Here is a 71,675-nt window from a genome sequence, read left to right on the forward strand (position 1 = left end):
TAGGAACCCCAGCATCTTAGTGAAGCTGCTGCTGGATGATATTGTGAAGAAAGGCACCTCCTGAATTTTGCTGAATGTGTCCTTCAGTGCTGGAACCATGGCTGCTCCTTTCTGACGCCTTAGAGAAGGGGGAAGAAGAAATGATCTGGAGACATTGGCTCTGAGACCTTGACTTCATCACTGTCCTATGAAGAGCAGGGAAAACCTCATTCTTAAAAGCTAGAAACAACGCTGAGAGGGCAGAGGGAGAAGAACAGAGAGTGTCCCAGCCTCTGATGTCACAGGCCTCTCTGCCCAGCCCACAGATCCCAAGAAGTAGAGGAGGCTGATGAACAGGAGGCTTCCAGGAACTCGGGGCCCCGTCACACAGTCCGCTTTGATTGTAAGTAGGGGTCTGCCTTCGCTAATGGCAGGGTTGGTGATGAGCGTTACCAGAGCATGCCCGACCCGAGCATCTGCTGCCGTTGCTGCCTTGAATGCTGGTCATTTGACTTCCAGCTCCCACCATCTGTATTTCTGAGCTGGGAACGAAGGGAAACTAGCTCTGACCTCTTACCTGGGAACGCTGGTTGCTCGTTCCCATGGATAACATCCCCGAGAAAATGCCAGAATCACTCATGGTGCACAGGAGACCTGTGTCTTTGCTGAGCACTTTCCAATAGGGAGCTCGGACCTCTGATCCCAGGGGATGAGGTGAGAGGAACTTTAGTTGACTACTCACGTGATTCTGGCTGGGGTCATTTGGACAAAGAGGAAATGAAGGTGCTGACAGCCTGCTGGATCTGGGGGGCACCCCTGAGGCCTGGGTGCTGAGGAGTAACAGACAAAAGGAAGGTTGGAGGTAAGAGAGAAAGGTAATTTCTTGATTAAACTGGGGCTTTTGGGGCCGGGGAGAAACCCGTGATGTTTCCCAATAGTAAAAGGCTGGCTAGTGTAACATGCACTACAGACAAGGCACCCTTGCCTGTGATGAGAAGCCGGAGGCAGCAGAACAATGGCATTCTGTCCCAGGATGATGGAGACATGCCTTCTCTCCTTTTCTCAAGAGAAAACTCTTCTCCTTAGCCTTGCTGTGAGCTGTCCCTGAAGACTGGCTGGCCAAGCAGGGTTGCGTGCTCACAGGCAGCCATGAGAGGGACTGGAAAAGAGTCTGTCTGGAACAGAAAAGAATAGAGACGTGCAGGTAGCTGCTGGGCCCAAGGTCACAGCCCACTAAAAGAAGATCCAGCTTTCTGTTTCTAGCTGGGAAGTCCTGGGACTGAATCCCGCCTTCCCTTCATTTGTCTGTTGATTGTAGTTCACATGTGCAGCGGAAAAGGTGTCTGACCCAATATTGTTCAGTCAGGACCAGAGGACCCTTTGACGGGTCAGGAGCAGCCGCAGAGTCACATGGAGCCCAGCTGACCCCCTTCCTCACACCACAGACAAGATTTCACTACCAATGCACCAGAGATCTCACTGTAAGACCTATTAATTACACGAAACTTCTAGAAATATGCAGAAATGCAAATTTATCTACCTGGGGCAGGGGAATATTTCTTAAGTGTGTTAGAAAAAAAAAACCCTTACATTTGTGAATAAGTTGGAATCCACAAACATTTAAAAACTTGCTTTTTGGAAATAGTGTTTAAAAACAACAACAGCAATGACAAACAACAACAACAACAACAAAATAACAAACAAACAAACAAACCAAAGCCAGGACTATAAGAAATGGTCTCATGGCACTTATCTGAAAAATGTTTTGTATGCAAAACACATTTAGACCCTTGCAAATCATTATTAAGTCAACATCTCAGTTTTGTAAATGGCTGATAGTTGTACAGAGAGGCAGGAAGATCCAGCAGGCCTGTGTAGGACACTCAGTGATGCCATCTCTCCAGAGTGCACATGGAAACTACTTCGTTGTAATAATCCCCACCTTCCAGAGTGGTTGAAATAAGAAATACACATTCGGGAGGAGAGGAAGGAGGTGTTCACAGGGGGATCGAAGTGAATAAAGTGTAATTAATAAAAATTGAAAAAAAATATACACATTCACAAAAAGGCTGGCACACAAATTCTCAGTCACAACAGCCAAAAGCTGATCACAGCCCCAAAGGCCATCACCAGGCCAGCAGGTAAATCAAGGTAAGTCTAGGCAATGGGATACTACCCAACAGTGGAAAGGAACACAGTTGTCATTGATGACAACTGAGGACATTAAAGATGTATTTCTGCCTGAGGCTCCAAGGTCGAAGGTCACACTGCATGGTGGTCTGGAACCAACTGTGCCAGGCTGCCACGGCAGAAACTGGGTGGCTTGGGACAGGCCGAGGGGTTGGCAGAGGAAAATGGGAGCATCTGGGTTCCCACGGCACACAGCTGACAAAGTTTAAAGTGGGCTCATCTTACTATAAAGAAACGTGACCTTGGGAAACTTGATTTTTTCATTTCTGATCCAAAGCAGAGAAGCACGCATGCCTCACCCTCCAGGCGATGGAAGTCTCCGGTTCTACTGGGTTTGTGATCTTGCAGGAGGCGGAGAGAGCTGAAAGCCACCTAGAGATAACCGCAGCACCAGGCAGGCGTGGGACAAGCGCTCCGACCCGCAGAGCTGGGCATCACATCTGCACTGGGCAGTCATGGTGTCAGAACCTCGAACTCAGGGCCAGCTCCACCGAAGCAGGACTGGGGTCATCCTTGAGCTAACTACAATGTCAGCACATTTACCCCCAAGTCGCAGGACCACCCCTGTGACAGGTGACCGACACAACACACACACACACTCACACACACACACACACACACACACACACACACAGATCTAAAACACACCTGTTAACGCTGTGCATCCAAGCACATGCACCAGTGACCAGAACATGGCGACTTACTCGTTCTGAGAAAGGGAAGAAGATGGCCCTATGTGACAGGTCACCACACTGTCCCCTTCCTGTTGGCACTGCCAGGAACATCTCCAGTCCTGGGGGCTGCAGTAACTGACCAGTGCGGTGTATGGTTTAGTGTGGTCTGAGACATGGGACTTCAGTCACAAGCCCCGAGGCATGGCTCTGTCCATTCAAACTGCCCGGGGTGAAAGTATAGAGAGCTGGGTGAAATGGCTCCTCCAGCACGCAGGAGGAGGATACAGGAGGATTGCTTAGAGTTCTGCCATCACAGATGTACAACAAATGTAGGTTAAAACAAACAAACAAACATGGACAATGTGGACAAGGCCAGAAGGAACTTGATCTTGTAGAACAGATAGAGCAAGTCCCCCCACCCCCCACAGTGGTGTGTGCACTTCCTGATGGCCAGAGATGCCGCCAAGGCCTTCAGAGGCTGGCCACTGTGACCTGCAGCCTGGGATTTAAGGAGATTCAGACTTCTGTGTTTGCAGCATTGGAGAAGAAACTTGCGGCCTTGCACAGGCAAGGCTGGGCCTGTGGGCTGTGTGGTCGCCTGCTGTCTGCCGGGACACCGCATTTTTGTGGGTGCTGTGGAGTGCACAGGCTTCAAGCTTCGCAGCTGACTCCCCCATCTGTACACACCCATCCTGCCGAGTGTGCGCTCAGTCTTCCAGGGATTTTTCTTGTCAGCCTTTGTTCTGGAAGATAGAGAGGCCTTGTCATCTGAGGTCAGGCCTTCTTCTCATTGGCCTTACGATCCTGTCTCAGACCCTCGCAAGTCAGGTCGTCCACTGAGGGTCCGGCTATCATGGACAGGGGCCCCTCCAAGGTTCTGGTTGCTGTATGGGGGGAGACATTTTGTTCACTGGAGTCTGTGACCATGTGATCAGCCCCAGTTAAACTCATTGGGCCATCAAAAAGAAGTCATGAAAGCACAGGAGTAGTTGGGAAAGGTCATTGCAAATGGGGGGGGATAAGAAGGGGTGATGGGCGAACACAATCAAAGTAAGTTACACGCAGGCATGCAAATGTCACTAGGAAACCTATTACTGTGTGTTATCACTACATGCTAGTAAAAGCTTTAAAAGCAGCAAAGTAAATGATTGCAACGTAGGTGATACTTCAAGTTGGTCAGCGTGGGAGAAGGTCGGTCAGAAAGTCGCATCTAGGTGTCTGACCGTTGACTTCCGGTTAGCATGTGTCCACATGTCTGTGTGTCCTGTGCTGAGGTGCGTGTGCTTATAAAAACAGGGAGTCCTGGAAAATAAATAACCCTGGACCGGACACAGGGCGCCCATCGGAGAAGACATGCCCAGGTGGCGTTGGCAATGGATCATTCTGACTATATTCTAAACACGAAACGCCCTGAGGGGAGCAGACGGCTTATCCAGTCTGACGTTGCTCCCATTATGAAAATTTGAATTTGTGCCATTTCCTGTGATGAGGGCTTCCACGGCGGGTGACGGGGGCATGTCTATTTTGGATTCTCCCTTCAAAACCTCCCGGTATCGTGGAGATCAACTGGCACAAACAGAGCCCTTGGAGTCTCCTTCACAGAAAGGCGAAGCGTCTATCAATGGGGCACACGCAAGTCGGGCGGAAGGCTCCGCCAATGGCCATTCCATCAACTTTGGCAGGTGTATACACTACGCCTTTGATCTCAGAAGTCTGCCGAATTTGGAGGACATAACCCATGCTTGGTTATCTTCCTCCAAGGTAGAAGGGACGTAAGCAGATATCCACTTTTGCAAGATAAAATTAGCACCCCTTTGCTGGAAGACAAACATCGCCGGCAGGAAAACCCTGATTAAAGTACAAAGCAGACCGGGGTGCGGGGCTGCACCCTCTGAGAATGACCCCTATTTATAGTTGTAGGAAATAGTATTGGTCTGACATAGGGCAGCGAGCAGAAGTCACCTCAGCCCGAAAGACATGGCTCCGGATTGCACAGTCACATTCTGCAAAGTTCATCTCGGATTTGGTTCACAAAAACCCAATCTGGGGTCTGGGGAGGAAAGGAGAATAGAATGTCATGATGGACATTAACCCAGAGCAAGGAGTTCCACAGGTCTGGGCCCCTGTTCCCACGTTCCAGGGCCGTTGGGAACAACTGTGCCGTTTGTTGACTGTACAGAAGACTGGCCGAGGAGGAGAGTGTGGATATAACCTAGAGGCGCTCCCCTTGCCGGGCTGGATTCCTGAGGGAGGGCCCTGCGATGATTCCAGCCAGGGTACCAGGGGAGCCTGCTTTTCATACACCTGTCTCTCACCTTGACTGCTGGGCTCTAGAACATGGATGCACCTCCTGGAGCGTCTGGTCTGGGAAGATAAAACCGAGTTGGACCTCCTGCACTTCCCCTCGGAAGCCAGTTGCAAGGTTCTGCTTCCCGCTGCCAACAGTAACTGGTTTCCCACACAACCTGTATTATTTCACTGGGAAAATAGCCCACCAGATCTATGTTCCTGTCTCCCGGATTAATTTGCGTTAAAAAAAATATGATTTGATGGAACAGAAAAGGGAGAGAGAACTTCCGTGCAATTTCTATGTTGAAATTTAATATGGCGTTCATTGGCGTTCATTTGACCCTTTCTTTCTTTCTTTGTTTCTTTCTTTCCTTCTTCCTTCCTTCCTTTCTTTCTTTCCTTCTTACTTTCTTCCTTCCTTCCTTCTTTCTTTCTTTCTTTCTTTCTTTCTTTCTTTCTTTCTTTCTCTCTCTCTCTCTCTCTCTCTCTCTTTCTTTCTTTCTTCTTTCCTTTCTTTTCTTTTTTTGGGGGGAGGGACAGGGTCTCACTGTGAAACCATGGCTAGCTTAAGAACTGGCTGTGTAGACCAGGCTGTCCTCAAACTCAGATCCACCCGCCTCTGATTCCCAAGAGCTGAGATCAAAGGTGTGCACCACCACACCTGACTTGGTTTTATTTCGAGTGCCGTCATCTTAAGCCTGTCTCAGCTTCGCTGTGCTCTTGTCTGCAGCAGTTTCTCAGTGTCTCCTCTCTCAAGACCTCTGAGGTCTCAGCACAGGGCAGGTGACGGAAAACCATGAAGTGATCATGGTGTCCTCGTGCCCAGGTGAAGAATGAACAACACTTCCCCAAAACGCAAGGAGATCCGACAGGAGGGCAGGGCAATGATTACACTTTATAAAGCAGATTTCTCCTCACTTCCATGGTTCATCTTCCATTGCTTTCTCTGGAAAGTGTTTGTTAGTTTGGCCAGCTCCAGGTTATATCCCTTAGAACACAGGCTTCTCTTTCTTGCCTTGTAACCTTTTAGAATATTTTTTTAAACTTATTTATGGGAAATTGCAGAGCCCATGGATCTTGGAGACTAGGCTGGGTGACGTCTGCAGCCTGGGTAGCATGAGCCAGAGGCATTAAAATGGGACTGTTACTTGAACATGCCACTCTTGGATAAAAAGGTGCCATCGAGAGGGGTCCAGACCTTAGCTCAAACTTTACAGTAGCTGAGGCATAGTTGAGCCCCAGATGCCCTGCAAACTTCAGTTCAGTGAGGGCACATTGACAGCAAGCCCTGTGTAGACACCACTAGCCAATCTGTGGGCTGCCCAGCCCTCATGGCGCTCTGTTGACAATGCCCTCCCCAAACATTCTTACACTCAGAGACCTGGTGTCCAGCTAATGGGAGTTCACTGTAGGGGACTGTATGGCATAGGGGAGACAGGGACTTGCCTGAGTCTCCCACAAGGCTTCAGGAGATGCTTGCCTTGAGCAAGTGATCTTATTACCTGTCACTCTGTTCCCAGAATGCCCTGCCCTGCCACCTGCATCACGCTCACAGTCCAGTGGCTCCTTAGACCTGTGATGAGGGACCCTCGGCTGAGGGGCTTCTGAGACCCTATTTGGCCCTCTCTTTGTTCTAGGGCAGGTGGGTCTCAGGAGAGGAGGTGCCCATGGAGGCTGTGTCTGAGAGAGAGAGAGAGAGAGAGAGAGAGAGAGAGAGAGAGAAAGAGAGAGAGAGAGAGAGATCTGCTTCTTCTTTCTAATTTTTGGGTTCTATTCCTAATTAGCTGAAACATGTATTCTATGTATTCTATATTCTCCATAAACAATGGGCCTTCCGTTGCTCTAATGTACAAAGCTGCCCAGTCCCCAAAGAAGTCACCTCAGTGGCAGAAAAGTCTTCACACACAACCTACTTCTCGGTAGGAGCTCACGAAGCTTCCATCAACTTACGGCCACGACCTCAGGGTCATTTCCACCCTGATCTGACCTTTGTGTATTGCCTGGGTGGTGGTTCTGTGTGTCTTATGCAGGCTTCTTAGTAAGTGTCACGAGGGGCTGCCGAGACAGCTCAGTGGGTAAAAGGAGCCAACTCTCAGGTAAGGAGACAGGTGTGGTCAAATGGACACCTGTAACCCCATCACTGTGTCGGGGAGACAGAAAGGTTTCTGGGGCTTGCTGGCCATTGCCTGAGCTCCATGTTCAGTGAGAGAGGAATGTGAAGAGTGAGAGAGGACACAGGGTGAAGAAGAGAGCGACGCTAGAGAAAGAGAAAGGTGCCCTTTTGTGTTTGTTTGTTTGTTTTTTGAGGGTTCAGCATTTGTGAATTGTTTCTGTCATTTTGATTGCGCAGCCTTGGGGACTTTAAATATAAGAGCCAGTGGGTGCAAGGGATGGTTGGTGCATTTGTTCGCATCGGTGGCTGAGGACTTTATCCAGGAACAGAAGGAAGACGAAGATGGAGGGTGAACTTTGAGCTCGCCATTCATGTGAAGGGAAATGGGCCCAGAAGCGTTAAGTGGCTTGCCCAGGGTTGCCTGGCAAAGGGGAAACAGACAAAAACACACACGTACACGTACAGTTTCCTAGGGTCCTGGGTCGCCCCAGCATCGCCTTGGCTCACCACTGTCTCTTTTGTTGATCTTTCTACTGTGGAGTGCCTGTCCCTTTTTTTTTTTTTTTTTTTTTTTTTTAAGTGAGCCTTCATTTTCTGTACCATCATTTGTTTTCCTTGCATTGTCTGGGCAGAGAGCAGTGTGTTTTTTTCTGAGAACAGGCGATGCCCCTCAGGCTATCACTGTTGCCCTATTACGTTGGGGGGTGGGCAAGCACCGGGGCTGAGCAAGCTGCCTGTAGGAGACAGAGGTAGGATTTGATTTGGGGGCTTCTAGACACCAGCTCTCAAGCCCCCTGCCGCTGCTCCCTGGCCTCAGAATCAGGGCCCTGGTTGCCTGTGAGGGAAGCCCTATGCTTGGCTGGGAGCTGGCTGCAGGACGTGGCTGTTTATTATTCATGGGGCTCACTGCTCGGCCTCCATACCACCTGGAAGAGCATGAGTTAGAGGGCCTTGAAGGTGGAAAAGAGTTTTGTGTCTACACAGACACGGTAGGAGCCAGCAGATGGCTTGAGTTGGGTGGCTGAGAGCCCATCGGGTCTCCCGTGTCATACAATGCTGCTGTGCCAGGAGCTGGTTCCCATGGTGACACGGTGAGGCTTGGGGCTGACTTTGGGGGTGTTGGTAGGCTCCCCTTGGGGAAGGCTGGAGCATGTGGTGCCCACGCTCAATTGGCATTTGAGGACATCTGATGCCAGCTAGATCCAGTTAGCCTGGCCGAGACCCCGATGCTGGGGTATGCCATAGCACTGTCTCTGCTGCCAGTGGAGTCATCCAAGAGAGCATTTGAAGTTTTGGGCTTGGTTTCTGAGGCAAGGCCTGTGACCATGCCTTCTGGAAGCTTCCGGGTCACAGTGGCTAGTGTCTGCTGAGCACTTCCAATGAGCTGCATGCTCCTCACTCTCTGTTCATGTCCTTTGATGACAGCTGCTAGTGGTGACTGCTGACACTATGACCCCCGAGATGGGTGGGCATCCCAGGCTCAGCGTGGCATGGTGACTTGCCCTGGCTATAGCTTCAACCATGGCCAGCTATCTTCCTCCTGCCACCACATCCTGGGGCATAGTCACCTCCTTCCTGCCTTAGAGCCTTTGTCAGAATCCAACAGTCTGAGCTTTGCCTCAGTTTCCCTAGCTACAAAATGCAGGGCCATGGCAGTGTCGAGTGAGCCGCCCATGAGGCTGCTAGAAATGTCTTGTCTTCCCCCGTCTCTTTTGATGAGAGGAGAGGACTAAGATGTTGACACCAAGGTCTCTGGAGTGGAAGACAACTTGCACCCAAACCTATGACTTCAAATTCACTTGAAAAAGTACTAAGCCCCCAGCATTTGCCACTGGCTCCTGCCACCTTCCTGTCCCTCCCAGGGGCAAGGCTGTCGCTCACAGCAGTCACATTCCCAGCCTCCAGTTCCACCTGCTGCTTTTCCCCATCACTGACACGAGGAGGGGGTAGATTCCCTCCATGCTGCTGCTGTAGGGGTAGGGCTGTAGCCAGAAGCAGAGTCTGGAGTCCCTCTGTATTCTAAAGAGGCTGCCTTCTGTCAGCCAGGAGCAGGAGGCAAGGGGGGAGGCCTCAGCGAATTTTTCAATGTCTGTGTGTCCTTCCGTTCCATTTGTGGTCACAGAGCAGGAACCTGAGGCTGCTTGGTACTGAGTATAGGGAGCTGTAGAAGGCTCCCAGTGAGCAGAAGTGGGGTTTTCATCAGTCCCCAGCAAACAGGATTTCCTTGTCACTGTCGGGGAGTGGAGCCCGGCACAGGAGCCCAGAGGATCTGGGTGATGGAGCCACTGCCCAAATGAGCTTTTACATAAAGCCCTGATCATGCTGACTGCTAGCTAAAGAGACCCTAGCAGCAGAGCCTTGTGTGGCCTGAGGATGCTTGTGAACCCCTGGACTCTGCTAATTGGGGTGCCCTTCTGTCTCCAGCACGTCCTACTCTCTGTCTGAGTGGAAGAGATAAGGAGGGAGAGAGCCGCTCTGAGCAACCCCTGCTACGTGGGCATGTGGGCTGCCTCCAGGTCCCCTGCTGCGAGCAAAAACTGCTGTCTATTTCCTCAGAAAGCTCTGGGGTGCTTTCCAGGGGAGCCAGGGAGCAGGAAGCCCCTCTAAAACAAGGCTGGGGACACCCGATTGCGAGGCAGGTCAGCATGGCTTCACTGGGTGGGATGTTTTTCCCCTTAAGATACTGACGGGTTTCCTCCATGGAACTGAAACACACCTTCATCCCCCAAGTCAAAGTTGGTTTTTTTTTTTATTTTTGTTTTTTTTTTAATATAAAATAAGAGAACCCCTCATTTTTAACAACCAGGAGCTCACATGTGGTGTGCTTGGAAACTGTAGAAATCAGATGAAAGCCATCAAGCCCTGTGTGTTTATCACCAGAACTTGGAAAAACAACAACAACAACAAATAAAAGATGACTAACGAAGCAACCTTTGTTTGGGAATAAGTAGTATTGAAAGAGAGATGCTGGGTGGCTTTGCACACTAAAGCGAGGGAGACGTGTTTTCAATATTTACAACCTCCACATGTCTAATCGTCCAAACCCACGCCAACATACATCCCCGATCGCCGAGTTTCCCCCATCCAAATGTAAAAAGTATTGTATGTTATACTGACTTCGGGGCTAAATCTTTCCCATATAAGGTGTTTGACATAAATAGCTTTTATTATGGGGCTCTGGACTGGAAAGGACCCCTATAGTTGTTAAAGGTCCCAGCTGCTGCTGTTATCATTGAAGACATTAAACTGCAATTCCTAACATCTAATATCAAATTTTAGCACAAATCCTATAAAACGTATCTTGTCAGAAAGTGCCAGAACCCCTAAGCTCTTTTCTGAGGAACAAATCGCAGCTGGTGCCTTGTCCCCGAGGGCTGAGCACCAATTCGCTGTGGCCTCTGGCTCAGGCAGAAAATTAATATTCTCTGTTTCCCCCTCTATTGCTGGGCTCACAGGGGACCTCCAGGGTCTAGAACAGCCATGGACCAGGCTACTTGATGGGTGACACTGGCCTGCAGAGCTGAGTCCAAGGCCTGGAGATAGGGCCCAGCATTAGGCATTCAGGGAATGAGGCTTGCTGGCCCCGGGGATTCTGCCTGCAGTGACAGCCCAAACATTAGCCAGAGCCCTCGGCTCCTGGAGAAATGGCATTGCCCACCCTGAGAGAGAGAGGTAACGTTTATTTTTGTATTTTTTTCTCTCTCTCCCATACACGGAGCTTCAGAAGACCACCAAGCGTGGATCATTTTTTCCCCCACCACGATGTACAATTCACATTTGTTAATCAAAAGAAAAAAAAAGAAAGAAAGAAAAGAAAAAAAAAAAAAAGCTTGAGGTCGCCTACCTAGACTTTTTTTTCTTAAACAGGAAACGGGTTTCAGATGTTTATATGTTAAGCAAGCCTACTAAATCTGTTTAGCCATTTACCAGGCCCTGAATCTCACTGTTCACCTCCAATGTTCGGATCTCACAGCTAGCACGGCAATTCAGATTTTTTTTTTTAATCCCTCTTGTAATTTACAATTAAAAAAAAAATCTTTCCATAGTCACCTGCTTGACTGGGACCGCTCTGGCAGAGGTTAAGTAAATGGAGCCGACAGCGTGCCCTGGGCCTATTTCCATGCCACGCGGCATTTGATGATTCTCTCCGCAGTCACTGAAAGCAGCGGGGCCACAGGTATTTTCACGGCTCTGCGATCACACGCTGCCGTCTGTCTGGGCTTCCCCTCTGGATGAAGACAGGGCTGCAGGTGTGAGGGGCACTGAGCAGCGGTGGTCTCTCCTTAAAACACAGTTTCCACTGCGTCCCAGCAGCCGCTACAGAAGCTGGGGCACCGCAGGGCCGGGCAGCCACCGCTCTGAACCGGCATGGCCGACGTCTGTGAATACAAGTTTTTGTTTTATTGCTGGATATCACCCCCTTGCCCTAGGGCTAGTAATTTTCAACAATCACGCTGGTTCCCGTGCCTACTACGGCAAATCAATTTTTTTTTTTTTAAATGTTGGGGAGGGCTGTGTATTTAAAGCCCAGGGAGACAGGAACACACGCAGGGGAGAGGCTGAAATCCTCTTTTAAGGAAATTTGTTAGCATTCAAATCTTTGGCTTAAAAGACTTAAATTATGCAGCTTGCCACAGCGGCATCGAATGGCCCTGCGCTTTAACTCACTGCAATCAACCACATTTGTTCGGTCTGCAAGGGAGGCAAAAGACATCTCTTCCATTTCATTAAGGGTAGGAAAAAGGAAGGGAACCCAGCTAACGCCGAGTGAGCTTTTAACATCACTGAGAGTGGGAGAAAACGAAAACAGGAACAAAGTCCTCCATCCCTATGTATGTGCACTGAGTTTTTCCCTAGTGGCAGGGGTAGCTGAAGGAAAGTTGGGACAATGCAAAAAAATAAAAATAATAAAAATTAAAAAAAAAAAAGCTTTACAAGAAATATCCAAATTCTTTGAAATGTTGGTGACTTTAGAATGACAAAACAAAGATTTAAATATATATATATTTTGTCACCCAACTAAAAAGGCCACATTAAAATCCCAGAATCTGTTTTAACTTGGTGCCACCCTCTGCCTGCTTGCTTGAGCTGTCCTGGCTCAAAGTCAGGAAAGTTGGCTAAGCAGTTCTTCAGTCACCTGCAGGCAAAAAGCAGCAAAGGTGACAAGAGGCAGTTCTCCAGAGCCAATCCTGAAGGCAGAAAGGCTACCAGGCTCCTCTATGGAGCTGAGGAGCAAACCCAGATGGCTCCTCCAAACTGTTTGGCAGGGCCGGCTGGGAAGTCACGGAGGCCATTCTGTGTCCACGAAGCTACAGAGAGGGAAGAAACTAGCCTGGAATGGCCGCTGGGGGATTTCATCCCTGTGGGGGCCGGTGCAGCTGTGCTGGGCTAATGTGGCTGCTTGGCTGCCTGTGCTAACGCCTCAGGGCAGGAACCTGCTTTGGACCAGCACATTTCAGTTCTAAATGTCCTTTGGACTCACTGACTGTTAAGTGCTAGAAACTGCCTAAGTCTGCCCTATTGCGGAGATGGTTCCCAAGCCAACACCTGGGTGCCGTAAATCACCCCACGGTAAACACACGGGCTCAGGCGGCTGGGTGGCACCCTCCGTAATAGCGGCAGCTTTCACCCAGAACACCCCTCCCTGAGGGAGCAGAGCCCCGTGCAAGGGGCGCCGAGATAAGGTCAGAGCCCCTCCACTCCCGCCGTGTCACCCAGGCGGCTCACCCAGGGAGGTTTGTCAGTTTGTCCCTCGGCGTCCGTGGGGTTAAGGATAGCTTTATGACCCCTCAAGAGGGAAGCCTGCTATCTGTGAAGCAGCGTGAAGAGATAAAACACAAGTCTTTAAAAAAATATATATTGCAATAGTTAAGTAACATATAGCAAACTTAACACCAGTAACAAAAAAACAAACAAAAATCCCAAATAGAACTAATGAACTATCCCCCACAGTCAGAAAGTCAAAGTGAGTTTCCTTTTTCTTTTTTCTTCTTCTAAAACATAGTGGACTGAAATTTAAAATCAAACCTTCCTCTTTTCTTCTTAGAACCTTAGCTGGTAATGAATGGGCGTCCACTGCCGTTTGGACAGTTGTCACAAAAAATATCCCAGTGGGGAAAAGGCAGAGGGGCGAAGGAGAACACGCTCCCCCCAATCACCTCCTTATTGCGAATTTCTTTACATTTTGATGTTCTATTTAAAAAAAATCTCTCTGTGATTATCTGGCCATAGTGGTCTTTTAAATGACGTCTTCTGTCTTCATGAAGATAGATGTGAGGACAGCCAGATAAACATCATGAAAGCCTTGGGGGCCGCTGCTCATGGCCGGCTGGGTTCTCTTTCCGCAGAGCCGAGAGGCCGCTCTGCCTCAGGACTCGCACAGCTCCAAAGAAAAATAACCCAGAGAAATTAGTCCTCGGCTGGAGAAACGAAGCCGGGATCAAATGATTGCTGATCGGAGCAAATATTTAAATCGCATGACTCAAATGGGGCATTATTAAATAAAGCGTGTTTAAAATTTCTCAGGCAGCAAGCTCCCTGGAAGAGGCTTTAAAACCTGATATTAGGGATCTGGCCGCCTGCGCGTCTCGAGCCTTGTCCGTGTGCAGGGAAATTTGCTCTAGACGATGGTCAAAAAGCACACGAGCTCCTTCCCGGGAGTACTTTCCCGTGTTCGTAAAACAAAGGCAGGAGGGCTTCTAGGGAGCTATTGAAATTGCTGATGTGACACAATAAATGGAAGGCAAGTGACCCGTGTTTTCTCGTTTATTCTTACGACACGGTGCAGCCCGGCTCAGGCAGGGACACGGGTGACAAGAGCTGAGAGCTCCATGTACGGGGTCATGTTTTCCCACCTGGGAGCAGGGGAAAGTGAGCCACCGGAGTTCTCATCCAACCCCAGCTGGTCCCTAATGGATGCCCTGATTTTTACAGTTTGGATTTTATTTGCAAGATCTCAGATGTGCGTGCACAAAACAGGAAAACCGGTGGGGATCCCAAACTCTGCTCCTTTGCCTCATCTGTGAGCTTGTTGGATACTCGTGATTCCCTGGAGGTGTTCTGTGTTCGGGGGCCAGCTAGGGTCTGGGGTCTCCACCAAGGCTGGGAAGGTGGGAGCCCGTCACTCTGCTGCTGGCCACTCTCCCACCCCATGCTTCCTCCTTCTGTAAATTGAGGGACAGCATTGCTGTGTCACCATAGTGAGTGCCTGTCCCCAGGTCCCCTTGTACAGAGTCTTCTGTCTAGAGGGTCCAGTGAGAACTGCTCCTTGGACCTCAGACACAAAGTGGAGGGCGTGTCCCTACCATAGAGAGGCTGCCACACAGGCAAACAGTTACAATGGCTTCCTTCATTCTTAAAAAAATGTTATTACTGTGAATGTGTGTGTGCACCCGTGCAATCTTGTATCATGGCTCCCGAGCGGAAGTCAGAGGACAGCCTGTGGAAGCAGTTTTCTCTTTCCACCATGGGTTCTAGAATCAGACTTGGGTAGTCAGGCTTAGCAGCAAGCACCTCTACCTGCTGAGCCATCTCGCCAGCCCACGATCTCATTTCATTCTTAAAAATGGGATACAAGGTGCTTCCAGAACCCAAGGTGACACTTCTACACATCTCTTTATGATTCCTGCCAAATGACAACCAAACCAGCAAGAAGCTTGGGCCCCACAGACCTGTCCTGACAGAATTGCGGGGACAATGCTGGCAAAGCTCCTTTCCTGGGAATGGCCGCTCACCCTGCAGGCTCCCTGCCTGGGGACCTGCAACCTTCTCCCAACGCAGATAAGAAGAACAGTTTACTTCCCTGCTCAGACCCAGCCTGATCCCTTCCTGTTGAGACATTCAGTTGTCAGTCAAGCCCCAGTTGTCTCAAATACCTGGGGGGTGGCGGGGGTGGGTGGGGAGGACAAGACAACTCAGTTGAAAGGAGCAGGGTGATGTGGCCTCGGGCAGGAGAGCTCTGGAGCGCCCTCTGGGGGCCAGGCGTATTTCAGGTACACTGGCGGATCACATCTTGTCCCAGGCAGGGCAGCCCAAACCGCTGCACACCCACCAGAGTGAGAGTGGCCCTTAAGACCAACTTTGAGCAGAACACCAGAAACATTAGCTCCAGCTGCAACCCCAGCATAGGAAAAAGACCCCTGCTGGGGGAGGGGTCCTGGTTCCCAGCTTACCCTGTGACTACCATTCCCTCTGTGCTTCGCTGTGAAGGTCGCTGCCGGGCAGAGGGGACAGAGGCCTGGTGGGCAGCACTCTGTCACCCCAACCGCTTTCCCTTTCCTCCCTTCAGAAGGCCAGACCTGCTGCGATCAATCAGTATGCAGAAGCCTGGTTTTCATTCTGCGGTGGATGGCAGCAATCTTACACCTCAGGGCATCAAAGCCTTGGGGCTGGCTCTGCAGCCTGCCTGGTACCTGAGGAGACTGACTGTGAGGGAGAAGGAGGAGGAGATAGGTCTCTGAGGGAGGTAGGGAAAAGAGCTGCTGAGGCTGGGGTGGGGGTGGGGTGGGGGTGGGGTAGAGGCCATCGGGGCCGAGAGGAAAAGATGGGCGGGGGGGGGGGGGGGTCAAGGGAGCCCTGGTCTCCAGATAGAGGGCTTCAAGGAAGATGGGACTCTGTGATCTCCACCTCAGCACCATTTGGTGTCTCACCTCCCCAGGAGCCCGCTCTGCCTCAGCTGCCTCTGTGGAGCCCTGACCCTGCTGGGCCTCTAGTCTCCACACTGTGAGCAGCTTTCACAGTTGAGGGTCTGCCTGTGGCCTGTTCTCCAGGAAGTCTGAAGACCTCCCCCAGCTCCCCCCCCCCCCCCCCGCCCCAGCTCCCAGATGTGGTCGGGATGGTACAGAGACACAGCCTGGAGCTGGGACTTCTCAATTCAAACTTAGCATGCTACCCCTGCTTCATTGCGGGCTTCGGCCTGCTTGCCAAGGCTGTGGCTCCCCCAACCCTCACCTCCAAAGGTGCCTGTCTGGCCTGGGCTTGTCTTGGCCTAGTGGCACAGCAGGTGACCCGAATGCCTGACCCCTCATTCTGGGACACGGTATTCTGCGTAGGGCCCTCGGGAAAATCAGGGTGCTTCCCACAGTGCGGGATGCCTGTCTAAGGTGTCTGCCTCTACCACCTTCAGTGGTCATGGCTGAAGGGACCCTCTGCTCCCCTCCCCAACACCGGAGCTTTGCTATCCAAACCCCCTTGTGACCATGACTAGCCTGCTCCGTGCCTTTCTTAGAAATCACCATGTTAGCCCTGCCGGTGAGGCATGGCACTGCTAGTGAATAGTGCCTGTGTTGGCGTCTCACAGTTTTTACCATTTCCCTGTGGCCAGACATTATTTTGTGCCCAGTTGACAGATGGAGTTAGTGAGGTCCAGGAGATGTGTGACGAGGCGCAGAGGTAGAGAGCCTCAGACCCTGTCTTTAGCCTACGGGACTCCGGCGCTCTGCAGAGGTCAGGAGAGCATGTGGTGCTGAGCGGAGATGGTTTCTAGGGTGGGGGGTGGTCGGAGCTATAGGCCGTCCTGCAGTCTTGGAGCCTCTTTTCTTTCCTGAAGCCCAAGTCCCCTTTACCCCCCTGGCTGGCTCACACTGAAGCCACCTTGTGTGTGGCTGTCTTCCTTTCTCTGCTCCAGGCTCTGTACTGACGTCCCCTCTTTACCTGAAGGTCTGGGAACTGTGTTCTCAGGAATGAGAGGGAATAATCTGTCCCTTGCTGGGACAGAGTTCGAGGCTTGAGACCAGAAGAGGCTGAGCATGTGTGGGGAGGAGTGGAGTCCTTGCTCGCCCATGGCCTCACACCTCTGATCCCAGCACAGGATCCTCGCATATGAAGCATGAAGGCCGCTCTCAGAGTGGCAGGGGGATACACAAGGGACCTTGTAGGCTCTGAGTGGCTGAAGGACAGGAGCCGCTGTGCTTTGCCTCAGAGGGCGTGGACTCTGTAGAGCTAGGGCCCAAGGCTCCTACTCAGGCCTCACTGCTCAGGGAGGTGGTCTGTAGGAGACCCTGACACGGTGTGCGTCCCTTGGACACCCTCTGTGTCTCCTTCCTTCTGGAGAAGATCAATGATTTAGTGCTGGCTGCCTGGCCCACAGCCTACTGGAACTTTCTGCAGTTGTAAGAACAAAGAAAGAGTTAAATTGTCACACTTCAGATACAACCCCAAGGCTCTAGGGGTATCATCGTTTGTCAGTGGCCTCCTGAAGACCTGTGCAGTGGGCCGGTGGTGTGACCCAGCAATGACCATTAGGCTCTCTGCCTCTTGGCAAGACGGAGTTACTATTCTTACTATATATTCTGTTTTGGTTTCTGCAAAATACTTTTCGCTTCCATTGCCAATCTGCACTCAGTTTTGAGAAATAACACAGGGAAATCCTCTGACATAATTTGTTCTGGTGACACCTGTCATAGATACAACACGAAGCCCTGGCCAGGATGGTATCCACGAGGTTCATCCTGACAGTGGTCGCTGCTTCTGCCCTGAACCTCACAAAGCAGTGCCTTGATGCAGTTACACCGGAGAGAGCATGGTGGGGAGATTTTTGTCCTCTGGGCTCACATACCGACAACATCCAATACAGCAGATTTCAGTGGCCATTATTTATCTACATTTTATGTATTTGTTCTTGTACTGAGGCTTTCCCAGAGTCTCACAAATGCTGGGCAAGACTCGAGCCCTGCTCAACATTTGTAAAGGGAAGAATGAAGGGTGTTTTCTTACAGAGCCGTGAAACCTCTCTGGGCTGTTCTTTCAGGAATCTATACCAAGTGCTTGGTGGTCCCCAAGTGCGGGGTGGGGTGGGGCTGTGGGTGGAACTCAGGCCTAGTGTCCTTGGCAGGTTGCACTTTCACCCCCCAGGTACCCGGGGAAGCCAGAGCTGTGCCCTGCTCTGCCCTGCTTTTGGAACCTCTGTGGTTTCTCTGGCCCCTTGGTGGCCTGTGATCTTTCAACAGTTAAGAGCCTCACTAATAACAGATTTGAGAGCAATTTGCATGGCTTGGTGGAGGCCAGGTTTCTGGAGAGGGGAGCAGTCCCAAACACTAAGCGTAAAAGCTGCCGCTAATTCTGCTGACGAGAAACAACAAACAGCTTCGCACCCTCCTTTGTTCTGCTGTGGACTAATGAAAACCACGCAGCCTCAGCCCAGGAAGCTGAGGACTCGGGGAAAGAGTCCTGCACAGGGGGGCCTCCCTCTGGACTCTGCTGGAACCCTTGTGGTTCCCCGTGGCCTGAGGGCTTCTCCTTCACTCTTCTTAAATAAAACAAAACACCCTTTCAGTGTGACTGTGACTCGGCTCCTCCAGCGAGGTCTCTGGAGGCCAAGTCCGCCAGGCGACCCTGTCCTTAGACTTCAGTAACGGGGCATCAGGCCCAGGCATCAGCTGGGCATCAGGCTTGATTTATAGAGCGTTCGTGCGGGCATTCACAAAGCCCTGGGTTGATCCACAGCACTGAATAAACTGGGTCTGGTGGCTCCTGTAATCCAAGGTGGAGACAGGAGAGTCAGGCATCCTAGTCACCCTCAGCCGCACGGTGAAGCGAAGGTCTGCACTGGTTACACTAGAACTTGTCTCAAAAAGCAAAACAAAAACAAAAACAAACAAAAAAACAACCAAACAACAATAGCAAAAAACCTAGGCAGATAAAAAAAAAGATAACTTTTTTCTTAAATTTTCATTAATTACATGAAATTACATTAATTACATGCTGCTGTTTGAGTCTTTCTTACTTGCAAGAACCATAGAATGGTTTTTTGAATATTCATTTAACAATGAAGAGAACTGATTTTAAAAAATAAGATGGCTCAGTGATTAAGAACACTTATTTTCACAGAGGATTGGAGTTTAATTCCCAGCAACCTCGCAGTGGCTCACAACCCATCCCTAACTCCAGTTCCAGGGCACCCGAGGCTCTTCTGACCCCACCACACATGCATGCAGAATCCAAACATGCATGCAGACAAAACAGGCACACAAAGTAAAACAAACAAACCTAAGAAAGAAAAGTTCAAATGTATGAAGATAAGCAGGAATGACAAAAGACAACAAAACAAAACCTTCGACAGTTTTGATAGAGCTGGGATGGCAGTGTCTTAGAAATGCTGATCAGGAGACGCCTCACCGCACACTAGGAGAAACTGAGGCACAGAGGGGCATGCTGAGTGGAGATAGACAGCAAGCCGTTGTTAGAGTTCTCTCACGGTGGTCCTGGCAGGGTTGCAGCCAGCCAGGTAAGGTGGAAATTGAACTCAGAGCCCTGAGGATGGAGGGAAGCCACTGTCCAGTTCCACAGTGTGGAAACGACTGTCTCCCCCTTCAAGCCCAGGAAAGGACGGAGCAGGACAGAGCTCCCTGTCTGGGGTGAGCCATTAAGAAGGATCTATGGCGGTGGTGGGATGGCTCAGTGGGTAAACTATTTGCTGTGCCAGTTCAATCCCGGAGACCCACCTAAACACCTTTAGGTTTTTCAAGGGTACTGATTCCTCAGAGTTAGCTCCACACTCGCTGTGGTGTGTGACACACCCTCCCCGCTATGAAAAAGTAAATCTTTTTGTTTTAGAATGATTTTTTTTTTGAGAGGCTTTTGCTATATATCAAGGCTATCCTTGAATTCACTATATAGCCCAGGCTGGCCTCCAACTCAAGGCAATCCTCCTGCTTCAACCTCCAAGCCCTAGATGACAGGCATGCATTTTCTCACAAACTATTTCCATCTTCAGAAGCATTGTTTGAGAATACACACATGAAATTGAAGACCCAATCCTGTGGTAGGAATAAAGAAAGCGAAGTCTGGAGAGGGCAGGAGGCGCTGCCCTGGGCCAAACCGCTGCACAAGGCTCCCGAGGGACTGCATTTCAGTGTCTGCTGGCCGTTGGTTTTACTGACGTGTAGGCCATCCCCGTGGCCACGCACTTGGACTGTTCCTGTATCCACCTTAATAATACTGTTTCCAGCACAGACCCTTACACAAACATCTGTGTGGACCTGCCTGTCTGTTTCCCTCCATAAATCCGAGCTAGAGCAGCCTCAGATCACAGGGAGTGGACCTTCTGCGAGCTCCTGGCACGCACCGCCAAATCATGCCCTAGAGAAGCTGTAAATGTGCTCGTGTGTCTGTGAGCAAGGCCTGAAAACACTCTTTCCTTTGTGACTCCACCAACACTGGGCATTATGACTTCTAACCATTTATTTTTTTGGCCAGTTGAAGGACCAGGGAATTCTGTTCACCAATTCGGTCTGCAAACAACCAACCTCATGTCTTAGTACCTTGGTCTTGCACCTAGCTGTCTGAAAGCAGCGCCCGCTACATTAATGAGAAACATGTTCTTGCTCCGTGAGGGTCCAACAGTTGCCTTTACAGTGCTTGAGGCTTGGCACTTGGGGCTGGGTTTTGCCCCATCCTCTCTTCTTGTACCCGTTGGAAAGGCCCAGTGGGGAGGAGGGACAGGGAGGAGGCCTTCAGACTTGGCTGGAAGAAGGCTTGCAAATCCTTGGGTGTGTTGACAAGAAGCTTGACAAAGCAGAGCTCTGAGCCCTAGGGAATGGTCACTCCTCTTGGGCTACCATGAGCTAGCCAGCCTTGAGGCCCTGATCCTTCCATCTGTTATTCAAAAGGACCTGAGCCTGGTGATAGGGGTTGTAGAGAGCAGGACACTGGCAATGGTGGGGAGGGGTGGAGAGAGAGGTTGGAGCTGTACCCTTGAATCCCTCCATTGCCTACGAAAGGAAACCAGAGCTGCTCAGCTGACTGTGATCCTGATGTCCACTTCCTGAAGGCTTAGTAGTGAGGACTGAGTACACAGTGAGAGTAGCCATCTTAAAGAACACAATGACACTCCACGTCCTGAGTGTCCTTAACCCTGGCCTCTGCCTAGTTTTAGAATTTTGTTAGCACCCGAAGGGCCTCCTGGGACCCCGCAGCCATCATTTCTCATCTTCTCACCCTGCCCCCAGCCCTGGAAACTACTGATTTGTCTCTGCTCTATGGATTTGCCTGTTCTGGACACCTTACATAAGTGGAATTAGTCAATATGTGGGTTTTTTTTTTTTTTCCTGCATCTGGCTTCCCTCACTTCCCTCACAACCTGTAAAGGCTGTGGACTGTCAATGGGTGATTGTAAATGGCCTGTCATTTGGGTGACAATCCATTCGTCCCTCCTGCTCTATGCAACAAACAGACGGCATGGATGGGCAGCTTGGGCTGTTGTGGGCAGTGCCAGCATTTGGAACAGTTGTGCACACGGTTTCGCTGAATTCTGTCTGCAGTTCGGAAATGCGGTGAGATTCTGGAACCCGAGTTTGCTCTGGGGTTTTAGTAGAGGACAGGTTGCCTGCTCCCCAGGAACTACCATTCCCGACTCTCACTAGAAGAAGAGAGGGGAAGTGGTCCAGGCTGTCAGTTCAGGCTTGCAGGAGATCACACCCAATCTGGGTTCATGTGACAATCACAGTGAGGGGTGGGCAGCAGGGTCCCCATGGAAGCTGTGCAGTCACTGTCCCCCAGAGACTGCAGTCCCCTCCTGTTCAGATGCCACTCTTCCTGGGAGGCCCTCTGCCTCTCCCACCTTCCGTTTCCTGCCTCGAAAGTGGGGTTGATGCGCCTCAGTTGAAGGACTTGGTACTTGATGGGCACCCATGGAAGAACACCTTCACGTCTTTCCAGAAACCTGTGTGGGGTGCTGCGGAGGCTCTGCTCTGGAAGGCTCCTGGTACTGTGACGAAGTTACAGCAACCTGATGATGCCTAACCTAGAGAAGCATGAGTTCCGGGCCCTTGGGGAAATGCCCAAAGTGGGGCATTGGAACCAGGCTGGCCTGAAGTACCTCCCTGGAGGGCAAACGCATCTGGGCAGCCCCACCCGCATCCCAGGCTGTCCAGGAGGGAGTGGTTGTGGCCACCTCATTGGGGACAGGCAGGCTGTGTATACAACCTTTCAAGGGCTAAATAAACGTCGTAATTTACTGAGAAAAGGCCTTTCAGGGCCACCTCTGGCTCTGAGGTCTCAGGACTTATGGGACAAAGCCAGCATCCATCTTCCTTCATGACATGTTCCTGTCAACAGTCACCCTAATGGGAACGGAGCTGGCCAGAGCAACATGGCAGCCCCTCCCGGGACCCTGCCCTTCTTGGGCAGCAGAGAGAGGGGCCAGGGTTAGGGCTGAAGGGCAAGGAGGGCTTAGGGTGGAGTGAAATCGGGGCCAGAGGAGGGGGTACGGGGGAGACTAGGGACAAGAAGAGGGCTGTGGACAGTAGGGAAGTTGGCCCCTCCCCAGCTGTCCTGCAAGCTCCCTGGGGCTTATGGGATCAGAGCCAGATGGCCCCTGGAGTCCAGGCTCCTGGATGACTCCAGAGCTGTCACACTTCAAAGCCTCGCAGCCCAGACTGGAATGCAGGGAGTCCTGGGCGGGGAGTCCCGGCAGATGGCTCTGAGGATGGCAAGCACAAGGCACTCCTGCCTCAGCCAGAGGTCTGGTCCTGGCAGCCTGGCTCCCAATGTGCTGCCACAGTGGGTGCTGCCTGTCTAGCCCCTGGCAGTTAGTTGACCCAGGCAATGTAGATGAGAACACATCTGCTCACCAGGCTGCTGGGAGATCAAAGAGGACAAGGACCGCAAATGTCCTGGCTAAGTAGAAGGTGTGAGCTATTGTGTGGATGCGGTGGGGCTGCCCCATAGGGGCATAAATCAAGAAGCATGTGTCATTCCAAACTATCTAGAAACCATGTTTTTAAAAAGAAATAAAAAGAGCAGGATTGGGCCAGTGAGATAATTTAGTGGGGAGAGGCGCTTGCCATCAGACGCAGAGTTCTATCCTCAGTACCCACGAGGTGGACAACTCTACGACTTACACAAGGACAGAGCCACGTACACAGCAATCAATCAGTCAATCAACCAATAAATGTGTGTGTGGGAGAAAGCATGAAGTTGTTCCCGTCCCTGCTGTTGGCAGGAAACCTCACAGGCAACCAGCAAAGAAGCTGGAGTGCAAATGGCCCCAGAACCTGCCCTCCAGTCATATCCTCAAGCTCTGTTCACCGCTAGGCACTTTTTGGGGGCTCCCCACACGGTAGTGCGTGGTCCTGGGACCAGGTGGCAGGGAGTCGGATGCGAGGGAGCAGAAAAATTGCCACCAACAGCATCCGTGTCTCCTGCTCAGGCAGCAAGCCAGGGACACCACAGCTGGCTCTCAGTGACTGCATCTCAGCCTGGTTAAAAAGCCACTTTGTGGATAACTGTTCTTGAAGCTGCAGGTCCCATGGCATCAGAAGCTGAAGCACCGGGCACTTTCCCACTTACTACATGTGTGGGCTACCAAGAAGACATCTGCCTCCTCACTGTGGTTCTGACACCCCGTGGACTTTCGTAGAGGATCATGGGAAGACATATCCTACAATGGAAATCTCATCCACCACGATTTGGGATGGGGAGGGGGAAAGAGGGGGTCACCCCATTAATGTGCCAAACACCTCGTAAATATTTGTAAAATTCCGGAATGCTGGATCCACTGGCTGCTTTTCCCCTTAGGTCAGCCTGCTCCAATCTCTCTTCGCTTTGATGCCTGAGCTTTTGCTTAAGGTGTCCACGTCTCCCTGTCTCCCCACTAAAGAAGACAGTGATAGAGTGCCTGCTACCTAGTAATAGAGCAGGTAACGCCGACCGGCCTACTGTGTGCAGGCGTGCTGAAGAATATCATCCATCCTCCCAGCTGCCCACTCCTGACACCTGTCCCCAGTTCACAGACGCTTAGTGTGTGAAGGCGGCACAGCACGGCTGGGACCGTTTCTCACGTGCTCATGTCTGGGCCCCATCAGTCATTTGGATTCCGCTGTCTGGGTGGTAGTGGATTTTGTGTTTTGTTTCTTTCTGTGTCAACTCAGGGGGTCTAGGAAGCAGCCAGGGTGGAAAGCTGAGCCCCAATCTTTTGCCCCTGGATATGAGGTCTCCCCAGCCGGCTGTACTGGGTTCCCCGGGAAACCCAGACCTGCAGAGCCAATCTGCCCTGGGACAGTTCAGTGTGTGTGTCAGCTTGAAGACCTTTCTGATTGTTGTGGCCAAAGCCTGACAAAAGCATTTAAGCAAGGGAGGGCTTAACTGGCTTGCAGATCAAGGGCATGTCCATCATGGCAGGGAAGGCGTGGCGGGAGGAGGGTGAAGCAGACGTGGTACCCACTGTCAGGAAGCAGGGAGATGGATGCTGGCGCTCAGCTCACTTTCTCCTTTTTATTCAGTCCCGTGCATCAGCCCAGGGAATGGTGCCATCCACAGTGAGTCTCATTCACTCAGTTAAACCGCTCTAAAAATGCCCTCTCAGCACAGACGCACCCACATCCAACCTAGTGACCTGGAGATGTACTTACGAGGAAAAGGGTTCTTGCAGAGGAGGATGGTGATGATGATAATGACAGAGACAGGGTCTCACTATGTCACCCCACTGGCCTGGACTCACAAGAGATGTTCCTGCCTCTGTGTCCCAAGTGTGGAGATTAAAGGTGTGTGCCTCCTCCCTGTGCCTGTTTTAGGACCTCGATGAGACCATCCAAGATTAAGGACACTGACTGGTGTCCTAAGAAAAGAGTGGCGAGAGCACGGAAACAGGAAGAAGTTGTGTGGAGATGGAGGCTGAGCCTGGAGTAATGTGGCTCTAAGCCAGGGGACACCTGGGATCGTAGGAGGCTGAAGGAGATCGCTGCAGCATCCAAAGGGAACACGGTTAGGCACGCTGGGCTTCAACGGCTGCTTGGAGTTGGGTCCTGCTTATGGCGGTCCTGGGACATGAACATGGCAGCCTCCTCTGTACACACCTTCGCACCCAGTGTCTCCCCTTCAGAGACATTCCCACCAGGACCTGGGCCCCAGCAGGGCGGAGTCCTGTTGGTTTGTTTTTCCTTTTAGCTGTCTCTACAGCTGTGAGAAGCACTGGAAGGGCTGCGCTGTGTAGCTGCTTTCCCTGATGGCCCTGAAGCAGGGTTCTACATTACAGTAAGTCATTAGCATTGAGACATCACACAAACAGCCCCCAGTGTCTGCACTTTGTTTCTTGCCGTTTATGACATGTGTAGGCTTCTGACCACAGTCACAGTCACAGCAGCCCATCCCACAGGGACACCATCTGCCTCTTCCTGGCTGGCTTAGCATTTTATTAAATTTTTTTTAGTATCCAAAAGAGTTGACTTATTATGACATTTTTATACATGGACACCAGTCCCTCCCTCACCTTCCTTTATTCTTCCTTCTTCTCCCAAAGGCCCTTAAAATATCTATCTATCTATCTAATCTATCTATCTGTGTTAAATAATATACAAGCATATACTACATGAGAGAAATCAAGTGTTACTTGCCTTTCTTTAAAGAGTGTCTGCTTGTTTGGATGTGCATGACCTGGGTGCAGTGCCCAAGAAAACCAGAAGGGGGCTTCAGATTGTCGCAGGCTGTGAGCCACTGTGGATGCTGGGAACTGCAAAAACAGCCTGTAATCTTAACCTCTGAGCCATCTCTCCAGGCCCAGGTGTCAGCCTTTCTTTCCCTCTCTTGTTCCCTCCTCCTCTCCCTTACCTCTCTCCTCTCCTCACATGGTCTTCCTAACCCCATGTCATGGATGTTCAGATCTGCTTGTTGTTGTTTTTAAGATTTATTTATTATACTGTATTCTGCCTACAAGTGTGCCTGCAGGCCAGAAGGGGGCACCAGATCTCATTATAGATGGTTATGAGCCACCATGTGGTTGCTGGGAATTGAACTCAGGACCTTTGGGAGAACAGCTAGTACTCTTAACCTCTGAGCCATCTCTCCAGCCCTCAGCTCTGGATTTTATGTGAGTGGAAATCCTCGGTATCTTCTTGCTGAGAGTGGCTTCCTCTGCTTACCTGCAGATGACATAATTTCCCTCTTTATGCCTGAGCAACACTCTGTGTGCCTGTGCATTTTCTTCACTCATCCCCTGTCGATGGGTACCTAGGTCGTACCATTTCCAGGCTGGGTACATTCACATTTCCTCCAGCAGAAAGCAAGGGTCCCCCGCCCTCATCCTCACCCGCTTTTGTTTTCTTGTTAATCACCATTCGCCCTGGGGTGAGACGGAATCCCAATGAAGGATTAATCAACACATGCTCGGGACCATGAGGATTCTCCTAAATCTGGTTTCTTCAGCATTTGATGGGATTTATTTTTAATCGTGTGGACGCTTGTGTCCGCGTTGTGTGTGTCTCATGTGTGTGGTGCCTGTGGAGGCCCTGGCTCCCCTGAAGCTGGGGTTAGTTCTAGTCAGCTGCAAGGCCCCTGACATAAGTGCTGGGAATCAAACCTGGTTCCTATGGCAAAGCAGTGTTCCACAGCAGAGCCATCTCTCTGGCCCCATTGTTTGTGTGTGTGTGTGTGTGTGTGTGTGTGTGTGTGTGTGTGTGTGTTGAGGCGGGGGAGGGGGTAGATTTCTTCAGCATCTTATTACTGGGACCCCATGCCATGCCTGGTCATGGCAGAAGCTGGGCACACACAGACTGCCTGAATGCTGGGCATAATTCACCCCATCTGAACAGGAGAGGAGGCCCCTGGGCTCAGGGCCATGCAGCCCATGCCAGGACACGTAGCTGTAGGATGTGTGCCCCTTCACGTTGGCGTCATGCTGGAGCTCCCCCTGCTTGGCCGCTGCTTTCTGCGGGTCAGAATTGGGAGTCTAAATGTAGGTGGTTGCGTTGTCCCTGTGACACTCCAGATCGCTAAAGCCCTCTCCCTCCCCATCCATCCCCTGCACCCTGAGTGTCCCCCAGAACCAGGACCCTGTAGGGCAGCCACAGTTGTGCCGCTGTGAGTCGCCGGGCACATCCACAAGGCTGATAAAAGTGAGAGCCAGGACGCAGTGGAGCCTGGAGCGGGATGCTGATAACCAGCCCTGCTTTGATGTCCCCCAAGTTCAGGACGGGCCGGCCTCCTGGGCCGACGCTACACGCTTGTTTATTTTTGTCGCTGTGTAGGCTTTTTTGATTTCCTCTTCCCAAGCGGGACAGCCATCATTACTGCTGTCATTACCCCATTGGAAATGTTGCTAAACTCATGTCCCGCTCCATCCGATCCCCCTCCAGAGGGCCCAGGGAGGACCACCCACGGCGAGGAGCAGGCCAGCCCTGCATATCACGTTAGCCTGGGGAAGTTTGTAATTTCAACACGCATACACACAACACGCGCCCACACACTCACAGCACACACATACACACACACACATCCAAACCCAGACTGGCCTTTTCTAGCTGTGCCAACCATCACCCCTGACAAGGCGGGCTTCAGGGGCAGGTTTCACTGGGAGCTTTACAGCCTGTGGGTCCAAATGTGTCGAGCCAGAAAAGCCACAGCTGAGCTGCCGTCTCTGTAAATACCTGCTCGCTCTGTGACACAGCGAGCACCAGAAAGGGGGCTGCCAGCCTGGACGCCATGCCACGTCCTCCCTGCCTAAGTCCAGACCCAGTCCACACACACGGGTGTACATGCGTGTCTTCAGAGTTTACTCTTCTTTAGAGGCTGTGAGGCCAAATCTGGATGAACAGGTGCACATGCATGCTTGAAGACACACACATGCACACACACACATGCACGCACACGCATGCATGAACACACAGACGCATGAGAACATTTAGTGCACACACGATCACATGCATGCATGAACACACACGAGAACATTTGTACACATACATGCTCACATGCATACACACGCATGCACACACACAGGCACATTCCACCTTGCATTTCCCTCCCCACCTTCAGCATCCTCCCTTCCTAGGACTTTCGGGAAGTGTCCCAAGAGTGTTTGAGGCTAATGAGACTGGAGGGGCCTCTTCACCCAGTGTCCTCTGTCTCTCCTCCGGTCTCTTTCCTTAACCGTCTCTGTAAGGTTTTCGTGGCTGTTTATTTTCCCAGACCACCCTCACTGAGAACCCTAGCGGGGTCTCCCACGAGTCCAGCTCAGATCCATAGTTCACTCTGAAGAAATTCTGAACGCTGTGAGCCTGCCTGAGCAGGCTTGAGCCCTCGCTTTTCTCCCGTGGTGCTGTGCTTCCCCTCAGAAGCCTGTGAGCGTGTCATTCACCATGGAGCGGGTCTCGGTGGTGAGCTGAGAAAGAGGGAGCTGAGCCGAGAAAGCTGTGGGAGGTGGAAGCCCGAACCATGCTGTGAATTGAGGACCCCCGAGTCTTGTAAGGCAGGTACACCCCACACTCACTGAGTCCCCTGAGCTGTGGGAGCACAGGTGTGCCGCCCACCCTGAGCCGCCGAGCAGCATTGGGCAGGCTGCCCAATCGCTTTCTCCAAGCCTCGCCTTTATCATCTGTAAGATGGAGCTAACCGCGCCCCCACCCTGCCGAGGGCACACACATGGGCCTGCAGGTTCAGGAGGTGTTTTCCGAGTCAGTGTGTGTTGAGCATTTAGGAGATGAGGTGACACAGAGCAATCCTCGGTTCTCTTGTCATCCCTGCAGTGCAAGTGCCCGAGCTGCAGCCCAGCGGAGGAAGTCCTAGAAGAGGGGCACGTGCCGTGGTGGACACAGCTGTGATGTCTGGTGGGTGGACATGAAGCCTTTAGATATAAGGGTCTGAGTTCTCTGTTTTGGAACATTTTTCAGTGAAAATTTGTAACCAGGCAGAAAGTGTAAAGAGTTGATGTCCTGAGTTCAAATCCAGGGTCTCACCTTCAGATTGTCCTGTAACCTCCACATGTGCACCAATGGCACACCCCCATAACTAACTAGCTAGCTAACTAACTAACTAACTGAGTGTAATGAAGATTTATGAAGATCTGTATGATGCTCAGGTACCTGTCACCTGTTGGTGACTTGGACATGCCTGCTTGGTCCGTCACCTGTCTGACCTTCCATCCTCCCTTCTGCCCGTCAGTGACTATAATTCTGGGTGCTCACACTTTTCAGAGTAACGGTAGTGACCGGTACCCTCAGCCTGCCTGTGCTGCGACGTTCACTAGAGCCCAGCACTGCGTTGTAGGCTTTTCGGTTTTCAGATAGAGCGGCTATGGAGCCAAGCTGGAATATTTGGGAGGCTGAGTCAGAAGAACGGACAGACACCCAAAGTTAGCCTGGACTACATAGAAAGTACCAACCAGCCAGGACTTCATGGTGAGACCCTGTGCCCAAAAATGATAACTGCCAAAAGGATATGGAGTTGGGTCTGAATACTGGGTGGTTTTCACAATGCACTGTTTATTATTATTATTATTATTATTGTTGTTGTTGTTGTTATTATTATTTTATTTATTATTTGTGTATGTGATTGTATGTTGCTGCTGTGATGCCTGTGTGCATGTATATGACATGTGTGTATGTCTGCATGTGCCTGTGAAGGTCAGAGGTCAAAAGCAGATGTCATCCTCAGGAATCTTCTCCTCTTGAAAGACAGGTGTCTCCCTAATCTAGAGCGATCCTCCTGCCTCCACCTCCCCGTGCCCGGGTTACAAGTGCCCAGGGATCCTCCTGCCTCCATCTCTCCATGCCCGAGTAACAAGTGCCCACCACCATGCCTGGCTTTTCACGTAGTTCTGGGGATGGAATTCAGGTCCTTGAGGCAAGCACTTTACCCACAAAGCCAGCTCCCCAGCCACCGTTGTCTACATCGAAAGTGAATAATCAGCATACAAACTGAGGGTCCTTCCATTGGGTGGGGCTGGGGGAGAGGGCAGGGGATGGGGACCAGAGCCACCAGAGAAAGAATGCCTGGTAAAGCCAGCATGACATCTTGTGAGGGGCAGGAATACGTGTGTGATAGTGACCTTGACAACTGGGGCTGTTTCTACTCGCAGAGAGCTGACTCCTGGAACCTCCTCGCCTTAGATGCCCAGGCTGGGAGCAAGCTGGCTGACATCTGAGCTGCTGGCCTCAGCCTGAAGGGCGTTGAGGTGCCTCTGCTCCAAGCCATGTTCTCTTGGGTGAGTTATCCAGTGTCCTGGGGCCTTGGGGTCTGCATCCGGGCCATGTGCTGCTCCCTGCTCCCTGGATGAGGAGAATTTGGGATGCGGAGCGCAAGGCCAAGAGGCTTTCCGCCTCTCCCCATGGCATCTCTGCCCTGCCTGGTCTCTGCAGAAATCCAGGGCGATGAATCGGCCTGCAGCCTGACGTGCGCACTTATTCTTTGGTTACAGCATGATTGCAGCGTCTACTCAGTCTAGGGCTAAGAAATTGAAAGACATTCTTGAGCCCTCTCCAGGTCCCGAATCTGACACCACTGTTCCTCCCTGGGTTTTGGCAGAACCTTGGAGACTAGTGACCCAGCAGGGGTAAACAAGTTTAGGTAAACACTCCAGACACTGATTCAGGCCCTAAATCCATCAGTTCGCATTTTGCCTCGCTCACCGCAATGTTTTAATGTCATTAAGAATGTAACTTCTTAGGAAAACTAAGAGAGTCTGTTTTTAGCCCAGACATGCAATTAAGGGAATTAGTAATTTGATACATCACCCTCGGAGCTCCAGCACAGTAAGGAAGCTCGCGTGACCCTTTAGAAAGACACCCTTACAACCCACACCGGGCTTCGGCCAGCTCCTATCTGAGGGCAGCTGGGGGAGAAAAAATAGAGAGGAAGTGGGAGTTGCAGGGGAGGGGAGGATGGTTCAATGGCCAGAAAGGGGGGTCTGCACCTTAGAACATGGTCATTCATGGAAGCCCTGACCCCGCTTCAGCTCCAAGGGGGTCACAGAGCATGGTTTAGGGGGCTGGCCTGGGGAAAATAGAGGAAGGATTTTACCTTCTCCCTCTTAGGGGTTGTGACAGGGAATTCTGCTTCGACATCTTTGGGTTTTTCCTCAGGTTAGGGGGCGTGGCTTCCACTCCTAGTGGCAGGGCATCCTATGTGGAGAGTTGGGTTAGCAGCCTCACTCCTTCCAGATGTCAGGTGTGTCCCTCTGAGGAAAGACCAGAAACGCCCCTGAGGCAAAGATTACCCTGGAGTGAGACCCACAGCTACTGATAAATCTGTTTGTTTGACACACTTGTAGGAAAACTGAGGCCAGAGAAGGTGCTAGACCAGGAACCCAGACCACAGGGGAGAGGGTGGTATGGGGCAGCATGACCCAAGCTCCAGGGACCAAAGCTAGACCCTCTGCTCAGTTCCCACGGTGTCTAGGTGGAGGGATTCCCAGCTAAGGTGAGGCTTTCTCCTCATGGCCTAGTGGTCATGGCTCTGCCTGGGGGAGGGGAAGGCTTCAGTGACACAGGCTGAGCATCACAGGCCCTTGACAAATGGGGCTCCCTGTCATGTGTGTATATGTCAGAAACACATACAAACAGGTTTGTGGCTTTCCACGATGCCAGAATTTACCGAATAACAATTTTCTAGATAACTCTGCTCCGCTTAACGGCCTTGGCTGAGGCAAACACATACTCTTTTATTCTACTTTTAATTACCAATGCTAATTCTCAGCTTCCACGTTATACACTGAGCGGTAAATATATCTATCTTCAGTTACCACTTATCTACTACCTATCTATAATATATATCTATGTAAGTTGTGTGATAGCTTCAAAGGTTGAGGCAGCAAGGGGTCTCACAGGATCTCAAGGGGTCTCAAGGGTTTCAAGAGGCCTGAGAAGCCAAAGCTGGGAAACTGACAGGGATGTGAGTGTCTGTCTTGATAAGATAATGGACAAACTGGATTGAGAAGTTGGAGAGGTTTCTGGCCATAGTCAGGCAGCAGAGTCAGAGCTGAGCTGCAGTGAAGAGGCCAAGCGAAGGGCAGGACTGGGCCCAGGTAAGCCAATGGGTGGACAGATGAATGTCAGAGCCATGAGGGTAAAAGGTAGACAGGCAGGTGATGGTTGGAGGAGGCTGCATCCGTAGCGGGCCAAGATGACTAGAGCCCCAGGACAGTCAGGAGTCCGCTGCCTGTTGGCTCCTGACCTGCATGGGGTGGTCAGTCCACAGGTCTGTTGGGTCCTCAGTGTCCACTTTATGTGTGCAGGCTGTGTCAGGGAGTCACATCATTTCCTTGGTCTCAGAGGTCTGATAGGTTCTCAAGTCTCGCTTCATCCGAACTTGGCTCCAGAGACCAACTTGACTGGGATGGCAAGAGAATGAAGAAAATACATCAGCACACATAAAAGCTGAGGTGGGGCAGAACGGGATCTCTGATGGAGAAGCCGCAGCCCCCAGGAAGCGCAGAGCGTTTATTATGTGCAGTTGAGCGGAGAGGTGGGGTCATTACATGGAGCTGAAGAAGGGGGCAGGGCTTACGGGGCACAGCTGGATGGAGGAGGCAGGCTTAGCTAGGAGCAGTCCCTGTAGGTGGGCCGTCTTCAGGCTGTAGACACCCAGGGGGAGAAAGCTGTGGTGGCTGTGTTCTGCGCACACTGTCAGCTGTCACACTTGGACTCCAGAGGAAGGCTTCACCATCCCTTTGAGCCCCAGCTGGGGAAGGCTTTGTTGCTCCCATGGGATGAGGCACTGGAGTCCTTGACATGGCTCTGCCCATGTCAACAGTACACATTCACTCAGGACTTCATTTACTCAGGGCTTCCTCCACCCCCCACAGGGTCTATTTTTCCTGGTATGATTTTTAAATACCTCTGTGCCACCTTTTCAGCCTCAGTTCACCTGTGGAAACTTGAGTCCCTTCTGACTCCCAGAATAAGCCATTTCAGTCTGTGCCATGTGAGTGAGATGAAGCAGGTGGTGTCATTCTCATGCCCTCTCAGGTGCAGAATCATCCTCCATCTTCAAAATAGAGTGAAAAGTTTCTTGCAAAACTGAGCCCAAGGCAGAGCCGGAGAACCCACCACTTTGCCCAAGATGGAGCGAGTTCCAGTAGATCGGTATAATGGTGATGGTGACAGGCAGTGTTGGCACCAGCAGTGATGGACGTGTTGATGGTGGTGGTGGTGTAGGGCTGTGGTGATAGATATTGGTGTTACCATGTTGGTTTTGATGGGGGCCATGTTGGTTTTGATGAGACCATGTTAGTTTTGATGGTAATGGTATTTTTTTTCCTAGTTTGTTTTTCTGTTACTATGGTAAAAGTCTCCAACCAAAAGCAACTTGGGGAGGATGGGCTCATTTCATCTTACACCTTTAGGTGTAAGTCCATCATTGAGGGAATTCAGAGCAGGATTTCAAGGCAGGAACTTAGTGCAGAAGCCATCAAGAAACACTGCTTACTGGTTTGTTCTCAGGTTCACGCTTAGGTACCTTTTTTATGCAGCCCAGGCTCACCTGCCTAGGGATAGAATAGCTCACAGTGGGCTGGACTCTCCCACAGTGATTAGCAATCAAGAAAATGACTCACGGACATACTCATAGGCTAGTTTGATGGAGGCAATTTCTCAGCTGAGGTTCCCTCTTCCTAGGTGTGTCAAGTTGACAAACAAGATTAGATATCACAGTATCGTTGGCTTTGTTAGTGGTGATGGTATCGATGATGCTGGTATTAGCGATAGTGTCAATGGTGTTAGTATTGATGTCAATTATGTTGGCACCATATTCATGGCAAGGGTGATGTTGGTACCGGTGTTCATGGTGCTGTTGATGCTCCTGGTATTTATAGTGGTGTTAGTGGGTAGTGGTCATCATAGAAGTGGGTGAGGGCAGAGGAAGAGGGGCTTTATACAGTGGCTGATCGCGCTGGAAGGAGTGAAGAAAGAGGACACCTCTTTACAAGCAGGGCCAATCTTTTGTGTCTCCCTGATGCGCACAATTCCCAGGATGCAGCACAATGCTGCATCTCTGACAGGAGACTAGTGAGTGCTGGATGTGAGGAAACAGAAGATGGTGACACTTAGATCTTTCCCTCTGGATCATCTGTACAAGATTCAGAGAGAGACAGAGACAGAGGCAGAGATTATTATGTACGTTATATATAAACACAGGGAAATGAATGTCTTCTCGCTTTACCCGCCCATCCCTGCCTTCCACCCCTCATTCATCCACCCATCAACCACTTCTCAGGCTTCTCACCCATCTACCCACCCACTCATCCACCCACCTTCCTCCTTCCATTAGCTAATCCACCCATTTAACCATCCATCCATCTACCCATTCACCCATCTATCTACTCACCCATTTATCCATCCATCCATTTAACCATCCACCCATTCATCTGTCCATTCATTCACTCATCCACCTGTCCTTCCACCCAACCACCATCCATCCATCCACCCATCATCTCTCCGCCCCCACCCATCCCTCTATCCATCTACATCATCCATGGATGCATCTATCTATCCACCGACTCACCAATTTCTTTCTCTCTTGAAATTACATTCCCACCAACAAGGTTCAGGTCCTGATTGGCTTTGAGGACAAGTGGATTTCAGCATCTTGTCCCAGATGTGTCCTGTGACATGTTTTTTGTTTGTTTGCTTTTTTTTTCTTTTTTAATAAAAGAATGATTCTTTTGACTAAATGAACGGAGTGGTGAAGGAATAAATGGTGTGAATATAGATGAATTAGGAAGCCAAGCTGTCAGTAGTCTGTGGTCTCAGACCCTCTCGGCCCTTTGATTCCATCTGTGATTCCTTGGCAGAGCCGGCCTTTACCAGGCTCCCTGGGACAGAGTCAGTGTCACAGACCTTCTCCAAAAGGTGTATGTCCTAAGGAGACTCAGGTTCCTGATAAATGGCTTGCTGCTCTCTAGCTGAGTTTCCAGCCCACAGTTCAGCTCTCCCTCAGGGCAGATCTTTGGATAGCTGTGGTGTGAGCTACCAAGTTCTAGTCCTTTCTCTGTTGAGCTCGGATCCCCAGTCAGAAGCAACAGTGATGAACTTGTGTGTCCTGAATGCTCACAGGATACTGGGACATGGATGTTCTTGATACGGGGAGAAGCTGAGGTGGGAAGGTAGGGTTCCTGCTGCTCTGTCAACTCTGGCCGTTGAGCTTGCTAAGCATTCTGGGAGGAAAGTGTAAAGACTCAGGTGGGCTGCTTGGTGACCAATGCCACCTTGCAAGCAAATCTGGAGTGGGACAGTCAAGGTTGCCTCCTGGATCTCACCTCCTCCAAGCTGTTGGAAAGACAGAGAAAGGTGGAGCCTCAAGAGTCCTGGAGCAAGCTGTTAGGCCCATGGCCCAGCCTCGCATATGTACCTTTCCCTCCCGAACCTTGTTCTCTAGTTGCTGTTCTCCCTGCAGCTGAGTGAGGCCAGGACTAGGGAAAGGGCCACTCCCCCGCAGAAAGCCCGACCTCCTGGGTGTCTGCAGCTTCTTGAGAGCTTTGAAGGTTGCTCACTCTGCTCCTGAAATGCTCTAGGGTGGAAAGCAGCAAGACTGGTTCTCTTCCCCGCAAAGCTGCAGAGGCTGGAGGTTCTGCCCTCGGCCTTGCCCTGACCTATGGCCATGGTCTGACTTGAGCATTTCTGATCTCTGGAAGAAAATCTTATTGCGTGGTTGTGGCTAGGACTGCAGGATGGGCCCCGGTGGCTCCTTGTGGGGCTGCATCTTCTTCACTATGGCGTGTTTGGGCCGGCTGCCCACCCTTCAGATGGGAGCCTGGAGTGTGTGGCTGGGGCACTTGGCACTTCCCAGTGCTGAGCCTTCAGGGGCTGGCACTTCTGTAGGTCAGCACATTCCCAGGGTCTGGCCAGGAAGCTGAGATGAGTTGATCGACAGAGGATGTAGGATGGCAGGAACCCACTCTTGAGAAATTGAAATGCTCGTCCTGGTCACCTTTCCACAACTGTCTGTACTGGGAACTGAATGGAGTGCCTCATGTTTGGTCGGCAAGCACCTGGCCAGATCCCCAGGCCTCTTCTTACTTTTAATTTGGAGGCTGGGTCTCACTAGGTTGTCCAGGCTGGACTGGAACTTTAGATCTTCCTCCCTCAGCCTCTCGTGTAGGAGGGATGACAGACCTTAAAGCATTGCTGGGGAAGTATGTGTGCTGTGTTCTGAGGCCGGCCACACACTCCTCCCGCGCCACATTTCCAGGAGGCATGCAGGCTCCAGCCTGAAGGTGGCATGAAGGGGATGCCAGCCAGGTGGTCGATTGTCAGATCCTCTCTGATCTCTTGTTCGTTTCGTTTCCCTGGTCTCTTTTCCCAACACCGTTCGTACAGCAGAAGATAGTAAGTCCCCATGTCACAGCAAGTGTTTTCGCCTCATTTCTCAGTGAGGACTGATTGTGGAGGGATGTTTTATGATCACAGAAACATAACATCAAAGCTTCCGAGACGGGTGAAAAATTTCGACCTGACCACAGACATACCCTATGCTTGAGGACCAGGCCAACATTTGCAGTGTGCATCACTGTTTGTGGTTTGTGCCACTTCGCTCAAAGAGGTTTGGGCATCTTTATTAAGTCCCAGGTCTGAATGTCCCCTTCTATTGCTGGGTCAGGGATTGGGGGATGCCTGTGCCTTAAACACTTCTAGGCATGGCTCTTGACTCTAATCTCCTGGCCTCAGTTTACCCCAGCTGCATTCAGCTCCAGCTACTATGTTCTCAGCAGTATACGCTCCTGCCATGTTAGCATAAGAACTTGGTTTTTGGGGCTGGAGAGATGGCTCAGTGGTTAAGAGCACTGTCTGCTCTTCCCAAGGACCCGGGTTCAATTCCCAGCATCCACATGGCAGCTCACAACTGTCTGTACCTCCAGTTCCAAGGGATCTTCACATGAATGCACATAAAATAAAGTAAATAAAATTTAAAAAAAAAGAACTTGTTTTTTTGTGAAGAGCATATGACCCTTAGCCTCTGACCTTTTCTGACCTCCAAACATTGTTCAAGCATGCAGTGAAGTTATGAAGTGAGACAGGTGGCCAACTGTGAAATGTTGGGCATCCCTCCCTCCCCCATCTTTTATACTGCTGTCCTTCCTCCTCTCTTTTCCCTTAGTTTCTTCCTTTCGTCTCCCCCTCACTCCTTCCATCCCTCCTCCCATCTTTCCAGTCACAGTGTTCTTTTCAGTGTCATTGTTTTTAGAATGCATTTAGACTCCAGAAAGCTTGAATGACCATGGTCCCACACCTACCCAGTCTCCCCAATTCTGCCAACTGGGCACTTGTCCCAACTGACTCGCCGTGCTGGCATGGTTGGATCAAGCCCTTCACTTCCCACCCACAGCCCCATCCATGACACCAGCGTCTTTCCTTAGGCTCCTGGTCATGGAGATCTCAGAGTGTCTGTATTCCCCTGTGTGGGGTCCAGAACTTTTGCTCCTGCTTAGATGAGGTCCACCTTATTTTCTGGTGAGTTTCCTGGACAACAGAGAGGCTACACCCATACCACAGGCACCTCCTGGAGCTTCATCCTCAGTCAGGCTGAGGACAACCAACACCCAGGGTCCTGGGTTCTCAACTTCCTGTTGTACAAAACAGGCATGGAGCCTTTCTCATTCCTAAGATGCTTGGGGACTGATGCAATCCTGACAGGAATTAGAGTCACCATGGGAAAAACTCTGAGCCTGCCTGTGAGGAATATTTTTTTTTTTTTTGTAATGTTAAGTTAATTGAAGCAGCAAGACCAACTGTTACTGTGGGTGGGACCATTCCCTGGGCTGGGAACCCAGACTGAACAAAAATGAAAAAGTGAGCCGAGCACCAGCATCCATCTCTCTCTGCTTCCTGACTGTGGATGCCATGTGACTAGCTGCCTCACGCTCCTTCCTCCGTGCCTTTCCCTGTGATGGACCTGACCCTCAAACTGTGAGCCAAAATACGTCCTCCATCCTTTGAGTTACTTTTGTCAGATCACATCAACTTATAAGTTAAACAGAGCTGATAATCATGTTGGGACCTTGACACATCAGGCATGTTAGATGTATACACACACACACACACACACACACACACACACACACACACACACACATTACAGCCTCCTTTCTCTTTCTCAGCCCCTGTCTGCAGCCAGAGCTGACACCCCAGGCTCCTGTCCACTCACAGGCTATCCTGATAAGGAAGGGAGGCACACAGCTAAGTCATGGGGTCATTTTACTGTTGCAAATCTTTCCTTTTTATTGGCCCGACAGGAGATAAGCCAGGATAGCAGAGGGGCCTGGGCAGTCTTGGGAAAGGGCTCCTTCCCAACCTCACAGGGTCACTTGTGGGAGGGTGGACTGCCAGGGAGCAAGAGTTCCACAGCCTAAGACCACTCAGGGCTCTTCAGCCATCTCTGTTCTGCATCAGATGCCTGATGTAGAAGCTTCTGGAAGCTTCTCTATGCACAGGAGGCCACGACACTGTGGTTCATTTGCAAGATGTCTGGGCTTGCAGAGAAGAGACAACCAGAGCCGGTTTTCCCAAGGAAGCCAACCTTGCTGGAAGGCACACAGACTTCCTCAAGGATCCTCAGAGCTCAGCGCAGGGACATCATGGCTGGAACGAAATCAGAGCTAGCTTAGGGACTGACATTTATAGCCTTCTCGCTCTGTGGCTGGCTCTGAACTAAGGATGTTAGGTACTTTCTTCTCGCCACATTTCCATTTACAGGGGAGGAAACTGAGGCACATAAACCAAACTACTGCTCCCAGACCCTGTGACCCGGGGCTGGCAACCTATAGAACATGCTTCTTTAAAAGAAAATTGTATTATGTGTATAGTTAATAACTGTGTGGTTGGGGGTCACCACAACATGAGGAGCTGTGTTAAAGGGTCGCAGCATGAGGAAAATGCAGAACCACTTGCCTATAGCACTCAGGAGTCACCATTTGGTGTGCTGGCCCATCCTCACCGCTGAACAGTATTCCTCCACGAAACTGTGCCAGGCTGTGTCTCTTGTTTCCTGAGGGCCTGTGGGAGCATTTCCTAACTGGGGACATATGACAGGGTGCACTGTACATTCTTGGATGCATGCTTTTTGGCCATCTTCCTGTTGTGCATGTCCCTAAGAGGGAATATTACCCAGCAGGCATCATGTCCCGCTTTGGGCAGGTTCAGCCAAACCTGGGGAAGCCTGCACAACCAGCACCTGTGCATCCTTGCCAAGTATTAATTTTAGCCCTGCTGGTGGTCGAAGGCATACACACACGTGAAAATACCCAACTCGTTCACCTTCCCCCTCACAAAGGCATTTTGTTTTGTTTTTCTTAATTACTTTCATTTCCTGCCCGCATGACACAGCAAATCCAGAAGCTTGAGTATAGGTAAAGCTGTTGGCCTTGGGTCTTACAGGGAGGGAGACCTAAGGGCGGGGTCCTGTCCTCATCTGGATGTCTGTGGGGGTATCTCAGGGGCTCGGGAACCGGCCTCTCCTCTTTGACTCAGTTTGATACTGCATTTGGTGGGCACGGGGGCGGGCCCAGGACGATTGTGATGAGTGTAGCTTGTGGGGGAGGCGGCCTCCTCGACGGAGCTAGCCTGATCATCCTTTGCTGTTAGAGAAGCCACGAACCACTATCCTATCCGTTCTGGGGTCTGACTGGCTGACTCTCTAGGTCAGCCCTGGGCTGTTGGGAGAGAGTGGGTGTTTAGGGGAGACTTGTGACTGGTGGCTGAGACTTCCCCGCCCGGGGTTTGATGAGAAAAGGACCCCTCACGTGAGCCCTACCAGCTGAGTCCATTAAGAGCAGAGTGTGGCTCGCTCAGCCCAAGCTTTCTCCCTGGGTGGCCTGGGAATCCTGGTGTGCAGACCCTCCCCCGGGCCACCCACATCTGGGGGTCGGTGGGGGAAGGATGCAGCAGCCTCAGCTGCCTGAGGATGGGGTGCTTGTCACAGTGGCTCTGAGACGGAAGTGGGGTATCCACCCTGCATCCCTAAGCCTCCCCCTATTTCTCTGCCTTCCTGATGGCAGGGGGAAATGTCCCTGGCCAACCCAGCATTTCTTTAAAACCAAACACGCTGCTCTTCCAGCTTGCTCAAAGATAAAGGTTCTCCTGCTAGGGGTCCTCAGAAGCCACGTTCTGAGACCTGGGGCGTGGAAAGGTGTTTGCCTGTTGGAGCCGGGACTTGGGAGAGTGTGTAAAGGTCCAGGATTTCTTCAGGGCCCATGCTGTGAGGTGCTTCGGGCAGCTGGGGGCTGGCCTGTGCACTTGGCTCTGGAACATCACAGACACAAGTGAGGTGAGGCCACCGTTTGCCTGCTCTTGCTAACTGCTTCACAGTGTTGGGACGGTCCCTTAAGTGCAGAGAATGTTCTCAGTTTTTCCCTAATTGAGCTGTTGAGGAAAAGCAAGCTTTCTGTGCTTCTGTGTGTATGTGCATGCGTGTGTGGGTGCGACATGTGTCTTTGCATACCTGTGAGCATGCATAGGTTGCCGTCAGGATTCTGGGCCAGGGGTACAGCCACCAGTGTCCCACCCCTGCTGATTCTACCCCTCTAGTTTGCCATCTTGAGGAGCCCAGTTCCTTTCCCCTTTATGGTTATCCATTCCCCTGGCCATCTGGGTTCCTCACCTTTCCCCCCAGGTCTTCCAAGGCCAGCTCCTGCACACACACACACACACACACACACACACACACACACACAGTCTACATACATGCACATATAACAACAGCTACATGTGTACCACATGCACACGCACATATACTCACATCCACACAGTCTACACACACGAATGGACACACAAAAATCTACATACGCACACAGATGTGCAGACACACGTGCAGACACACAAAAGCCGTACACAGATATAGACCACGCACACATAAGATCTGTTTACAGAAGGTACAAGCCGCACCAGCGTGTAGACCACAGATCCTATCAGCTCTAGTCTCATAGGAGCACAGGAAATATTGCTTAGGTGGCATTTACATTAAAATATTTTCAGTCGGGTCTGGTGGGCTAGACCTGTTGTTCTGGCTGCTTGGAAGGCTGAGGCAGGAAGATGGGTGTTCAAACCAGCCTTGGCAACTCAGTGAGGAGGGTCTCAGAATAAAAGGTAAAAAAGGGACTCAGGGATGTGGCTCAGAGGCAGAGTCCTGGCCTGGAGGGCCCTGGGGACGCAGAGGTGAAGCACCACTCATTTATGCTCCAGGAAAAAAAGGGGGCTGGTGTGAGGGGTGATACAAGAGAGATGTGGGGGTGACACCAAAGGGAAAGGGGGTCTTGTCTTCTTTCTGAAAACGAAACAAAACAAAACAACAAAACCAAACCAAACCATTAAACTCAGCTTGGCACAGAGTCAGAAATATCTCAGGTAACTTTAAAATGGATATCCTTTAATGATACTCTGGGGCTGGAGAGATGGCTCAGCTGTTAAGGGCACTGGCAGCTCTTGCAGAGGACCCGGGTTCAATTCCCAGCACCTGCTTGACAGCTCACAACTGTCTGTAGCTCCAGCTCTAATTCTGACCTCCATGGGAACTTGTGCGAGAAAAACACTCATACACACTAAATGAAATAGTTTCTAATGTGCCCACACAGACGCTTTATCCTACTTGGGCAAAAGAGTTCCAACTGTGCCGCAACATGGAGCTTAGGAGTTACAGAGGCACAGGCTCTGGAAAGAGCCTCCCCGGCCCAGTCAACCATCTTGTCTCTGCGTTTCCATGTCTGTGCCGCAGAGAAACGGGCGCAGACACTTAAAATGCATTTTCGAACCGAAGGTCGCAGTAACACCCAATGAACTGCGCCGACTTTCGGTTCTTCCGAGGACGCCCCGGAAAAAGGCTGGAAAGGTTCTTCCCTGAGGATGCCGCCCTCTCCAGCTCCCACAAATCCTGGCATTCCTTTGTTTAAAACAAAGCAAAACAAACTGTGGTTTTTCTCAAAATGACAAACCAGCATGCAGAATCTGAGACTCCTCAAGCAGGGCCCAGCCGTAAACCTTCCTGACCCAACGAACAGATTTTATGGAGACCCCAGTAAAAGCCTCAGCAGCCATAAATAAATCCCAGCCTGCCCTTACCCACAGCCGTGCCTCGGGACTCGAACCTCTGGAGGTAGAGGACAGCGCACATGCTATCTAGTCAAAGTGCTTCCGGAAGGAACTGGTAGACAGAAGCTGAGGGAGAAAGTGGGGGTGGGGGGCCAAGCAGGTTCCTATGGGTCTGCCTCACACAGGAATTTAGAATAAGGGAAGACATGGGGCAGTCATGTAACTGACAGATGAGATAGCCACGGACAGAATAGTGCATCCTGAGACTCACCCCAGCTCTGCCACAGCCGCTGGCCATGAAGCTGGTGCCACCTCTCCCAGTCAAAATTTATTTATTTATTTATTTATTTATTTATTTATTTATTTATTTATTTATTTGCCAATGTACAACATGACTTCTCCCATCTGGTTCTCTCTGGGGACTTTCGTGGAGACAAGATGAACACAGAAAAAGAAGGGCCAGCAAGAGGATTTGATGGGGGAGGGTGCTTGCAGCCAAATCCAGCCACCTCTGCTGAACCCCTAGGATTCACATGATGGAAAGACAGATCCAATCCCTGTACACCGTGGCATGAGAGAACCCCTGGCCTCCCTCCTTACAGGTAAATAAGTGTAGTTTTAAAAGGAAAGTAATAAAAAAATACTTCATAGGATATTTAAGTGAGAGGGTGGGTAACTGCAGACAGGAACGGAAATCGCTTTCCTTTGTCCCCTCTGAATATCCAGGAACCATGTGTCCCCGGACCCAAGAGGGCAGATGGTGCTGCACACAGAGCATTCTCCTGTGCCTGCCAGGTAGCTGCTTTCTTTGCAGTCAGCCCTGATGTCCTCTCTTCCAGATAGTTCATGGTGACCAACAATGCAGCCAGAAGGGGGCAGGTCCTTGGCACAGGAGCGCATGGAGTCCATATGAATTTAAGACCCTCTCTTCACACACACACACACACACACACACAGAAGTGCAGGAGAGAGACTGAAGACATTCCAGAACCAGGTGGTTCCACTGGGGATCAGTTTCCTCTTATGTCCCCTGCCTTCCTGATCACAGGACTCCCGCCTCACAGAGACAGGTCCCACGATGGGTTTAAATGAGGCTCAGCTTCTCCTGTCGCTTCTAGGGTGACACCTGTCCCCAACCTAGGCATCCAAGTCTGCATGGTCCTGAGCCCTGTCAAGTTGCCCCGTCATGCTTGTGTGGGTTGGGGGCATGCAGAGTCCTGTGGGCCACCACCGCAGACGGAGAATCTCAGGGGCAAATGACACCCTTTAAAGCTGCAGAGTTCTTGGGGAAGATGGGGGTTGTGACTCAAGCTTCTATTCCTGTTGCTGCCACTCTAAATAAAGGGGTGTCGGCCCCAATTCAGGGGACGTGTCCCCTGCTCAAAGCCCAGCCTCAGTCCTCAGAGTACCCCACAGCCAAGAGGCCTGTAGGAAACTGTCAACCAAGGTTTCAGGCAGGTGCAGCACCCAGAGTGGATGGCAGAAACAGGAGCTAGGGTGCCCTAGTCATTCTCAGGGCTCAGAGCCTTTGCCTCCTGCTTGCCTCATCCATTAAACAGCCCTAGAGTCCTGTCTGCTGAACACTTGATGTTTTCTAAACCTTCTTTAAAAATAAGTAGAAAGAGTGGCTTTTCTCTTTTGTCTTCTGAGACAGGGTCTCCTGTAGCCCAGACTGACCTGAAACTCAGCATGTAGCCAACCTTGAGCTCCTGATTTGCCTGCCACTATCTTCCGAGCATGCTGGACTGGCGGGCATGTGCCACCACACTCAGCCACATTGCTTGATTATTGCTTTAGATTTTGTCCCTGGGCCCCAGACAGGTTAGAAGTTTCAAGAGCAAAGTGTCCTTTGTTTGTTCACCCAGATGCCCAGGACTCTCCTGGGCACATAGCAAGTTTTCAGCTAACGTTTGTGGGCTGTTCTAAAATGCACCAATAGGTGAGGATAGCTAAGGTCTTCCAGGCACTGTGACTGCCTCACTTCTCCCCTCTTCTCCAACCCTGCATCTCTTCCTTCTTCATTGGGGAACGCGAGCCCAGACCAGAGCTCAGTGGACAGAACCTCGGGCTTTTTCGTTTTGGCTTGTGTTGGGCACTGGACAGATTTATCTGTGGCTGGACTGCAAGCATACGCCCAGAAGTTTCCTCGGAATTCTCCCCACAGCCAGCTCTGCTCCATAAACGGGGTCATTCATAAGTTTGTGGCTCTGGCAGTGACAAGATAATTGTCACTGAGCTTATGCTTACAGGTCCTCCTGTTTTCTCCAGATCTGACTGCCCGGAGCCTTTGGAGTGATGGGGAGACTGGTATCCTACAGGGCTGGGGCCGGTGATTTACAGCAGGCCGCCTGCCAAGCTCAGGACGAGAACATCCCACAGGGTGGGGTGGCGGTCAGGACACCGGCAATGCAGTGGGCTCTGTGTGTCTGTAGGCTTTCTTTAGAAACTACATGAATCTTCAGGCTAAGACCCAAAGCGTATGCCTCTCCAGGGGCCTGGAGCCTGTCAGTAGGCTACTCAGGTAAACTGTTCTGCAGGGAGCGACATTTCCAGAGGACCAATGAAACAGAGTGAGAAACGTTAAACATTACAAGGCCTGATTCAGGCCCGGCTCTTTCTTACTTACGAATGTAATTTTTATTATTCTAAAATTGTGTGTGTGTGTGTGTGTGTGTGTGTGTGTGTGTGTGTGTGTGTGTTACCTATAGAGGCCAGAAGAGGGCATCGACTACTCTGGAGCTGGAGTTACAGGCCATGGTGAGGAATATCCATCCTCTGGAAGAGAAAGATTTGCTATTAAGCACTGAGCCATCTCTCTACCCACTTAGCGTGCTGCAGGCAGGGAGGGGTTTGCATGCCCGACTCCCTCGGCTACATGGTGAGTTTCAGGTCAGTCTGGGCAGCAGGAAGCCCTGTCTCAGAAGACAAAAGAGAAAAGTCACTCTTTCTACTTATTTTTGGAAAAGGTTTAGCAAATGCCAAGCGTCCAGCAGACGGGCTCTCTGGTAGTGGTGACAGGTCGCTGTGATTGGAGGTGGTGCCACTGGGCTGGCACACAGCAGCATGGCCAGCAGAGGAAATTCTATGCTACACATTTGCAACCACAGTTTTTAAAATTAGTGCTATAATACTAAAAGTGGGCCAAATTTTACACTGTAACAGTACAATATCTCAATTTATATCTTACCAGCTTTTTTTTTTTTTTCCCCTAAAGTGTGTATAACTATAGAGGCCAGAGGACGGTCTTGGGTGTTTTCCTCATGTACATCCTTCATCTTTTTACTTCAGGCACTGTCTTTCTTTTTCTTGAGATGTAAGTCACCAGGTAGGCTAGGCTGGCTGATTAGCCAGACCTACCCAGGGATTCCTCTCCCTCTCTCTCTCTCTCTCCCACACACACACACAGAGTCACACTCAGAGAGTGGTAGATAATAAACCTGTGGCCAGTTGATTTCGAAGCTGCAGCCCAGCAAAGCGACACCCAAGAGGTGCTACAAGGAAGCAAGGTTCGGGTTACCCAAGACCCCACCAGCCCACCACTCTGCCTTCGCCTCTCTCTTTCTAGAAGGCAACATCACCAGCTGTGTGACGATCCCGGGGCTTTCCTGTGCCTCTGAGAGAACTAGGTCCTCCCCACAGGTACAAACAACACCCCAGCTCAGCCATCACCCATATCCCCAAGAGCTGAGAGCTGTTGGTTCAATGGACTCCTCCACGCTGTAGGAACTGGATCCCAACAAAGGTGAATTGTGCAGAACCTAGAGCATCGACAGCAAGGAGGAAATGGAGACAAGAGACAGGCTGGGGTCAGTTCCCCAAAAGGAGTCATGTGGGCTCGGTTTGGTTCCAATTAACTTTAAGAACTTTTTTTCCCCCTTCTTCTCTTGGCCCTCACAAAGGTAGAATTGCCTCCTCCGACTGGCATTTCCTGTAATTGGCCCTGATGGTCACCCAACCCTGTGGGCTGAGATCGACACCCAGAGTGCTGCTGATTTCGGTGAAATTGAACAGCTTTACAGAGACCGCAAACCAGCTGAAAAGGGAATGCTCGGACAGTGGGGGTGGGGCACAGATGGAGCCGAATGGACCAGAAGCCAGTCCAAACCAGCCCTGACGTTCTGAACCACAAACCACTGCCCCGGGCTCTGAAGAGGGACTTGGGCTGAGGTGCTCAAACTGCTGCCCCTGCCCTGCCACCATGCACTCCCACCAATGGAGTTGGAAATCCCCACATCTGAGCCAGCCAACAGGTACTTGGCCATCACCCAGGCCACTGTGTGCCCTGACTTGAAAGTGCCCGACTTCTGCAGAGAATGGGGTGTGCCAAGAACGATACTCGGAAAACCAACAGAATAGCTGGCAGGGAGTTGTCGGTAAGAGGAGCCCTGCCTGGCCGCCACAGTGGGTCCGCTATGGCCTTACAGTTGTCGATGCTGACGGCACCTGGCCCCTCTGCAGAAGTGGGGATGATAGCACAGATAAATCCCAGAGCCCTCCATGGGCAAGGAAGATGTCTAGCCAAAATACGTGCCACCAGGAGACCCCAGGGGATTCAGTGTGCCAAGGAGAGAGATGGGAGGGGGAGCTGAGATAGCTCAGGGTTGAGAGTGGGTCAGAGATCTGTGTGCAGTGGCCTGGAGGGGCTTTCATGGGTGAGAGATGCAGGCTTGAGTAGTGGTCCTTGGCCTCTGACAAGGGGCTGGGAGGAGGAGCCTGGGGAGGAGTGGCCTGGAAGCTGTGAGAATAAACCAGTGAGAAAATGAGGAGCAGAGACAAGGATGGGGAGAGATGAATGCAAGGGGTAGAAAGGGCACAGACCCTGTCTTCCTCCCCCGTCGACACACCTCCATTCCCTGTGGGGGTTCCACACAGAGCCAGCCCACCAAGGGGCCAGCCCACTATTGAGCCAGCCTGCCACAGACCTGGGGCGGGACACTCCACTCACCCAGAAGTCATCCCTTCCAGGCTGCCTGAGGCTGGAAAACTGAGGCCACTCCTGCTTTCACAGCGGTCACTGCTACAGAACTTTCCTTCTGAATCCTTCCAATCTTGTTCTTTGTCACCTCTGGCCTAGGAGTAGCCACAGCTCTAGGGCTGTTGCCCTGCCCCCTTCTTCCCCCTGGTGCTCCCCCACAACCTACTTATACACTGTTCTCACAGTACAAGGAACTAGTCTTTGGAAGTCCTAGGTTTTCGTGGATATGAGCTGTGCTTCTGAAGTATGAGCCAGATACGCTAGAGAACTGAGACCAGACTTCTGTTCTCAAACAGCCAACCATGCTGAGAGTGTTTCTGCAAATGCACAGAGTCCTGGGGGTATAACCCTTTGGGAAGGAACCTCAGAGCATGAGTCCAAAGATGTTCAGGAAAGTACATAGGTCATAAAACAGCCATCATATATAAGAGATGACGTTCTTTTCATTAACAGATGGCATGCTTACCGAGGTAGGGATGTACTGGGTGAAGGACTCACCATATTTTGGGATATGTCAGAGTTATAGACCCCAGAGAGCCTTGTAACTGAGTGTCCCTTGCTCTAACTCCCAGGTGTCCCTGCTCTGTCCCCACTCACCACCCCCACACTCCCATCCAAAATGTATGGTCTCTGTGTCACATGCAGATTACACCATAAAGTAAGCTCACACCCAGCACTCACGGGGAGCTCTTTGCAGTGTTTCAAAGGAAAACCAACCTATCTTTACCTCATGTCTAAAGCACAGCATCCGATGTATAGTCATAGGTAAAAGCATTGCTGCCGCCGGCCGGGAATTCCATTGCACGGCATAAAAGCATTCATTTGCTTGCCTTTTGGATTGGATTTCCAAACGGGTCAAACATTTATAGAAATGGCCCAAACCGTACAAATAAACCTCGTGTCTCATGAGGAAGGCAGTTTACATTACTCCAGGCCAGATGAGCACAGAGCCACAGCCCTGACTTTGAAAACCACTTCACCCAGCATACGTGTGGGTTCTGGGCACCGCCTGGGATCCGTCAGTTCCATCAAAGGGCCTGGGGATAGGCATGGCAACCCTATAAAGCCAGGCAGTTTCCACACCAGCTGGGTGGCTCTTGATCCCAGCAAGTCAAACAAACAGGGTGTTACCAGGACCACCTTGTGCTGTGTCCCTTTGCTGGGTCCACCGTTCTGCCTCAGAGTCCACCTGTCCCTCTACTGTTGTGTTAGTGTTACGGTTTGTGGGGGCAGATGTGGCTGTTCTCTGGCTCTCAGGATGGTGTTGGCCCATCATTAAGCCCTGTTGCTGCTCAGCTGGAGCCTGACCTGCCCGGTGTGGGTTTGATTGTGTATACTGCATATTACTTAATTTTCTCATAACTGTGACTACATACCTAACGAAGCAAATTGAGGGAGTTGGTTTTGGCTCCCTGTTTGGGGGACTACAGTCCATCATGGTGGGGACAGCATAGTGGCAGGTGGCCCATGACACTGATGAGACTCTTAACATTTGGGTGTAACAGGAAGCAGAATGGACCAGAAGCCCACTCTCAATTATCCACTTCCTCCAGCAAGGCTGTGGCTGCCTAAAGATTCCACAACCTTCCAAAATAGTGCCACTAGCTGGGGGACAAGTGTGCAAACACAAAAGCCTTTGGGGATATATAGTTCACACTCAAGTCATAACAGGGTGAGAATTACAGTAGACTCCAACTCAGTGGGATGGCATCTCTACAGAGATCAGTGACACCAGAGTTGGGGAGGAAGACACAGAGTAGAGGGTATAGACCTACTAGAGGGGATCTACAGCTAGGGTAGAGGGTGTAGATGTAGGGCAGGTGGTGTAGACTTGGGTATGGTCATTAGGTCTGGGAGATGAGGTGTTCTAGACCTAGAGTAAGAGGTATAGACATAGGTAGGCAGTGTAGACAGAGAGAAACAGTACAGCTTCAGGGCAGAGATATGTGCTCAGGCTGGAGGGTGCAAACTTAGGATGGGGGAAGGCTTGGTACGTGGGATATAGAACTAACACACGGAGGTGGGGGTCTAGAATAGATGGTGTTGTCTCGGGGTACAGTGTGTAGACCCAGGATAGGAGGTGTAGACCAACCACAGGGGCTGTAGAACTTGAATATAGAACATAGATCTAGGATAGCAGATGCAGGCCCAGGGTAGAACGTGTCAAACTAGGGTGAGGGATCCATACATAGGATAGGGCATGAAGACCTCGGGAACAAAAGTTCTCTTATGCTAGGGGTTATAGACTAAGGCTGGGAATGTAGACCTAAGGTAGGGTATGTACACATAGGGTAGGATGTAGACCTAAGGTAGGCAGTAGTGACTTAAGGTCGAGGCTATAGACCGAGGGCAGGAGGTATAGATCTATGGTATGGTGTAGACCTAGAGCAGGAGTTGCAAATCTAGGGCAGAGTTTAGAGCAGAGGGTTATGTAGAGATGGACTAGGGGTGTAAACCAGAGTAGTGGGGGTAGGCTCGGTGTAGGAGTTCTAGACCTATGTTAGGGTGTGGAGAACTTGTATGTGGCGCGTAGGTCTAGAGAAGGAGGTCTAGACTAAGAATAAGGGTTGTAGACCTAGGGTAGAGCATGTAGACTTAGGATAGGTGGTATAGACATAGGGTAGGCCGTGTAAACAGGAGTGTAGACTAGGAAAGAAGTTGTAGACCTAGGGTAGAGTGTGTAGACCTAGGGCAGAGCGTGTAGACCTAGGGTAGAGGGCTGCCTTAGTTAGGTTTCTATTGCTCTGATAAAACACCATGGCCAAAAGCAACTTAGGGAGAACAGGGTCCATTTCAGCTTACAACTTGTGCTCTATCATCCCACAAAGTCAGGGCAGAAACTCATGTCAAGAACCTGGAGACAGCAATTAAAAACAGGAAAATCATGAAATTTGCAGGCAAATGGTGGGAACTAGAAAAGATCATCCTGAGTGAGGTATCCCAGAAGCAGAAAGACACACATGGTATATACTCATTTATAAGTGGATATTAAACATATAATATAGGATAAACATACTAAAATCTGTACACTTAAAGAAGCTAAGCAAGAAAGAGGATCCTGGGTAAGATGATCAATCCTGACTTAGAAAGGTAAATGGGATAGACATCAGAAGAGGGTGAAAACAAGGAACAAGACAGGAGCCTACCCACAGAGGGCCTCTGAAAGACTCTACCCAGCAGATGCTGAGACTCATAGCCAAACTTTGGGCAGAGTGCAGGGAATCTTATGAAGGAAGGGGGAGATAGAAAGACCGTGAGGGGACTGGAGCTCCACAAGGGAGTAACAGAACAAAAAATCTGGGCACAGGGATCTTTTCTGAAACTGATACTCCAACCAAGGACAATTCATGGAGATAGCCTAGAACCCCTGCACATATGTAGCCCATGTCAGCTCAGTCTTCAAGTGGGTTCCCTAGTAATGGAAACAGGGGCTATGTCTGACATGAACTCAGTGGCTGGCTCTTTTATCACTGCCACCTGAAGGGTGGGGCAGCCTTACCAGGCCACAGAAGGAGACAATGAAGACAGGCTAGGATCAGATGGAAGGGGAGGAGGACCTCTCCTATCAGTGGACTGGGGAAAGGGCATGGGAGGAGAAAAGGGAGGAGGGCGGGGTTGGAGGAGGTGAGGGAGGGGGCTACAGCTGGGAGACAAAGAGAATAAATTGTAATAAAGAAAAAAATTTTAAAGATAAATGGAATATTTTAAAATTAAAAGAAAAAGAACCTGGAAGCAGGAACTGAAGCAGAGGCCATGGAGGAATGCTTCTTACTGGCTTGCTCCTTATAGCTTGCTCAGCCTGCTTTCCTGTAGCACCCAGGACCACATGCCCCAGGGTGGCACTGCTCACGGGGGCTGGTCTTTCCACATCAAACATTAATCAAGAAAATGTCCTGCAGACTTGCCTACGGGCATTCTGATGGATATGTTTTTTTGAATTAAGAGTCCTTCTTTGCAGATATCCCTAGATTATGTCAAGTTACCATAAAACTAGCCAGCACAATTGACCCCTTGTTAACTTAACACACAAACACATCACCATAAACCATAACCTTTCCTTTCTTGTTGTCCCTAGTATTCTTATTACTAGCAATGTCACATTAGAACATATTCCAAATTTTAACAGTCCCACAGTCTTCAGAAGTTCAAGTACTTCAACAGTTCAGCCTTTTAAAATATCCAAACTATATCTATATTCCAAGTTTTCTTTACTACTGTAAGGTCTCTTTAAAATATCCAAAGATTCTATAAAATTTCTAAGTCTCTGTATAATTCCAAAGTCTCTCCACTAAGGGACTCTTGTAAAATCAACAATAACTTAAATGTTTTGTTCATTTGTTTTTACTCCAACAGGACACATCTACATTCACACCAAAGCAAAACCAAAGTCCAACAGTGTAAAGCTAGGTGACAGACTTCTGGGATCCGTGACCTCTAAGCTCCAAAGCCCTCGCTGTATAGCGCTTGTCATAGGCTCAGGCCAGCTCTGCTCCAGTCTCGGTGACCATCCCGTGGGTTGGCATCTCCAAAACCTGCAACTGGGCTGCACCTTCACCAAGAGCTTCTCCTGGGCTCTCTTTAGAAACTCTAAGCCTGTCATGTGCTAAACCTCAGCTTCTCTTCATGATTCTCTTAACCCCTGATCGTGGGCCTTCAACTTCAACTGAGGCCACACATTCAACAATGGCCTCTCCTGGTGCTAAGTCTCAGCAGCTCCCTCCAACCTCTTCATGCCTTCAAAACCAGGAGCACCTTAATAACTCACACACATCACCAAGATTGGCTGCTAGCAGAAACTCAGGGTTCTGACTCTTCCGATTCCCAGAAGAAGTGATGCTGGCCTCTTCTTAATCATCACTAATTTCTCAGCCCCAGCTGAAGAGCATCAGCTGTCCCAGTAAAGTGGTTCTTGTCTCAAGCACAGCAGATTCCACAGACCCAAGCTAACAAGAATCACAGTCTTAATTCAAAATATGGGCTGGCCCCAGTGGAATCTCTAGGGGATGCTCAAGCTTCCCCTGAAAACCTTACCAGCCAGGCCTGCGCCATCCACACTGCTCTCAGGTTTGTCTTCTTAGCTCCCGCAATAGCTTGCTGAGTTCTGAGTGCACAAAGTCTAAATGCCACCCCAGCCTTCCCCAAAACACACGGTCCTGCCTGTCACCATAAGATCCCACAAACCTGGCCCCAATGTCTGTCTTAGCTAGGGTTAATATCACCGTGATGACCAAAAGCAACTTGGGAGGAAAGGGTTTATTTGGGGTACATATCCTGAACCACAATTCGCTAAAGGAAGCCAAGGAAGGACTGCAAACTGGGTGGGAACCTGGAGACAGGAGCTGACTGCCATGGAGGCCATGGAGGGGTGCTGCTTACTGGGCTTGCTCCTCATGGTTTGCTCGACCTGCTTTCCTGTAGAACCCAGGACCACCAGCCCAGGGGCAACCCCACCCACAGTGAGATGGGCCCTCCCACATGAGTCATCCATCAAGAAAATGCCTCCACAGACTTGCCCATAGGCATTCAGGTGGGAACAGTTTCACAGTTAATATTCCTTCTTCTTAAAAGATGCTAGCTAGCTTGTTTCAAGTCAACCTAAAACTGCCCAGCAAAGGGGTATAGATCTAGGGTTTTGAGTGTAGAGCTAGGGTAAGGTGTCTAGATATAGCGCAGAATATGCAGATCTCAGGTAGGGGCTTAGACTTGGGTAAGGGTTGGAGACATAGGGGCAAGTGTACAGACCTAGGGTAGGGGTGCAGGCATAGGGTAGGGGTATACACTTGGATACGAGCAGCTGTCCTATAATAGGGGGTTAGACAGAAGGGAGGGGGTGTTTTCTTAGGACAGAGTATAGACCCAGGGGTAGGTGGGGGCAGACCTAAAGTAGATTTTTTGTTTGTTTTTAGGGTACAGGGTGTAGACTTGGGTAGGGTAGGGTGGTGTCCTAGGGTAGGGGTGCGTTTCCAGCTCCCTGCTGTATTGGTTGGAGGGTCAGATGGCCACTCAGAGGCACTGCTAGGAGCTCACACTAGAAACTCATGCCAGCAGGGACAGTCAGTTAAGGTCCTCTCACACAACCTGGAGAACATCCGCCCTCCGGCTCTCCTTGCCTGCCCCGCTGAACTATGTACTTGGCCCCACCAACAAGTAGTGGGAGGTTTTCAAGTGTTTATCTTGTCAATGTGACTGGATTTAGAAACACCTAGATGGCTGTAGAGATGCATCCCACGTCTCTGCAGAGAAGGGTTTGCAGAGAGGGTTAGCTGAGAGGCGAGCCCACACTAACTGTGGGTGGTGCCACCTGTAAGCCAGGGACCTGGGGCAGGGGGTGGGGGATGAAGCAGGACCAAGATGAAACACCGATCATGCTCCTCAGCATTGATGATTTCCCTTTGGTGAGACTATGAAAGTGTGAGACCATGTTGTTCAGATTGAGAAAGTCTGATCCCTTCTTTAGGGACGAGGTTATAACTCAAGCTCCCTTTCTGTCAGAGAGAGAGAAACCATGTGCCAAAGGGGTGCCCAGGGCTCTGCTTCCTGTCTGAGGGGGATTAATATATGCACCAATTCAAAAAAAAATGGCCACATCATTCCCTGCTATCCAAGGAACAGTCAGACATATGATATCCCCAGCTGACTTGAGATCTTCCCTTTCTTACCAAGGGAGAGACACAGCCTTCCAGTATATATATGGGCCCAGTCCTATGTCTTTGGAGGTCATGGATATTCACATTTAGCCCCATGCCATCTCCAAAGGAGCCCACTGCAAAAGGGAGCCCATCTGGGCTCCGGACTTCTCTGGACCCATGGGAGACAAAGAGGGACTCGGGGCACCTGCTGCTGTGTCATGTAGTGAATGGCAAGGTGTGCGTCATCTATTCCTCGTTCCGGAGATCTGGAGTGTGGTGGTGCTCTGCATGGGCTCTGTAGCTCCTGAAGAAAGAATGGCAGTGCAGAGTGCCGCCATCTTGGTGGGATTAAGAAGTTTCTCTGAGCAACAGTCTGAACTCTAGCCTGAGTCCTGCTCCCAAGCCTCATCTCACCATGCTGTCCCCACCAGCTGGGCCACAGGCCATCTGCCAACAGCACCCATCACATGTCTTTTAGGCCACCTGGAACCTTCTGAGATGAGACACGCTGACCCCTGACCTCCCTCCCTGGTTAATCACAGCTGTCTGACCTTCTCCTGTGGATTGCCCCCCAGGTTGACCCACAGGCTCAGGCTGACTCAGAGCGTGGGCTCCAACCACTTCCTTGGAGTCTTGGCAGCCTGCTGACCTGAGGCTCCTTCGCACGACACTTCATGTTCTTCGGTCACCTCCTGAAGACACACTCAGGGGACAAGCATCCAGCCCTTTTGCTTCATGACTTCTTGGGTGGCCAGAGAAGAATCATCAACTCAATGAGAACCATGGCCTCCTCATTCAGGATGGGGAGCAGAGCCAAGCGCCTGTGGGTCATGGCGGCCAGGAGAAGGCAAGAAGGCAGGCGGACGAGGCTCACTGTTTGATGCTAAGTTACAGAAACAGCAGGTCTCTCAGCCCAAGTCTATGCAAAAGCTCTGGATCCTCTGCAGAAGCTGAGCAGGACTTGGCTTGAGAAGAGCATTAGCTCAGTCAGCCATTCAGTCAGTCAGCCAGCCAGCCAGCCAGACAGCCAGAGACAGTCAGTCAGTCAGTCAGTCAGCCAGCCAGCCAGCCAGACAGAGACAGTCAGTCAGTCAGACAATCAGATAGCTAGACAGTCAGCCAGTCAGTCAGCCATCTTGAACCAGGGATGTAACTGGGTGGCAGAGTACCAGCCTAACATGCACAGAGCTCTGGATTCCATCCCCAGAACAGATTTTTAAAAAAAATCCCTTATCATTAACGAATCTAGGTGGAAATAAACAAAGACCTCTCATGTTGGCAACTGTTCAGGTAGAGTCATGGGGGAGCCAGCCTCACCGTTATCTTCTTATCCCTATGAGCTGTCTCCTTGATCCTCCTTCCTCTACTGTTCCTTTATTTTTCAAATGAAATGGATGTCTTACCCACTTTCTTTGGGTTCTCAGTCCCTACAACCTCAAGTTCATTGCCACATTAAGTTTGGGAAGCTGGGTAGAACTCGGAAAGTCCCTTAGAGGAACCGAGAAAATGGAAGTTATGGCATGACTCCAGGACATGGTCACCTTGTCCACACATGGAACGTGGGTTCCAGGAACCAGTAGTCACAGGGCGCCAGAGAGGTGACGCTGGAAGGATACGGAGACCAGAGAGAGAGTTACCTTCCATCCCCGTCTGCAGCAGGCCTCAGGGACTGGCTCAGCTGAGGAAATATTCCGAGCATCTTTGAGCTCATCTAAAAGGCAGCTCTGTGCTTTGTCCCTGAATGGGCAGCTGGGAGGAAGGATGGCTCCTGAGGAGCAGAAACAGACAGAAAGACTGGAAAGGCTGGGGGTTCACGCTGGGCCGCCAGTCTGGCTGCCTCAGGCCCCCCTGAGAGGGGAGCCCCACTTGGCCCTTTCAGCAGCAACGTACACGTCATTCAATTCCAGCTGGGCCACATCCCAGGAGTCTTCTTGATATTCTAGACCACCACCATCCAGGTCCTTCAGCTAGAAGACTTCAGTTCTGGTCCCTTCCTCCTTTCTTTCCCCACTCCCCTCCGCCCTTCTACCCCCCTCTCCCTAGGTCAGACAAGGACTCAAGGTTTCTTTTAGCTAACAAGCTAACAAAGGATCTAGAATGGAAAAGGGGACTCTTGACTGCCAATGTGGTGTAGTTGCAGCCCTGTGCTCACCCACGGAAGGAGCCAGGACTGAAGATGTGGAAACATGAAGGGAATGTGTGTCTTTGACCGCCTTGTTGGGTGATGGGATCAACTGGCAATCTCGGCCAACACAGAAACAGACCCTAACCCTGGCCTTCCCTAAAGAGGCATCATGAATGGGTGGGGTTGTAGCGCAGTGGCCAGGGTGCTCAAGACCCTGAGTCTGATGTCCAGCATCAAATAAACAGGGCATGGGAGCTGTCCTAGTCCTCAGGAGGAGGAGAAGGTAGAAGATAAGAATGCAGAGCAGTCATCGTTGGCTACATAGTGAGTTCAAGGTCAGCCTGAGCCATATGAAACCCTGTCTTAAACTGGGGGTGGGGAGGTATTTAAAGTTTCCTTCTTAGAGGTGCTTGACTGGGTGAATTTACCTAGGAAGACCTCTGTGATTTAGCAGAGTGTAGAGTTGCCCCCATTTTAGTCATTTGAACTTCTCCTTTTGTGTTTTTGTTATCTGTGTGCCCCCTATGGCGCTGAGGCTGATCAGTGTTTCTGTTTTTAAGTCTGGCTGCATGGAAGACTTTACTTCCCAGCATTCATTGAGGTTAAGCTGGATGTATGATTAGCCTTGGCCAATGGGCAGTGCAGAAAGGGAAGGTCATTTCCTGGTGAGCGCATCACTTCCAGGCCAGAGTGTGGAGGGGCTGTGGAGGACCCACAGAGCTGTTTCCCCTGCCACGCAGAACCTTACTGCTTCAAGCTGAGCCAGAGCCCCAAGACTGCAGCCTGAGGTGCCACTCAGAAGCCGGCATGAGTGTCTCTGTTAGCATCAAGCTTGAACTTCCCACTGCAGTCAGACGTGTTGAAAAATAATTGCAGAAGCTAGGCACGGTGGTCATCCTTCTAATCCCAGCACCTGGAGGTTGAGGCAGAGGGACCACTGAAAGTCCAAAGCCAGCTGAGGCTACAGGGCGAGACCTTGTCTTGAAGCAAACAGAATGGAGACCTTTCTGTCTTCCTTGTCCGGTAACTCCTACGTTCTTTGCCACCTGAGGTCACCCTGTGTTCTAAGACACAGGTCTCACCTTGGAGAGGTGACACTATTGGCAGGTGCCCAGCTCCCTGGACTCCTTATTCCTGTCTGGTCCTCACGGTGACATGCTCACCTCAGAGGGAATTACAGCTGCTGCAGACCCCCCGCCTGCTGTCCCTTGTGTGGCGCCGACCCTAGTCTATTCCAACCATGAACAGCACCTGCTGGCCTTGAGGCTGTGTGGAAGATTAGCATGAGTAGATTGGCCTCCTGGAGCCTGCTGGGTCAACCTCCAAGCATTTGAGCCCCTGCCCAGCTGAACCTAGTGAGCATCGTTCTACAGGGCCTCACCTAGCCCCTCTGCTCAACTGCAGCATCTTAGCCTTCCTTGGGCTGCGGGTCTTTAGGGCAGGCAAACCTCTCTGTCTCCTTCAGGGATGGATTCAAGGCCTTCAGGGGAGAAGCATGCTTTGATTTGACCAGATTCTACTTCCTGGGAAGCAGAGCAGGGGGAGGTGAAGGAGAGGAAGACTGGCTTCAGAATTAAGTGCTTTGAACTGATCCATCTGAGGTTGCTTTAGAATACGTCACAAGGCAACCCCATGAACCATAGAAACAATATGCCAAGGGGTGCTTGATTTTCTCAAATGCCAACACTTGATGGAGACAAGGAAGCAAATGCCAGGTGCTCATTCTGTACTGGGTCCTGCCCGGCACTGGTCTCTTTAATCTCATGACCCACCAAGATTCTACGGTGGTGGGACCAAGCTCACACAGCAGAATAAACAAACAAGGAACAAGCAAGCAGGCAAACAAACAGACCAGAGCAAGCTTGTGGATTGCTCTTGGAGGGAGAGACATCTAATTAAACACCCAGAAATGGTTCTGGCCTATCTAAGTAGCATCTCTGGCAGCCGTCTTGACCTGGGGGTGATCTCTCCATGGTCTTAGCAGTCAGCTCCCTTCATCCTAAGGGAACACATCCAGGCTCACAGAGGCATCATGAAAAGACCAGCAAAGAGAGGGGTCTGCAAGAAACGGGTCAGAGAGGGCAGAAGCGGCCTTTGGCCAAGGCGTGCTGTGAGCGAAGATGGCAGGCCTGGAGGGCAATGAGCCTCCCACAGAATGGGAGTCCTGGGAGAACTGGAGAGGCACTTTGATCCTTGAGTGAGGCAGCTGGAAGTTAGAGCTGCACTGCCCTGGCATCTCCTGGACTTCGCAGTCAGTTTAAGGCTGTTCTGGGAGGCCCAAGAAGCCATGATTAAGCCAAGAACTGATGTCCCACCAAGGGCATTAGTGGAAAGCCCCACCATGCAAGGTCAGGAGCGCTGATGATGGTCACACAGTGGCTGTCAGAGAAAGAGCTGCTCACACATACACCTGGGACAGCACACAGCCAGGCCCCTTCGCTTGGATGACATCGCATTCCCCTTCCCACAGACAGACTGCATGGGACACAGGGAGAATGGTGTTTTTCTCTGTTTATGTTTTTAATAATTTGAGACAAGGTCTCATGTCATTCAAGCTGGCCTCAAAGTCCCTGTGTGCTGAAGGATGTCTTTGAACTTCCGGTCCTTCTGCCGCCACCTCCAGAGTAGTCACGTGCAGTAGGTAAGCACTCATCCATTGAGCTGAACCCTCCCCTTCCCCAGGCCCTCTTCCCAGACTCTGGATGCTCCTGCCTTGGGTGGGTGGAGAGAGCTGATGGGGATTTAAAATTCTAAGGGCTCTGGAGTGGGAAAACCCCCTGCTATCATGCATTTATTTTTTGTTTCAGCCTCTAGGTTTGCCTAGCTTCTGAGCTAAGCAAAATGTGGGCTCAAGACAGAGCTGGCTTCCCAGTGACTCACTAGAGCCCCGTTCTCTAGGCTACAGGTGGGGAAACTGAGGCCCAGAAAGGTGACATTCCACTATCCCAGTCCCAGGGCCCAAAGCAGAGAGTCATCCCAAGGAGTGACCCTGGTGCCAGACAGACCCACAGCCTGCATGGCGAAGGTATCTCCATGGGCAGACAGACACACTGGTGTTTAGTGTCAGGCTTGTTGGATGCCAGGTTCTGCAGACTTTCGACTTTTAGAATTAAACAACCCAACCGGGAGGAACAAAAGTCAGTCAGGGCCTTCTGTCCAGATGGAGCCTTGGAGCCTTGTCCTGATAGCAGGCGTGTTTGTCCCAGGCTGGCAGGAAAGCGGGATTGGGGGTGGGGGTGGGGTGGCCATGGGGCCTCACACCTTTCCAGAGATGCAGGAGGTAATTAAGGGGCCGCCTGGACTGGGGAGAATAAACAAATGCAGGTCCCCTCTGTGAAGCAGCGCACTTAAGAACGTCAATAGGAACTTGAAAGCGGGCCCCTGCCTTGGAGAATTGGTCACACTGATTTAATCTAAACCCAGAAGCTAGACTGTCCCGCACCAGCATTCTCCGGACAGTGAGGACCCTGAACAGTGAGGAACAACTAACTAGTTATCTTTCTGAAAAGCAGAACTCAAGTTGACAGCCAGGGTTCTGCAGATCCTATTTAAAAAAGTATTAGCTGGGGTTTGGGGGACACATTCCACACTGTGTGTGGAGGTCAGAGGGAAACCTCCGGGAGCCAGTTCTCCCCCTCCACTGTCTGGGTCCCAAGGGTTATTATTCAGGTCACCAGGCTTAGCAGCTAGCTCCCTTACCCAGGTCAGACGGAGGAGGGAATCCTGGGGCTCTGATTATTCTTGTGTGTGTTCTTATCCTGCTATCACTGCTGTTGAGAGGTGAGTGAAAGCTGCTGAGCAGGACTTCTAAGAAAGTATCCCCAAGGCTCCACTCAGCTTGCAGAGTGGCCTTCATCTTCTCCCTCCCACCACTCCCTTCATTCTGCCTGAAATGTAGATGGGATGCACGGAGCAACAGCAGCCTTGTTTGACCCCAAGACCCCAAGAAAAGTTTGTAAAGTAAATTGCAAAGTCTTGTGAAGCACTTTATGGAGTAAATACCCAGATCCTTCCTTCCTTCCTTCCCTCCCTCCCTCCCTCCATCCCTCTTTCCTCCTTCCCTCCTTTCTTTCTGTCTTTCTCCCTTAGGAAAACAGTGCTCTTTCCCAAGAGGTTCCCAAGGCAAGCTACTTGACAGACCTTGCTGCCTCGGCTTTAGCCGCCTTGTGGGGATGCAGCAGTCTCTGCTCCTCAGTCCCTGTTCTTCAGGCTCATTTTATGGCTCAACCTGACTGTCATCCAGTGAGTCCCCCAGACTGAGCACAGCACCCTCCCTGACACAGCCCCCCCCCAACTCCTTGTTTGACAAGATCCTGCCTCTGCCACCCTTGTCCCCAAGCCTTCTCCAATGTCCAAACACAGAGGCTTGTCTCTAAGTCACAAGCTCTGGAGATGAGAAGCTGAGTGAGCAGCGTGGAAAGCTCAGCCTGTAAGGAGTCCGACTTCTCTCCGCTTCCCACTGACTTCTCCTGGCAGCCCTCCTCTCCACTGCTCTCTCCCCTCCCCAACTCCAGATCTCAGAACCCCTGGCCAGTCAAGTCAGGTCCTTCTGAAGAAGGGGTGGCCTCCAGGGTGGCCAAATCCCTGATGTTCCCCAAGGCCTGCAGGGTCCGTTCTCATGGTGACTGTCGCCACGAGGCCGCGAGGACTTGAGTTTTGTTTATGTCCTGGAGCCTCTCACACGGAGGGCTAGTCTGGGGAGGCTGTGTGCCGGAGAGAAGCCACAGATTCCGCAGTGACTAAAACAGGGTCCTTCCCAAGAGACACAGAGACCAGGCTTCTCAGGAAGACGCCTGTTCAGACGCTGACCCCAGCAGCATCGGTGGGGGAGTGGGAGTAAGGAGGGCACAGAGGGCAGCTGGAAGGAGTGGGTCACGAAAGCACTGAGTCAAATGGGCCTTGAGCTGAGCATGCTGGGAAGTGAGAAGCCTCTTCACAGACACTGCTCAGAATGTTGGTGCCTGTGCATGTGTTCACGTATGTGTGTGTGTGTGTGTGTGTGTGTGTGTGTGTGTGTGTGTGTGTATGCGCGCGCGCAAGTGCGCACTTTGCTCTCTTCATGACAGTTCAGTGGTTATCTATAGTATCTATAATAATCACAAGCCACCTCTGTCAAGTGTTTCTGTAATTTTTTTCTTACTCATTATTTAAAGTGTTTTATTTATTTTAATTTTTATTTTGTTTTGTTTATCAAGACAGGGTTTCCCTGTGTAACAACCCTCACTGTCCTGGAACTCACTCTCTAGACCAGGCTGGCCTCGAACTCACAGAGATCCGCTTGCCTCTGCCTCTGCCTCCCGAGCTCTGGGATTAAAGGCGCATGGCACCACAATCCAGCTTAAAGTCTATTCTTTATGCGCATATGTGTGTGCCTACATGCGTGTCTGAGCATCACATGCATGCAGTACCCCTTGGGGCCAGAGAGGGTGTCACAGGTGGCTGTGAGCTGATGCGGTGCTGAGAACTGAACCTGGGTCCTCTCCAAGAGCAGCAGGTGCTTTAGCGGCTGAGCCGTCTCCCCACGCTTGCTAAAACAACACAGCGCAACCTTTAAGCACCTTGTTGGTTGTAGATGTGGCTGAGGAGCAGCGGCTGGGAGAAGCAGGCTGGCCCCAAACTCCGCTCCCTCTCCCCCTGAGCCTCTTGGGGTTGCATGTGAGACTCTCTGATGGGGACTAGGTTTTCTGGGCTCTGGTTTCTGCTCAGCAGGGCCTCAAGTGCTCGGTGACACTTGAGTGACAAAGTTACAGTACCCTCTGGGTGCTCCATCATCAATCATCCACAAAGGCATGGGGGCTTTCCCCCTCGACTGACAGTGTGCCTGGGTCTCAGCCCAGGAATCTATTCTCCCTGCAGGCTGAGGAGGAGAACAGGGGACACAGAGGAGGAGGCATATGCACATCCCATGGGGTCAGAGACTTCTGGAAGGTGGGAGGAAGGCATCTAAAGGCACCTTTAGCTCCAGCAGCAGGGAGCAGGGTTAGTCTGTGCATCTCCTCCTCTTACAGAATGACTTCCTTTCTGTCTCTGTGTTATAAGAATACACCTTAAAAAACTGCTGGGCCGGGGTATGGCTCACCGAGCACACACCAAGCCCTGGGTTCCATCCTCAGCACCAGACAGAAGCTACTGTAGTGTGTGCCACGTAATCTCAAAACATGAGAGGTCAAGGCCATCCCCAGCTACACAGCACCTGCTATATCCAGCGTGAAGAACGAGGATGCTCCCCATAACCCTCGGAGTGTGATGGAGTCTGCTGAGCAGTACGCTTGCTGGGGGAGGGCTGAGCAGAAAGATGGGCCTAGGAGCTCATGCACCCACCTCACAGGAACTTTGGGTACCACGGTCCTTTCTATCTGCACTATCAAGAAACCCCAGGTCTCCGTGGAAAAAAGCTCTGAAGGTCCCAGGTTCGAATCTCAGTTCCACTGCTGTGGCTGGTGCTTCTGACAGGGTCAAGCTGGGTAGAGACGGGGCTATGGGCAGCGATGAACACTTGCATATGGTGTAGAAGGGTGCCAGGCCCCTGGCTGCTGAGATAAGTGATTAGAGGTGATGTCTAAAATGCTCGAGATGAAGGCAACAGGCCCAGGATGTGGGGAATAATTAAGGATTTAAATGAAGGTAGGACCCCACCCGTTGCCCACCTAGCTGCTCTGCTCCCCTCAGCCTGGATCTGAACCTGTGCTTGGCTTTATCTTAGAGCTGTTTAATCCCAGTGTGGTAGGTGCTCCTGCAAACCCAGTACTGTGGAGGCTGAGGCTGGAGGATGTCTGCCAGTTACAGGTTAGTCTGGATAACACAGCAAGGTCCCTTCTCAGCAGCAAAGAAGACGTGTTTGTTTTGTTTTTTATCAATTTGTTTTGGGGAGTACATTCAGGCTTTTCATCTCGGTGGCCTAGCTCTGAGGGTGGAAAGGGTAGTGGGTCGCAGTGTCCCTGCCAGGGAGGTCAGTGTGGGGACACTGGGTAGTGTGTGTAGACGAAGACAGGGTCCTGGGATGTTTGCAGTCATGCAGCGCAGGGCTGGCTTCCCCAGATGCATGCATGCATGCCCGTGAGTACACACACACACACACACACACACACACACACACACACACACAGTCTCTGTGTTCCTACCCAGCAGTGCCGGGATAAAGTCGCTGGCATCCACTGCTCTCAGAGCTCAGGATATAACTGAAAGACAGGAGCATGCTGGGAAAAATTGGAAAACAGGAAGGTGGCCCGAGGCTGTGCGAAGGACTTACTTGTCCTCAGGGAGCTTGGGGAGAGACAGGGAGAGAATCTGAAAGTGAAACAGAGTGGAGTTGTGGACCTAGAGAGAATTCTAGCAAACACTCACGCAAGCTCTGTTTCACCTCTTTCCTTTTGTTGGGCGGGGGGAGGCAGAAGGCGAAGCTGTGAATGCATGCGTGTGTGCACGCCACACCACTGGACACCGCTTAGCTTGCACGAGAGTCTGCAGTCACTTCTGCTCTCCTCCCGGGTGCTAGGCTTTTCTGCGTCCTCAGACAGCCATGAATTCCACAGCCACTCTTGTTCCCGGGCAGGGGACGGGGTGTGAGTCTCCCAGACATGTTTCCACTTGGTAACTGCGCAGAATTGCACCTGTCCTCTCCTACTGCATGGGGCATCGGCTGTCTGCTTGGGGGCCTCTTTCAGAGACCCCTGAGCCCTAGGCTGTTCCAGAGGCTTCTTCAATCCTCCCTTGCTTCATCCCTGTCCCCGAGCCAGCCTTACTAACTTTAACCCAGGAACGCTCAGAGCATCGGTCTGAAGGAAGGCTGTCCTCTGTGTAACTGTGGTCACGGGAGAGCCCTCGGCTGATGGCAACCAGAGCAGGGAGTGAACTGTGCTGGCATGCAGCCGCTGAGGCGAAGGCCCGGGTGCCCTGCAGCCACCCCCACCAGCCTCTCGACTTTTGAGAATGGTGGGTGTTTGTACAGGTGTATCTGGGGCCCCTGGTAAATCCTGCCTGTGACTACTTATGGGGAGAGATGGGGAGGGCTGGGCTCTACAAAGCCCCTGCTATTGGTTGCACGTTTTTCATGAGAGTGTATTCCCTTCCTTGTGAGAAACTGGGGGCACAATCAAGTGAGTTCATCTCTTTGCAACATAAACTTTGTTGACTTGCAAGTGTCTGATTTTTTTTTTCTTTCTGTAAAGCACGTGAGAAGGGACAGTGTGACAGCCAGGGTGGAAAGGGGACGTGGGGAGGAGCCCCTAGGCTCAGGGACAGTGTTCTGCAGTGTGTGAGGAAGTGCCAGCATCTGGTGTGAGTGCTGTAGGGTCAGGCTTGTGTTTGTGAAGTGAGCATCTATAGAAATGTGCCCGATTATCCACGGAGAGCCTTGGACTGCTGCTCACCTCCACCGTGAGCAGGCTGGCAGGTCTAACAAGGTGTCACCAGGACAAGCTGCTCCTCATCAACCTGCTGGAACCCAGAGCTTCCTCAGCCAGTGAAGGGGGCCTAGCTGCAGTCGCTCCTCTTCTTTTTGAAAGAAGGTGTCCACCACTACAGGGGAATCATTTACAGCTCCGAACTGCTCCCCGCCCCTCCTCCTTCCCTACCCATGCCTAACTCTCTCGCACTCTCTCTGGCTTTGCACCGCTCTGTCCGGAATACAGTGTTTAACATGGAGTCAGGCAATGGTGGCACACACACCTATCATTTCAACACCCAAACGCTGAGGCAAGAAGAACACTGCGAGTTCAAGGAAAACGACTGCGTGCTGTTGGATCGATAGCGTCAAACATGGACAAAGATATGTTCAGCAGGAAAAGTACAAACAGGAGCTGGCTGTGAAGGTTAGGAAGCGAAACCCATAAGGCCATGCCAGCCTGCCTCCCGCCATATTCAAAGAAACTTTTCTAACTCCCAAGGCCATGAGATTCCCAGGAGGCTGGTAGAGACATTCACCTCTGCGACAGGCATGACAGATGGACACATTTGCCAAATCCTCCAAACAGACCCGTCTCTTCCTCAGCCACATGCAGTGCACACCCTGGTGAAGACTTCTCTTATCTCCCACACACGTGTTTGTACGCTCAGACATCATGTCTGGGCATGTCTTCACTGTACCAATTAGGCCCGTGAACCGTACCATCACGGCCAGTTCTCAGCCAGGTGATTTATGAAATTCGTGTGAGTGGAGGCGGAGGCATGAGGCTCACAGATGGGGGCTGGAGCTGCTGGAGGCAGAAAGGTGGGGATCAGTCTGCTACAACTTACGCTGCAGCCCCGTGCAGCCTGCCGCCCACCAAAGCTGCATAAGCATCCTTCCTCTGCATGGCCTGCTCCTTCATCCTGCATCCCTCCTCCTCCCCCTTCCCCTCCCTCCTTCCTCCTGAGGAGGTCCAGCTGGAAGGAGACAGGGCTCGGAGTTCAGCCGGTGCAGACAGGACTAAAGTAAACATGCCGGCCATCGCAGCAGCGAGCGGCCTCTGGACAGATGATGGTCGCTGGGCCGGTGAGGACCACACACACGAAGCTCCACGGACCACACAGGCGCCTGCCTGCCCGCCTGCCTGCCTTCGCCACACGCTTGCACGCAGAGGCATACATGGGATGCCTTCACCTCATCCATGAGGTCCAGCAGCCCTGTGGATGCTGGGAGACACTCTTCTAAAGTACCCTGTGATTTCTAAACCCCTCAGAGGAACAGAGGGCGAGGACTGAGTCATGGGTCCTGGGGGCACCAGGGCAGGTATCCTTTCACCTCTTGGGGCCTCAGTTTCCCTCTTTGAGCTGGATGACTTGGGGAGAGGAGGGCAGTTGTGCTGACGCTTCCTGGGATTTCTGGGTCACCCATGGATCTGTCTTGCTGTACCTCAGCTGGAACATGTAGCTCTCACCCTTGGAGTCTGGGTTGGGGTCACTGGCTTTCAGTGAGCACATCAGAGCTTTGCAGAGTCTGATCACTCTGGGACAAGTGTATTGGCCTCTCTGTGCCTCAGCTTGAGCCTTGCTGGAGTGAGGCGAGTAACTGGCCCCATAACCCAGAGCCAATGTTCAGGTGGCAGTGGTCTTGTGTGTGGACAGGGAAGGGCTACCATGTGCTCCTGAGACACTTCAGATGGTCGCATCATTGGTCCATTTTCCTGTGCACAGCCTCTAAAACCCAAACCTCCCTGAAAGGCAGGAAGCTACGTCCAGTCTGCCAGGAGCCATGACGATCACCAAAAGGAAGGCTCTTCTGGGGTATGCTCAACAGCTTCGTGTGCTCGCCCAGCCTAGCCTCCCTCCCACTGCCACTATGCTCACTGGTGAACGGAGAGCAAAGTCTGGTGGGAGGCTGTCCATCCATCCGTGCCTCCTCTTTCTACACTCCCCAAATAGCCATGTCCCCCAGAAGGCCCTGTTTCCTAAGCAGCTGTCTAACGGCAAAGGGAGCCACACAGAGCCCTTGCTGACCAGGGCGGGCTGCCCATGGTCCTGGGTGGAGACCCGCCTTGGAATGAAGCCCAGATGCCCATAGAAGGGAAAGGCAGGACACACGGCAGGTTCCTCCCAGTGACACCGGAGAGGCTGCAGGCTCACTGTGGCTACTGTGGGCTCTGTTCAGGGACCAGCACACTGAAGCAGCCCAGACCACTCCCTACCGTAGCCCTTGCTCACCAGGAACGGATCTGTCAGTTGCCTCTTTACAGCCTCAGAGCTGTAGACTGGAGGTGGGCAACAGCTCCAGACAGCAGGCTCTGCCCTGGGGGTCAAGGATGTCGTCCCTGTCCACATCATCCTGGCCGTGCTCCACTGTAAAGCTGCCACCGTCACAGCGTGAGGCCTGGGTACTGAGGCCACGTCTGTGGGGAGCCTCTGTCTGCAGAGAAAGGCAGCCACACTGAAGAACCTACCGGGCTCCTCAGAGAATGAGGACCTGGGGACCGCTTCGCAGGGTCACAGCACCGGGTAAGGGCAGAGGCAAATGTCATGTCCCTGTGAGAGCTTGCCCCTCTGTGGTGCCCACGACACTCACTCGTGCAGCCCCTGTCTCACAAACCCTCCTCAGTGTCCTCATCAGGGCAATGAGTGATGAGCTGTTCCAAGTCCAGTGTGGCCGCAGGGTAGGGCACATCAAATCTTGTTGGCATAGCTGCCTGGAGGGGCCCTGCAGGATCTTATGCAGACCCTTGGGGACAAAGGGCAGCACAGAGTCGCAGTGGCTAGTCTATGTAGATGCAGGTCTCTCTCTCTCTGGGTCGGCGGGGGAAGGGGGAGCAGGGGACGGACCCAGACCCCATTTTCCTCTTGCTGCAAACAGCATTGCCATGCCTCAGAATGTCACAGAGAAAGAGACAGAGGAGAGCAACTCAGAGAGAAGTGACATGGCAGGCGATTGGAAGGACACACTGCAATACTCTCAGGAGGCGCTTGACTTCCAGTGTCTCCTCTTTGGACCTGCTCCGTGCTGACAGTGGTGAAGACAGAGGTGACAGAGGTGGGCTGCCTCACCACCCCAGAGCTCAGTCAGCTCATCCACAAGCGGGGGGTGCAGGGGAAAGAAGTCACTGAGCAGAGGGAGGCTTGTGCCAGGCACATCCCAGATGTAGCCCAGATACCCCAGAAACCTGCTTCCATTTTCCCTTTTCCCTCTCCCACTTCCGGCCCCTGATGATCCCCTCGTTAAAACCATCAACACGCTCTGCAGACCTGCTGGGGACTCCTGAAGAGTGGTCGGCGAGGACAGGAAAGCACCCTCTTCAGACCTGAGACCCGTCATTGTGGAAAGGGTCAGGACAGGAAGCATGAGACATTCACTCCTAAAGGCGGCTTGGGATTGCCTTCTGCAGCTGAGTCCAGGCCCTCTGCATTTGGCAGGAAGGGAGTACCATTCAAGTCTATTGAGTACTTAGTATGTGCCAGATTTCCTACTGTGTGTCAGGGTCCCTGGGCTTTCTGTGTTTCTATTCCCTGCTCTGTCCTGCCAGCAGGAGTTGGGTACTCTTGCACAGGCATTCTCACTAATGGGAAGCTATGAGGCACTGTGAAACAACAAAGTCCCCTCCTAACTGCCCAAACCTACCCCCACTACCCTAGTGTAGTCTAGAAGCTCTGCCTGGGACAGTTCCTCCTCCTGCCAGATGTTGGCGGGTGAGCAGATAGCTGTGCCAGGCTATAAAACAAGGGCCAGTGCCCTTGCCGCCCACACAGCCACATCTGCCATCAGAACCCACCGTGGCCCAGCATGGGCCTTGCGCCCGCTGTGGAGGGCGCGTCCGCTCCCGCTGAGAAACATGAAGGTCATGACCCCGGCTTCCATCTGCCCTTTCCTCACAGAGGGAACTGACAGCAGCCTTGTGATTTATTCAGCTTAATGCAAGCCAGAGGCCGAGGGCTTGCCGCTGAGGGAAGCAGACTGAGGGCTGCTTAGGAGACCAATTTCACTAGCTGCGTTCCCAGCCGGTCAGGATCCTGAGGGAGGGGACACAGGAGAGGCCACGAGAGACCAGCACCTAGTGACCTGCTCTGCAGGCCCTGGCAACTCTCATGGGCCAACAATGGACAACCCAGAAGTAAACCTCCCCGAGAGGCTGGGAGGAGAGAAGACAATGCACCCAGGTCCCACAGCCAGCTGCCTGCTGCTGTTCCCAGCAAACTGTAGAATTTTAAGAAACCTGAGGGCAAAGTCATGCCGTGTCTTAGAATTTTTAAGGTAGCTTTTTCCCCCTTGAAGACTCATGAGGCTCAGGGTCACACCCCTTAGCCCAGTGGCACTGTTTTGTTATTTTCTATGCTTGGGTGACTGCATTGATGAGTACCCAGGAGGCAGAGGCTGAGCATCACAGCATGGCTGAGACACCAGACTCAACACCTGTGGACTGGTGACCTCACCAAACAGGCACAGAATCAGGCTCACCCCAACTGCAGGCTAACCGAGAGAGACAAAGGGGCAGCAGAAACCTTCAAGGCAGCTCCTACATTCTAGTACTTCTCTGCTTCCTCCTCCTCCTCCTCACTGTTGCAGACCACATGGCACAGGATTGAACTTGGAACAGTAGCACTCAGTGCTCTGGGTTCAAATCCCAGCTCCAGCCCTTGTATACTGTGAAACCATGGACAAGTTACTTAACCGCTCTGTGTATCTCTGAAAAATGTGAGGATAATGATGCGTGTGAAGACGAGGGTCATGAAGGAGACCTGGCTAGCTGTCTATCACTCAATGGCCTTGCAGACCTATGCCAAGGATTTAAAATCAAAGTACTTACGATGATGAGTCAGAAAACAAGGTGACCGAAGGGGTACACCAGAGACTTCCACGCAGGAGCATCTGAACGTAGGCTGTGGTGTCTCAAACTGGCTGTTATCATGGTCACCCTCGAGAAAATTTTCCTTCAAAATACTTCAAATGGATCTTTTAATTTTTTTTCTTTAAAATAACAACAACAACAAAAAAATCTCTCATTCAGAGTTTATAGTGCTGGGGCAAGAAGTTTCTAATATCTAGGGAATCTTTTAATAAACATTATCATTTACATTTTAAACCTTTGAATTATTTTTAGTTAAGTAAGATTTATAGTCAATAACGGGGAACCATTTATAATAGAATAAAGCTTAATTTTCTTCTCAGTTTAAAGTCATTTGAGGAGATTGAAGCAGAAGGATTGCTGTGAGTTCAAGGCTGCCCTGAGCTACAAGGTCCCTGTCTCAAAAGAGCAGTCAAATAAATACCAATTTTAAAATATGCGCAAATAGCAGCACCTCAACAGAACGATAAAAGAGCACAGGTTTAAACCTGTCGCAGACTGGGTCAAAGGACACTCCTGCTGCGAAGAGAAGGTTTTGAATCTTGGGCCATGAAATGTCTTGAGCTGACAGTGACCTGGGAGCCCAGGCTGAGGGACTGCGAGGTGTGTGTGTTGGCCGGAAGTCCCTTGGCCATCAAGACACCCCACGGTCATGGTGGCTGCACTGAGTGCCCCCTCTGGTGCCAGCTGTGCTCTGCACCCAGCATTCCTTCTGCCCTCTCTCCTGCACGCCCTGCGGGCCTTTGCTGATCTTCTTTACTGTGCTAGCATTTAGAAGGCAGAGAGAGATCAACAGAGGACGGAGAACATGTGTGAAAAAATGGAAGAGAAACGGGTGGGGTGGGGGCGGCGGCTTCACAGGTGGGGCCTTTTGATGGGGCTTCTTTAAAAATCCTTTTCCGTGTTCATGTGTGTACCACGCATATGTGTGCACTTGTGCTCGAATGTGTGGACACATGTCTGTGCGTGACTGGGTGTGGAGGCCCGAGGTGGATGCTAGGATTCTTCATCGGCTGCTCTTCTGTCTCGGTCCCTGAAGCAGGTCTGTCAGTCAAACCCAGAGCTGGTCTCCCTAGTCAGCTTGCTCTGGAGATCCTGTCTCCTCCTTTCAAAGCTGGAATTGCAGATGGGCCAGCACACCCACCTGGCAACCACATGGGGGTCCGAACTCCGGGGTCCTCGCTTGGCACGCGCACTGCCATTGAGCAGTTCTAAGTCACAGCTGTATTCAGTGGATGTCAACGAGGCTACACCCCCGCTCTTCACAATCTCCCCCAGAACTCCACCGGGGAGAAGAGTCAGCCTGACTCAGTTTCCCCAGTGTCCAGCCCAAACCTCGGTCGGAATCACAGCAACGTGGTTCCAGCTCCTTGCTCCCCCATTTCTGGCCCTGGCCCTTGTCCTTACCTGTCTGTCTGCCTTCCCCCCTTCAATGGGACTCGAGACCCTAGGTGTTGACCCACTCCCGTGATGGCTGCTCTTGCAGCCCATCCTGGGAATCAGGTCTGTATGCCAGGAGAGGCCAGGTTCCCGTGGTGTGTCATGTTTTTGACTGGCCACCAGGCACTGGCTTGGTTTCCTGTTTACTGCTGAGGAGATCTGGGGACTGTGGGGTCTGCAGCTATGCTGTGGCTGTGGCCAGTGCTTAAAGGTTATCACTCTATCAAGCCAGATAGGCCACGGGCCCTGTGATCCATCAGCTGTCCTCTGAGGTCACTGGGAGCTCTGAACCCTGGGAGGTCATCTTGTTGGGGCCAGGCCTGGCAGGCAGACAGAGGCCTCAGCAGAGCCTAGATATCTGTTGTCTTTGCTTAGAATTAGAACTCATGACGCTATTTGAAAAACACACGGACAAGATTCCTTGTATGAGTTCCTCGAGTGCCAGACATGGTCTGGCTTGCCTATGTCCAGGCACACTCAGAAAGCTGAAGCAGGAGGATTACCACAAGTCTGGGGCCAACCTGAGCTTCAGAGTGAGACACTGTCTTAAAAAAAATCCTTCACATTATCGAAGTTTTAAGAAAAGCGCAGCAATCACTGCAGCCCGACTTTACTCTGGAAAATGTTGGGGTACAGTGGCTCTCACGTCTTTATTTTTCAAAGCTGAGGTATTATCCCATGTACCACTGCCGACTCCTCATCCAATAGCACCCAGGACGAATGATCAATGCCATTTAGGACCCCTGCATGTCACCCCACCATGCAGCTTAGACTTCTGCCAGGTCTTGTCCATGAACAAAAATGGCCCTATGGGAAGGACTTGCAGCACAGAAGTCTTAATATTTTCTCAAGGTAAAATCCCTGCACTGGACAACTGGAGCATGGGCACATGCATGCTGACCACCTCTGCACTGAGCAAACTGTTTGCTGACACAGAAGTGCCAATCTGTCCCAGAGGTGCCCCCATCCCAGTACCTAGCCCTGTCAACATACTCAGAGCATCCCAGTTCTTTCACTGAGGTCGTGAAGAAGCACAGCCCATGCTGTTGTTGGTCTCAAAGACTTCCTCGTACATCAGTGTCAGGAATCTGTGCATCTGTGAACAAGGCCAGCAGATGAGGGTTCGATCCTCCAGCAGTGCAGGTGTTCGGCGATCAGCAAAGCCAAGCCCAGTCTGGCTCTCTATTGGTCTGCCTGCCTTTCTGCCTATCCACCATCTACCCATCTACCCATTCATAAATCTACCCTCATGTCCATCTACCGATCTACCCATCTGTCTACCATGCCGCCTATCTA

Source organism: Psammomys obesus, unplaced genomic scaffold, assembly GCF_907164565.1.
Source record: "Psammomys obesus unplaced genomic scaffold, mPsaObe1.curated_primary_1811, whole genome shotgun sequence".
NCBI classification, from domain to species: Eukaryota; Metazoa; Chordata; class Mammalia; order Rodentia; family Muridae; genus Psammomys; species Psammomys obesus.